General features: G+C 42.1%; 2 protein-coding genes and 1 long non-coding RNA gene across 10 annotated transcripts; 1 reads left to right on the forward strand and 2 right to left on the reverse strand.

Annotated features, from left to right (window-relative positions):
- Nucleotides 1-1585: 1585 nt before the first annotated feature.
- LOC111078848 (rhophilin-2) lies at nucleotides 1586-46676 on the reverse strand. 8 transcript variants are annotated; one of them, XM_022373744.2, is made up of 12 exons: nucleotides 46522-46674; nucleotides 45218-45258; nucleotides 42860-43052; nucleotides 18758-18874; nucleotides 18554-18681; nucleotides 3811-3964; nucleotides 3106-3751; nucleotides 2806-3050; nucleotides 2615-2747; nucleotides 2228-2547; nucleotides 1995-2147; nucleotides 1589-1946 (listed from the first exon to the last, which is right to left on the reverse strand). In XM_022373744.2, the coding sequence occupies exons 3-12, from the start codon at nucleotides 42974-42976 to the stop codon at nucleotides 1731-1733; spliced, it is 2229 nt and encodes a 742-aa protein (XP_022229436.1). In that variant the 5' UTR covers nucleotides 42977-43052; nucleotides 45218-45258; nucleotides 46522-46674; the 3' UTR covers nucleotides 1589-1730. The 8 variants fall into 8 exon arrangements, with proteins under 8 accessions (XP_041451831.1, XP_022229439.1, XP_022229438.1 ...); XM_022373742.2 differs by having other exon boundaries at nucleotides 42860-43055; XM_022373741.2 differs by having other exon boundaries at nucleotides 42860-43055; nucleotides 46599-46660.
- Nucleotides 23215-26048, reverse strand: LOC111078850. Its single transcript, XR_002608285.2, has 4 exons — nucleotides 25754-26048; nucleotides 25446-25632; nucleotides 25284-25336; nucleotides 23215-25221 (listed from the first exon to the last, which is right to left on the reverse strand). It is a non-coding gene; the product is annotated as an uncharacterized LOC111078850 (long non-coding RNA).
- LOC111078849 (putative odorant-binding protein A10) lies at nucleotides 37121-41329 on the forward strand. The gene is made up of 3 exons (XM_022373748.2): nucleotides 37121-37168; nucleotides 40693-40969; nucleotides 41041-41329. Exons 1-3 carry the CDS (start codon nucleotides 37121-37123, stop codon nucleotides 41226-41228), a joined length of 513 nt encoding a protein of 170 aa, XP_022229440.2. The 3' UTR covers nucleotides 41229-41329.
- Nucleotides 46677-72089: the final 25413 nt, after the last annotated feature.

The raw sequence follows: 72089 nt of genomic DNA on the forward strand, positions 1-72089 counted from the left end.
AAAAGCTAAAAAATACTAATATACCTAAGCACTTTGTAGCTTCAGCTTACCGTCTGTTAAATATTAAGCTTTCAAATGCACAATTTATGATTTTGTGCATAATTTTTTCAAATTTTTGACTTGGACTAACTAAATTTTGACCTCGCTGCGCAAGGGTCAAACGTTAACCAACGTTAAGGAAACGTGTCCGACCCCATAAAGTATATCTATTCTTGATCAGCATCAATAGCCGAGTCGATATAGCCATGTCTGTCTGTCCGTCTTGTTGAGCGCCTGGAACTCAGAGACTATAAGAGTTAGGGTAACCAAATTTGGTTTCCAGACTCATGTGATATCACACTGCTACAAGTGTATTTCGAAATTCCGCCCCGCCCCCTTCCGCCACAACAAATAACGAAAATCTGTGGCAGGCACATTTTTTAATATACAATAAAACTAAAAACGCCGTATCGTAGAGAATGGCCATATCTACCAGACTGCTGAATCTGAATCAGATCGGATCATAATTATAGCCAGAATGAAGAAATTTATTTTCAGTTGCTTTCCCCGTCTCACCCGGCATGAAACACGCTACTCATTCTCTTTCTCGCTCGCACACTCTGCCTCGTTCAGTGCGCGAGCAACCCCTAGCGGAGGAGATGTAGAATATATATTATAAATGTAGATAGCAGATGTAGCAAAAAAATGTAAAACGTAAAATTTTTTTTTTTAATTCTAAAATTCTAAAAAATCATATGCTCAAAAATGTATATACTGACTGAGTACGGGTATAAGTAGAGTCGCGTCCACAGAAGCGACTCACACGTACCTTCTCGCTCTAATAGATTTCGGGATTTAAAAATTCTTGTAGTACTTTTTATACCCGTGCTCAAAAGAGAATTAAGGGGTATATTAGATTTGTGGTAAAAGTGGATGTATCTAACGCAGAGAAGGAAACGTTTCCGACACCATAAGGTGTATATATTCTTGATTAGCATCAATAGCCGAGTCGATATAACCATGTCCGTCTGTCCGTCCGTCCGTCTTGATGAGCGCCTGGATCTCAGAGACTATAAAAGCTAGAGCAACCAAATTTTGTTTCCAGATTATGTGATATCACACTGCTACAAGTGTATTTCAAAATTTCGCCCGACCCCTTCCGCCCCTACAAAGGATGAAAATCTGCAGGCACATTTTTAAAGATACGATAAAACTACGATACGTACTAAAAAAGTACGGGTATAAGTAGAGTCGCGTCCTTAGAAGCGACTCACACGTTCCTTCTCGTTTAACAATTGTAATCGATGAAGAACAGATCCCAAAGTATTTATTAAGTTTTGCTTGGTTTAAGTAGTGGTTTTTTTCTGTAAAAAATAATGCTTAATCAGCACACTCCTTAAAGCACGAGGAAGCTTGCTATCAAAAGCTGTAAACCACAAACAAACTGGTGTAGCTTCTTCAAACTTTGACAGACATCAGCTAATAGATGCCTCTTGACAGAAAAATGTAATACCATATCAATTAAGAGGCTGGAAATTCAAAACATCACGGACTTATTGAACAATCCTTGTACATGCATACATAAACCTTTTTTCCATTTTAACATTTGAAAACCGATTTGTCAGAGATAAGTCTCCTTCTTAGTCAAATTATATCTCATCGTTCGTTCTATTTTATAATGGCAGCTGCTTCGGAAGTGAGTATACACCTAATTAAATTAATTAAATTTTTAAATTAATCGCTTCTAAATCTCAAAAGATTTTGGCTATGCTCGGCGATCGTCGGAAGGGATTCCATAAGCTGGATGAAACGCTGCCCACGAAACCTGCCTTAGTCGAGGTCTTCATGCGAGCCTCGGGCTGTGTTGTAGTGTGTGTGGGACTTGAGGATCCTGATGAAAATCCCGATGAGCTAGCCGCTGACAACGTTGATATAGAACCCTTCGACGACAAGGGCTGTGGATTAGTCTTTTATTATTAGATTGGAATGAAAATATGTAGCGTCCTTAAACGCACCTTCAAATAATTGCGATCCATTGGAGTTATTACTTTGAGCTCAAGGACGGAACCACATGATTGTATAAGATGAACAACCTGTTGATGTGAAAACCACTTGACATCCATGCCCTCGATTTCGACAATGAAATCTCCCTCCTTTATGCCGCCAAGCTGCGAATACATTTATAACTTAATACATCCATCTCGAGTGGTTATTAAGTAACCGCTATCATAAATATCAAACTACTTACATCAGCCAGCGAATTGATCTCCACGTGAGCTATAATGACCGGCGCATCGCCGCGCACATGAAACCCAAAGTTCTCTATTTCTTCTTTATATTGGCGACGACATTCCTTGTCATGAACCACAGGGGTCGTGACAGTGTCACAGTGGCAGACGCTAGAGTCATGATATTTTGGGGATCCTTTTTGTAGACGAACACAGCGTGGCGCAGTCCAGTGACGCCGTGCAGAGAATATTGCAATCGGCCCAAGGCGTTTGAAAGGATCTTCCACTTTGTGCGACGTGAAATCGGGTCCCGTTAAGGTCAATGTAAACTTCGACGAGGCTTTATAAGTAGATACAGATTTTATGGCAATAAAACAACACTCCCTTATTTGAATTTTTCACATTACCTTCCACAACGCGCTCTACAAGATCGTAGCTCTCGTCAACCTTATTGGCCAACGCTTGAATTCTGAAGTTTTCATACTCCTCCTGGGCTTGGTAATTTGCTTCCTTGATGAAGTGCGTGAGTGATGTTTTATTCTTTAACAAAAAAATCGTACGTCATAGAGAATTTAGCATTTTACGGGATGATGATTACCTTCAGAAAGCGGCACATGCGCTGCAGACGCTGAACCTCTTCGTAACTAGCCAGAGCTTCTCGTAAGTGAGTATGCTTTATCGCAATGAAACTGACACTTTCTTCCTCGGACTCATCGCTGCATTGCGTCACACGCAATTCCTCTCGGGGGTTTCCAACAAACGAATCCTTTGATGATGCAAGCGGAGCTTTTTTGATGGGCACCCTCACATCTATGCTGCGAGCCTCGTAATGGTGGGCCAAAGCTAGTTAGTAAAGTTTAGGAGTTAATTTAATTTTATTATTGAAACAATTGCTCACCTCTGTAAAGCTCCGCCTTAAGCGGTACCAGCCCAGCCCAGCATTCTGGAAGGTAGGTATGTGTGTCATTCACTTGGATGTTCTTGTGCATCTCATTGTACTCGAGCGAAAGCTGTGCAGCTTCACCGCCCAAATCACGGAAAAGCTGAGGCAATTCATTAGATTGTGGCGCAGCACTGTTAATTACATGACTGGAAACAGTCAGCCCCGACGGCTCAATCTGTAGCTTCAGCTTTTCAAATAGACACTCACGAGCCTGAGACAGCATTAGAGATACCAAAACATCTAGTACGTGGGGTTTTAGATCCATAGATGGCGCATTTGTAAACGTATCGTAGATATGACGGAATATGCCCGCAGCACGCAAGAAACTATCAACAGCGGAGTCCAAGCCCCGTTCCGTACTACGATCGTGTCGAGCACCGATCTGTGTGTATATGGCGCCCAAGTTAAATAAAATGCACGCCTTCTCAAATGCAATGGTTCGCTGGCACGAGGGAACACCCGTTAATGAATCATACCACTCAAAGTAGACGCCTAGGTTGCGGTCAGGCGGAAAAAAGCGACGTTCCACGTAATAAAGCAAGTTGTAGTATCGAAAAAGCAATGCTACGCCAAGAGAATCGCGTGATGGAGTCTTGGACGCCTGAAAACAAATAACACTATTACAATAAATTTAAATAAAGTACTATCAAGTTGATTTGCCTGTCTGGTGTCTGTCATATCTGCAATTGCATCCATATAAATTGAGGATTCTTCACTATAGTGCTCCAAAATGAAGTCCGAGAAAGGTTCCATGAAATTAATTTCTTTTGTTTCCTTAAGACCCAATGGTATCATTGGAACAACGCCATCATGACTAGAATTTAGTAAAAATAATTCATCATAATTTATTCAAACATTTCAGTTATTGATAATTATTATATTGAGTGTGCACTCTATTCGGTTAAGCGCCGACCCATGGCAGCACATAGTCCGTTGTCTGAATCTCTATAAAAAAAACTATTAAACGTAGCTCTTAAATACTGTTTTCATTGACATGTCTTACATTTTCATGTCACCTTCCTCGGCTTTTGTCATCTGACTAGACGCCCTAGGGAGGCTCATCTGCATTGCATATTAAATTTAAACTCGATCATCGTTACATTCGCACGTTTATCGTTGTCGTCATCTGAGTGCCACGCATAGATCTACCAGTTACTACAACAAATCGCATAACCACGTGCGACTAGGTCCTCCTGTTTATTTGTCGCAAAATTGATTTGCTCGCCCTGCGCGGCAAATAAACATACATTACATTTTTCATGATTTTATTTGACATTTTTATACCCGTACTCAAAAAAGAGTTAAGGAGTATATTAGATTTGTGGTAAAAGTGGATGTGTGAAACTTAAAGAAGGAAACGTTTCCGACCCCATAAAGTACATATATATATTCTTGATCAGCATCAATAGCCGAGTCGATATAGCCATGTCCGTCTGTCCGTCCGTCCGTCTTGATGAGCGCGCCTAGATCTCAGAGACTATAAGAGCTAGGGCAACCAAATTTGGTTTCCAGACTCATGTGGTATCACACTGCTACGAGTGTATTTCAAAATTTCGCCCCGCCCCTTTCAGCCCACACAAAAGTACGAAAATCTGTGGCATGCACCATTTTAAAGATACGATAAAACTAAAAACGCAGTATCGTAGAGAATGCACATATCTACCAGATTGCCGAATCTGAATCATATCAGATTAATTTTCTGTTGGTTCACCCTCCTTCTCCAGCGCTGTTGACGCTACTGATTCTCTTTCTCGCTCGCACACTATGCCTCGTTCAGTGCGCGAGCAACCCCTAGCGGAGGAAATGTAGAATATAAATGGTACATCTTTAATCTACATGTTATATGTAAAATGTACATTGTAGATGTAGATAAAAGATGTAGAAAAAAATATAAAATTAAATTTTTTTTTAAATTCTAAAATTCTAATAAATTCTGCTAAAAAATGTATATACTGACTGAGTACGGGTATAAGTAGAGTCGCGTCCCCAGAAGCGACTCAAACGTTCCTTCTCGTCTTGTTTTCCGTGTTTTTGTCCCTGTGACTTCACAAAAAAGAGCTTGACCAATAAAGGTTAAGAATATGATTTAAATATTGAATCATTATGCATTCAACGGGACAATTATATTGACAAAGATTTTTTGTTTTTCTCTCTCGTGCGGATTTCCGTCTATTCAGGATTAAGATTGCTTTAAAATTTCACGGATCCATCTATTCAGGATTAGGATTGATTTAAAATTTTACTTTGCAATTAACGCAGCATAATCCAGGCGTTTCTCCAGCCGATTTGAATGCCCCACAATGCTCGCAAAGTTTCGTGCCACACCAACGCGGCAATTTGTCGTTCTTCATTAGTTAATTGATTCGCAATGCTCCGTAGCCTATTTACTCCGTTGCGAAAGATTAAATTTTCTTTTTTGCACTCGAAAATGAAAAGCAGAACATACACGTCTGGTTGATAACTTAGCTGATATTGAACTTTATTACACTACTCGACCAAATCGAACTTTTTCCTCATGGAACCAAACCGACTTTTTCTAATAGATTTTGAGCTTTACAATTTTTTAAAGAATTATGGTTTTTTTCTATGGCAGAACTATTTTTTAAAGAATGTTTGAAAACTGGTTAATTTTGTTTATGCTTTTTCCAAGGTAGTGCTTATTTTTTCACATAACTTAAATGCAGCTAAATGCAGTTTCCTGAGTTTTTAAAGTAAAAATTTCGCATAATTTCAAAATACCGCACACAAATCATAACTATAACCGTACTCAAAGAGTTAAGTATTTGTGGTAAAAGTGGATGCGTGTAACGCAGAGAAGGAAACGTTTCCGTCCCTATAAATATACATAGAGCTTTGCTAATCCCAAAATTTTTCAGAAAAAGTTGGTTTGGTTCCTTCAGCAAAAATCATGTCAGGTAGTGTTATTTTCTAACTTAGTATACTCGTACATTTGACAGTCCTGGAAAGGCCAACTTCATATAAAATAAATACGAAAGGGAGCGTTGAGTTCGCTTCTGCTGCCGCGACTCTACTTGTATGTAATTTATTTACACTTTTTTTTGCTACAGCTTTCATCTACATCTACAATGGGTTTTTCGTTTTGTTTTGAGGGCTGATGTAGCGGAAATATATATTATATTTATATTGTATATATTGTATTATATTTTATTTATTTCCCACCCCCACCCACTCTGCCCATTCCTTAGTTATATTGCGGCAGGTCCGCACAGGTCGCTACATCAGCCCTCAAAACAAAACGAAAAACCAATTCAAGCGGCCAAAAATTGTAGAGCCCACACACAAGCACAGTATGTGTGAATACATGGCACACACACATTTACGTAGCCTGGAAACGAAACTCAAAACAAACTCAGAACGGTTTCGGAAAAAAAGAATTGATAAATATTTTGTCGTGCCTGTGTACACACATACATTTGCAATTCTAGGCTTGCTAGTCGAGAACCTTGGGGAAGGGGCGGGGCGAAATTTTGAAATACACTTGTAGCAGTGTGATATAACATGAGTCTGGAAACCAAATTTGGTTCCTCTAGCTCTTATAGTCTCTGAGATCTAGGCGCTCAACATGACAGACAGACGGACAGATAGATATCCACTTTTACCACAAATACAATATACCCCTTAACTCTTTTTGAGTACGGGTATAAAAATTTACAAAATCAATTTGACATGCAATAATTGCAAATAACTTGCATTTATTTCCACGCATTTCAAATGGATTGCGCGATCGCAGACGTTTCAGTGGCTAATTTTAAAACATTTTGCATAAACAATCATAAAGAAACAACAAACAATAAAAGCTACCTTGTTAAATCTCAACGAGAAGGAACGTGTGAGTCGCTTCTTTGGACACGACTTTACTTTTATACCCATACTCAGTCAGTACATAAATTTGTAAGCTTATGATCTATGTAGAATTTAAAAAATTTTACATCTGTTATCTACATCTACAATGTCGATTCCACATCTTAAATGTAGATTATACATACACAATGTAGATTATACATACACAATGTAGATTATACATCTTTTCCGCAAAGGTCGCGCATTGCACAGGGCAGAGTGTGTGCGAGCGAGAAAGAGAATGAGCAGCGTGGTCTCTTGCTGGAGGAGGAGGGGGAAGCAACTGAAAATTAATTTCTGTATTCTGGATATAATTATGATTCAATCTGATTCAGATTCGGCAATCTGGTAGATATGGTCATTCTCTACGATAGTGCGTTTTCAGTTTAATCGTATCTTTAAAAATGGGCCAGCCACAGATTTTCCTCCTTTGTGGGACGTTTGCTTCAGTTTTCAGTTGCTTCCCGCCCCCTCCTGGCAGAGACACGCTACTCATTCTCTTTCTCGCTCGCACACTCTGCCTCGATATGTAGGCGAGCGCCCTCTAGCGAAGATGATGTAGAATATACATATTAGATGTACATAACAGATGTAGCAAAAAAAATTTAAATGTAAATTTATTTTTTATTCTTATATACCGACTGAGTACGGGTATCAGTCGAGTCGCGTCCCGAGAAGCGACTCACACGTTCCTTCTCGTTTTAATTAGTACATATGTTGAAATCAATAAAAACCAAAAAACCAAATATGAAAAACAATAAATTTTAAGTAATTTGCTGCCCCGCCCCCTTCCGCCTTCACAAAGGACGAAAATCTGTGCCATCCACAATTTTGAAGATACGAGATAGCGAAAACGCAGTATCGTAGAGAATGAGCATAACTACTAGATTGACGAATTTGGTTCAGATCGGATCAATATAATCTAGCCAGGATGAAGATATTAATTTGCAGTTGCTAACCCACCCCATTCAGACGCTGCAGCACTACTTATTCTCTCTCTCGTTCACACACACTCGGCCTCGTGCAGTGAATGTGCGCCCTCTGGCAGAGGGCAGAAAAAATATTTGGAAATTCCACAAAAATCATGAGGTCACATTTATTCAGAAACTATTATTTGATAGATTAAGGCTTTAAAAATGCTTAATAAAATGTTTCTTTTTTCTACGAGGGCTGTTAAAAAATTCCGAGAATTTTTAAAATTTCCGCCTCTTAATTGTTATGGCGTTACTCTTTCTATCAAAAAGCATCTATTAGCTGATTCTTGTCAAAATTTGAAGAAGCTGTGCCAGTTTGTTTGAGGTCTACAACCATTGATAGCAAGCTTCCTCGTGCTTTGAAGAAAAAATGGAAAAATTTCATGTGCTGATTAAGATTTATTTTTTGCGGAAAAAATCCATGAATTATACTTCGAATTACTTCCTTTCTCACCCTATTCTCAGTACTTAGTTCTTAGTGACTATTTCTTGTTTCCAAACCAGAAGTAATGACTCGGCGGAAAGATATTTGAGTCCAATGATGAGTCATCTCACAAAAAATGTATATTTTGATGACCTCAACAAATCCTATTTTATGGAACAAAAATTGGAGAAATACTGGAAAATTTATATAGAGCTAAAATAAGACTATGTTGAAAAATAAAATGATTGTTTATCAAAAAACATATTTTTTACTCAAAAGGTCACAGCTTAGAACAGCCCTCGTATAAGAGTTTTTTTAAAGAATTTTTTCAAAATTGTTTTTAAATAAAAAATTGATGATTTTTGTGAGCAATTTTTCAAGACTTTGTCTTTAAAAAGTCGAATAAAAAGTCTTACCTGTGTCTTTATATTTTTTGTGTATATGTGCATTAATTAGACGTCGCACAGTGGGGCCTCAGCCGCAAAGAGGTTGCAAAAGTCATTGAATTTGTTGAACGCTTTGGATAAAATGAATACACGAATATGATAGAGAAGTTTCCAGAGCTTTCAAAAATCCAAGTTTGAAGTTTTGGTTTAGGAGATATAATCACACTTCCGTGTCCATAAATGTATTTAACTTTAATTGACATACTGCATCTTGCACGTAGAATAAAAAATAAAGTATGGAGGTATGATTCTGTTTTTGATATCTTTGACTAGGTGTATTCATTTTTATCAATATTCAATGAAAAACTGGTCTGTTGCATAGACAGTTCTAGAGAAAAACTTATTTTTCAAACAAACTAATTTTGTTGCTGTTTTTTAACTTTGACTTGAATTAAAAAAAAAAATAGTTTTTGTTTTCCTGAAATTTTAGTTAATCCTAAGTTTAAGGCCCATATTTGCGCAGCTATATATAAAATATATAGCTATATATAAAACGAGTTGCAAATTTGGTGTTCAACAAATCTCCTCTTTCTGAACCTTTCTAAATGCAAACTTATGACTTTTTACCGTCGCACTCCACACTTTGTCTCGTACGCTCTAGGAATTCATGCCCTCGAACGAATTTTTGCCTTACGTAATTTTAACTGGGACTCGGATAGAATCTTGCCACCTTATCAATCGAGGCTACATCTTTTAGACCTCCCTTCTTTGCGCCATCGCAGAATTTGTAACGGCGTTATATTTGTACACAAGCTCCTAGTTGGGCTTGTTGACTCAGAAGCACTTCTTGGCCTGCTTGACTTTTCTGTTCCCCTTAGACCTACCCGTACCTTTCGTCCGTTTCGTTTACCCTTCTGTATGTCTAATTACGCTCAACACGACCCTTTTCGAATCTTATGCTCTAATTATAATAATCTTTATCACACCCTATCCCCTGAAGTATCCCTTAAAATTATAGCCAGTAAGATATACCTGTTCTTACAATCCACTAATTTTTAATTATTTCCTATATCCACTTTTTTTTTCCTTTAATTTTAATCATAATGTATGTTAGCAGATAGTTGCTAGTCTTGAATAAATAAATAAATCCCATCCAAAATCCAAATCTTTTCGTTCGGAAAAACAAAAATATATTTCTTTTAAAGTCAATATTCTAATGATGTCATATATTTCATCTATTAGACATGTGAAATCGCAAAAAAAAGTGCAATCGCAGTGCAGAGTGTGTGTGAGCGAGAAAGAGAATAAGTAGCGTCTGCTGTGGCGGGTTAAGCAACTGAATATTAATTTCTTCATTCTGACTATAATTGTGATCCGATCTGATTCAGATTCGGCAATCTGGTAGATATGATCATTCTCTACGATACTCGTATCTTTAAAATTGTGGCTGTGGATGTGTGCAACGCAGAGAAGGACCGACCCCATAAAGTATATGTATTCTTGATCTGCATCAATAGCCGAGTCGATATAGTCATGCCCGTCTGTCTATCCGTCTCGTATATACTGAGTGAGTACGGGTATAAGTAGAGCGGCGTCCCCAGAAGCGACTCACACGTTCCTTCTCGTTGATTCTTGTGTCCCACTTTCTTGTCCGATTAGCCTCCTTGGTTTACTAAAGAGTTATCCAGTCTAAAAAAAATTAAAATCAAGACTTAATACAACATTTTAAGATGTTGGTTCTCCTTCTTCTCTCTCTGGATATATAATAGATGGGTAAAATTTATCAGTTCTTATCGCTCAATGCTATAAATACTACCTATCTTGATGCAGGATATGCTTTTCACAGGACCCTAAAGAGTTCAACAGATTCGTAAACAGTAAGCGTAGAACGTCCGCACATCGATCCCCGCTATAATTTCTTAATTCTTCGGCAAACAATGGTCAGGCAATTGCCTGCGCAATTTTTCTAAACAGCCTGTTCTCATCAAAGCTACTCTGGTCGGTCGTATCCATACAGTTTACCAAGGTCGAAGGGCATTTTTAGCCCCGTGTTAACTGAAAGCTCACTGCTTCATGACCATCGACTAGTTAAGCCGGTGTTTTCACCAGGTCTTGACGGAGTTCCTGGCTGTTTACTCAGGTACTGTGCCGACGCCCTGTTTAGACTATTCACCCTATCCATTAATTCTTTCAATAAGAAAGGTAGCAAGTCTGAGTGTTTCCTAAAATGTTTGAGAATATGTTAACTCCGCATTTGCAACATCTCTGCAAATCACTTTACTTTCCAGCTTAGCACTTAATTATAGGGCGACAATCAACAACCACAAATTTATTAGAGTTCACCTCCTTTATCATTAAAGGCTTCCAGTAACTTGCAGACGGATGTTATTTACACTGATTTACGTAAAGCATTCGACTGTGTAAACCATTCTGTAAACCACTTGACCTTTTGGATTTTTCGCCCAATCTTTTTATATGGATTTCTAGCTACCGTTGTTAAAGGTCTCAAAGAGAGCTCTTCATAAACTAATTCTCTTCACCTGTTGAGGTTACTTCTGGATTATCACAGGGCAGCCATTTAGGCACCCTATTTTTCACACTCTTTATTAATGACCTGCCTTCAATATTAACAAACTCTCCAGTACTCATGTATGCGGATGATGTTAAACTATGTGTCCAGTATAAGGACATTTCACTTCAGTCTCGCTTGCAATCCGATGCATCGAAATGCAAAATAATGACATTTCATCGCTCCAGCGCCTTGTTGGCTTCATACACGCTCTCCGGAGGTTCTCTTGCGAGAATTACCTTGGTTAATGATCTTGGTGTCAAACTAGACCTCAAGTTGAAGTTTTCTGAACACATTTTTACTATGGTAAAGAAGGCCTTGGGTTTATAAAGAGGTGGTCAAAGGAATTTGACGACCCCTATATAACAAAGACTCTCGCCTATATCTCGCTTGTTCGTCAGATTTTAGAGTACAACTCTTGTGTATGGTGCCCCCAGTACAAAGTACACCAGGACCGTATAGAATCAGTCCAGAAAAACTTTTTACTTTTTGCTCTGCGTGGCCTTAACTGGGATGCAGGTGTGAGACTGCCATCTTACCCTCGTAGATTGCTTTTGATAAACCTTCCAACCTTAGTTGGTCGTAGAAAAAGCTTGGTGTGATTTTTGTGCACAACCTGATCAAGAGTGACGTATATAGACCTGACTTGTTGAGCCGCATAAACTTCACGATTCCTATTAGATCAACTAGAAACATTATTCCTTTGTTTCTTCCACTTTGTTGATAGTATTATTTCTTGCATAAACCGTTTAGGGTCTTGTGCTCGGATTAGATTTCCCTCTCATATAATATATGATATATATAATATATATGAAAATGACCGTCAACTAGTCATGACGTGATCGTGCTGCCCATGAATACCATCCAATCGTGTAATAAAGATTAATAGAAATAATAGAAAAGAACAAATGTCAACGTTTAAGAGCACCAGCTCGGTAAAGAGCACAAGCACTGTAACCAAAGCCAAAATGAGCCAAGCCCGGCAACAACAACAAGACGAACGTCTGCTCTCGCAAGCAAAAAACAACGCGTACTTCTCTATACGCTTGCCAAAGGCAGCAGTACCAACAAAAACTGCATCACTGCAAGTGAACGAGGAGAGAACACGCTCTCTCTCCCCTGCATTGCAAAGTGGGTCATGGAGTGCTCAGTGCCCATCCCCCGACTCGTACTGCCTAACCAGCGATTTGCTAATATCGACAACAACTAGTACAATGCCCTCGCTCAAAACTGTGTCTTCGACCACAACAACGACAACAACCACTGCATTTGCTCAGCGCCCGATAATGTCGACCCACTGCGACAAGCCCCAACTCTCCCAACCAATAAGTTCAAAAAATGCTAACGAAGCGTTAATTCAGACTGGGCTCGATCGCTATGTGCAAATCAAAAGAAAATTGAGCCCACAAAATGTGAAGAACAACAATGCAGCTAAAATAACTTAAATAACCGAGAACACTGTGCCACATAAGGCACTAGCAAACAATAGATTTGCGATACTAAGTGTCCCAAATGAAGATGAGATCACCAAAACACCCAAGGCCAAAAAATTAAGACCACCTATTTATGTTCGACAGGCAAATTGTGCTGAACTGGTCAAAAAAATAACTGACACAATTGGCGCAAAAACATTCTATGTCACGTACATAAAAAGGGGTAATATAAATGATACAAAAATACAAGTCAATGACGAACAAAACTATCGATCAGTTGCGAAATACCTCGAAAATGAAAAAATGAATTACTACACCTACCAACTTAAAAGTAGCAAAGGATTACAAGTGGTTATCAAAGCAATCGAACCAACAGTCCCACCCAATCAATGAGATAATAGATGGACTTAACGATGAGGGCTTCGAAGTAAATAGAAATAAAATTCCCCAGCCAATGTTCAAAGTAGAACTGACACCTAAAAGTATGCATTTAAGTAAAAATGAAGTTCATCCAATATACAAGCTTCAATACCTACTGCACCGTAGGATCACCGTTGAGGAACCACACAAACGAAATGGACCGGTCCAATGCACAAATTGCCAGGAATATGGACACACGAAAACCTATTGCACTCTACGGGCAGTCTGCGTTGCCTGTGGTGATGTTCATCTCACTGAGGCCTGCCCCGTAAATGAGGATAAAAAAAATGTAGCAACTGTGGGGGAAACCATACTGCCAACTATAGAGGTTGTCCTGTCTATAAAGTGTGAGGTCCTATTTTTAAGGCTGAGGTATGCATCAGTCTGTCCAGGGTCCGCTACAAGAAAATTTGTAGATTGTAGGTGACTTCAGGTGTCGGGCTGGCTTGAAATATGCAGTAGGCAAGCGAGAAATGATGATGCGAGAGTTTTTGTTTGCTGGTTTCTTGGTTTTATTCAGTATTCTTTTTCATTCACTTTAACTCTTTTACGTTGCTACTTTGACTCGTAGTTGAATGGTGCGCTGGTGGACTGCGTAGTGTGGTGTTTTGCTTTTGTGACTGCCTAGTGCAGTGTCTTGGGTGTGTGACTGAGGGACTGCCTAGTGCAGTGTCTTGTGTTCGGGCTGATAGACTGCCTAGTGCCTTGTATTCGGGCTGATGGACTGCCTGCTCTTTCGGCCGATCTTGGCCCTTTTATGCAGCTGGCGATCGCACCTGAGACCCGAAAATAATTAATTCTTGCTGACTTAAGGTTATTGGATAACAATAATTGTGGGGTGTGGTAACTAGGTCGAAGCTTGGTGCTTCATTGACGATTTTTAGTGGGTCAGTAGTGTTTTGCTGAGACTGCATCCCGGAAGATGCAGTTGGGAATTGGGTTTAGGATTGATTTTGCTAACTCGGCATCGCGGAAGGTGATAGCTGAATTTGGGCCGGTAGGTCGATAATTTTATGCTGGCTTGACTTATTGTGAAATAACGCAAATGATATTTCTTATGTAGGCCGTCGATTGCGAAATGTCCCAAGAGGTGGGGTGTTTTAAATTGTTGTGTGGACAAGAGAGTTCTTAATTAATTGTGTGCGTTGCTTAAGACAATTTTATTTCCCGGAGTTGCTGACACACCGCTATTTGTGGAGAACCGTGGCTAGAGCCATGGTTCGTTATCTCTGTGTATATCAGTGTATATGTGTATATCTCCCGCCAGCGTGGATGCGCTGACCCTCCGCCGTTTGTTACGAGCCATGGCTAGAACCATGGTTCGTTACAAAAGAATTGAAAAATCGCCTAAACCAACAAATAACTGCAGCTTGAAACCCAGGCGTCCGACAAAACTTAACATATATACCATCAACTACGACTCCAGGAGTTTCTTTTGCTCAGGCGTTAATTTACAACAACGGGTCGTACGCCTCAGTCTCTAAGCCGACACTTCAACCAACCACAGCTGGAATAATGCAGAATCAGGCATTAAATCAGATCCCAGAATTCTCTGCCCAACATACCCCTGCTAATCCATCCCAATTGCCTAGTGGAATTGAATCAATGCTGGTAACTTTAACAAACACAATGGTAGCAATACAACAAACGATGCAGGAGCTTATGCGCAACCAAAATCTCCTCCTGGCGCTCCTAATCAAACAGAAATCTGTTTAAATGTCCTGTCTAAATATATGTTTCTGGAATGCAAATGGCATTTCGCAGCATAAATGCGAGCTCTTACAGTTCCTCGCTCAACCTCGATGGCTATAACTTCTATGCGACAAATCATCCCGATGGTAGGGCACATGGAGGTACTGGCGTTCTGATCAAGAATCGCATTAGGCATTATCCATTGCCTTCATTTTCTACACCTTATCTACATACAGGCAACAGCATTTCATATTGAAATTCAGAGCGGCTACCTAAACCTAGCCGCAGTATACTGCCCACCACGCGCATTTCCGAAACAGCATTTGTAACATTCTTCGAACTACTAGGTGACCGATTTATAGCAGCTGGTGACTACAATGCCAAGCACACCCATTGGGGATCTAGACTTACCAACCCGAAAGGAAGACAACTATATAACGCTATAATAACCCCACGAAACAAGCTAGACTTTATCTCTCCGGGCAAGCCCACATATTGGCCCACAGATCCAAACAAGCAACCCGACTTGATTGATTTTGCAGTTACACGAAGGGTGCTGCAAGCTCAGATTAATGTAGATCACTTCACAGATCTATCATCGGATCACTCGCCCATTCTACTTCACCTTTACGACCATCCACAGCTTTCGGAACGCCCACACTTTCTAACTTCTAGCAAAACAGATTGGCTAAAATACAGGAAGTACATAAGCTCTCATATTGATAGCTGCCCATGCATTAATTGTAAAGATGACATTGATAGGTCAGTCGAAGCATTGGTTTCCTCAATGTCACTGGCGGCAAAACACTCAACACCAATATTAGCATCTAATAAACTTTCCAACAGCAGTCGTATTTCTAGGCACATTGAAGTGCTGCTACGCGATAAAAGAAGGCTTCGCCGAGAGTGGCAAGCACGCAGATCACCTGCCTCGAAAGAGCGGCTAAAAATAGCCAACCACCTACTACGCAGAGCCCTAGAAGATGAAAAAAACCGAGCTCAACTCTCCCCAACTAGCAAACGATTCCCACTGTGGAAAGCAAAATCAGGCGTATGCCCACCAATCGAGAGTGAATCACCTTTGCATACACAAGCAGGAGAGTGGGCTCGCAGCAACAAAGAGAAGGCAAATACATTTGCCGTCCATCTAGAAAACGTCTTCAAACCACACCCAGCAACGAAAAGCTTTGTGCTTCCACCAACCAACAATCCCGAAGCTACTCCGCCTATCATATTCCAATCAGGAGAAGTCACAAGGGTCATAAAGACCAAATCTCAAAGCAAAAGAAAGCTCCGGGCCACGATTTAATCTCTCCTAAAATGATCATAGAATTGCTGAGCTGTGCAGTGTATTTCCTTACTGTGATATTCAACAGCATGATGACTTGGGGCTATTATCCTCAAGAATGGAGGAAATCAGTCATCACAATGATCTATAAAGCCGGAAACGATAAGTCCAAGCCATCATCATATAGACCTATCAGCCTACTGCCTTGCCTATCAAAGATATTTGAAAAGCTGCTCCTGAATCGTATCAAACAACACCTACACATCAACGGTGCCATCCCGACTCACCAATTTGGATTTCGCGAAAAACACGGAACCATTGAACAAGAAAACCGTATAACCTCTGAGATACGAAATGCATTTGAAAGACGGGAGTATTGCTCCGCTGATTTTCTGGAAGTCGCCCAGGCTTTCGACCGCGTTTGGTTAGATGGCTTAGTCCACAAAATCAAAATATTACTTCCACAGAACATTCATGGAATATTGGGGTCATACCTACAGCAAAGAAGTTTCGCAGTACGATCAAAGATTTCCTCTCTGAATATCATCCAATTGAAGCTGGTGTACCGCAAGGCAGCGTGCTTGGACCGACACTGTATATCATATTCACAGCAGATCTACCGACAAACAGCCTAACCACAACTTCGACATTTGCTGATGATACTGCCATATAAAGTCGCTCCAAGTGCCCAAGAAGGGCCACGGATCACTTATCATCTCATCTCGTGGCCTTAGAAAAATGGCTAGCAGACTGGCGGATACATGTAAACGAGCAAAAGTGCAAGCATGTCACCTTCACGTTAAACAAACAAACTTGCCCTCCATTATGTCTGAACAATATCAACATTCCACAAGCCACCGAAGTAACATACCTTGGTGTTCATCTGGATAGAAGAGAAATCTACTTAAATTTAAAGCTAGTTATCTACATTGGCTAATAAACACCCGTTCACCACTAAAACTGGAGTAAAAAGTACTTTTGTACAGTGCAGTTCTCAAACCCATCTGGACATACGGCTCCGAGCTATGGGGAAATGCTTGCGTTAGTAATTATTTCTAATCCAGAGAGCTCAATCGAAGATACTAAGAACTATCACTGGGGCACCATGGTACATACGGAATGAAAATATCCATAAAGACTTAAATGTAGGATCAGTTAAAGATGAAAATGCCAAAGTGAAAGCAAAGTACCAGGCCAAGCTTCAAGCCCATCCTAATAGACTTGCGCAGTCTTTAAATTGTCACACTAGCCATACACGACTCCGGCGAAGTGACCTTCCCACCCAGCAATAATACTTAGCTAGGGACGTACTCTAAGTAATTAAGTGTAATTAATTAAATATTTATTTTAGGCTAAGATTTGTATACTTGTCGTAAGTCTCTAATGGGGAAGATTCGATAAATAAAATCCCGTAATAATGAAAAAAATAAAAAATAAATAATATCCACCACTAAATCCCTTCCTCTTCTTAAATCACTAATACTAAAATACCTTTTCCGTAACACTACCCAACAAAATTGAACTTTTTTTTTAGGCTGTGGACCAAAATGACTTTTTATGATAGATTTCGGGTTATAAAAATTTTTGTAGTGCTTTATTTTTTTTATGGTTTTTTTCAGAGGTAGTGCTTCTATTTTTCACATAACTTAAGTATCTTATATCTGGTTGCATAGAACTTTGCAGTTCTAAAAAACTGACAAATGCAGCTTAATCCGACCCAGACATTTTGTATCTGCAGCTTAACGCCTGGAAGATATACAGCTTTCAAATTCAAATTTCATAATTTTTTGCGGTATTTTTTTTTTTCGAAATTTAAAGTTTAAAAACTCGGAAAAAGTCGAAAGAAAAATAATTCTTGGCATGCATTTTTAGTTTTAGATAGAATTCAGACCATAATTGTGATCCGATCTGATTCAGATATAAGATACTCAAGTTATGTGAAAAATAAAAGCACTACCTCTGAAAAAAACATTAAAAAATACGATTTTAAAATTCTTAAAAAAAACCATAATTCGTTAAAAATTTGTAGACCCCGATATCTATAAGAAAAAGTCATTTTGGGCCACAGCCTAATTGTCGTGTTGACTAGTGTAATTAGTACTATTTCTTAGGTATATTTTCATGTTTAGCTCTAATAACACTACCCGACACAATTTCGCCGCTTCGAACCAGACCAACTTTTTTGAAAGATTTAAACATGCTTAGTAATAATTTATTTTTTTTTAGCAGAACTTTTTTAAATTATTTTTTAAATCTGGTTTTTTTAAAGCTTATTACAGTGGTAGCTTTTTCATTTTTTGTGCGTTTAAAAATTTGCCAAAGTTTTGAATGAAACTGCTCGAAAAAAGTTACTCACTTCTCGTTTTGATAAATTTCCACTGATGAATTCAACTCTGCTAGTTGCTCCTTTAGAAGTTGCAAATTTGAATTGACGAAGCTCAGTTCCAAGGCTACTGTATCGCGTAGTTTGCGGTTAGTTGTCACCTTAACGCAGCAACAGTAGGAATTGGGAAAGCCGTTAAAAATTATAGTCCTTTTTTTTTCAATTATTAGTTCCTACCTTGAATAAATTCTCGGCTCCAGCGCGTAAGCGAAGTTCCTTGTTGATCTCTTGGTTTAGTTTGCAGCGACGACTTTGCAGCTTGCCTCGACATGTTGCAGCTCTCGGATCAGACCCCTGAAATATAAACAATATCATTTTTGCTATTCGACATTGCTTAAGCACCGTACTATATATTGAAAATTAAAAAAAAAATTTAAAGTAAAACGAGAAGGAACGCGTGAGTCGCTTCTGGGGACGCGACTCTACTTATATCCGTACTCAGTCAGTATATACATTTTTGAGCATGATTTTTTAGAATTTTAAAATAAAAATATATACATTTTTTTGCTACATCTGTTATCTACATCTACAATGTATATTCTACATCTAACATGTAGATTCTACATGTACCATTTATATTCTACATCTCCTCCGCTAGCGAGAAAGAGAATGAGTAGCGGTTCTCTGGCTGAAGTAGGCGGGGGAACCAACAGAAAATATACATTTTGGTTCACAGCCTAAATAAAAAAGTTAAATTTTGTCGAGTAGTGTTATTGGTGTTAAATATTGTGAGCTTAACAGCTCACAATCACGAAAACCTACAGCGGATCGGGCTAAGAATGCCCTCAGGTTCAATTCATTCGAGGCGTTAAGACGGAACAGACTGCCTCATCTAACTATATATACTTTATGGGGTCGGAAATGTTTCCTTCTCTGCGTCACACACATCCACTTTTACCACAATTCTAATATACTAATAACTCTTTGAGTACGGGTATAAAATCCATATCAAGGCTCGAATTATGCGCCGCCACCCTCTTGGCTCAATTTTGGTCATACGTCAAACAAGTTCTTGACAACTGTGGAATCGAGAGCGTTTATTTGGAAAGATTCCGAAATAACACTGCCGTCGCAGTGTAATACTTCAGACATTGCACCTCGTGGTTGCGATGTAAGTGAACTTATCGAATCAATTTGATTCGAGGGCCCGCAATTCTTATACGGAGATGAGTCAGGGTGCCCAGAAAATTCGCATTTTCCGATACCCTCCGAATTGGAAAAGTCCGAGCTTAAAAGAGCTTGCTCTTGCTCACACATGTTAAACCGTTGAGCAATCGCCCTCGTTTGAGTTTATGACTCGCATCTCATCGTTTTCCAAGATCATCAGGATTCTTGATTTTTAAACCCAGGAAAGAGAACGATCACGCTTCGAACAGAACCGAATTTTTCCGATAGATTACATTTTTACAGCCGTACTCAAAAAGAGTTAAGGAGTATATTAGAATTTTGGTAAAAGTGGATGTGTGTAACGCAGAGAAGGAAACGTATCCGACCCCATAAAGTATATATATTCTTGATCAGCATCAATAGCCGAGTCGATATAGCCATGTCTGTCTGTCCATCTGTCTGCCTTGTTGAGCGCCTAGATCTCAGAGACTATATGAGCTAGGGCAACCAAATTTGGTTTCCAGGCTCATGTGATATCACACAGCTACAAGTGTGTTTCAAAGTTTCGCCCCGCCCCCTTCCTTCCCCAAAAAACACGAAAATCTGTGGCAGGCACATTTTTTAAGATACGATAAAACTAAAAACTCAGTATCGTAGAGAATGCACATATCTATCAGATTCCCGAATCTGAATCAGATCGGATCATAATTATAGCCAGAATAAAGAAATTTTCAGTTGCTTCCCCCCGCCCCCTCCAGACAACGACAACACAACTCTTTTTCCATCTCGCTCGCACACTCTGCCGCGCTCAGTGCGCGAGCAACCCCTAGCGGAGGAGATGTAGAATCTAAATGGTAAATGTATAATCTACATGTTAGATGTAGAATATACATAATATATGTAGATGTAGATAACAGATGTAGCAAAAAAATGTAAAATGTAACATTTTTTTTTTAAATTCTAAAATTCTAAATAATCAAATGCTCAAAAATGTATGACTGAGCACTGACTGAGTACGGGTATAAGTAGAGTCGCGTCCCCAGAAGCGACTCGCACGTTCCTTCTCGTTTTGATTTAAGATGAGTAGGCAGTCATTATCTAGAAGTCTACTGAAAAATTGTGGTGTTTTAAAGATTAAAGAAGCTGTGAAATAAAAATTGATTAAAAATAGCTTGTCGATACACCAAAAATTTCTGTTGGTTTATAAGAAATACCCAGACGACGACGACCAGAAATAAACATAAACCTGTGTATACGTGTTGCAAGGTTTGGTTGACGGAAATTATGGAATTAGTAATGGATTAGTAACCCTCTGCCTCTTTGCTGGGTAAATACACATATGATCATAATAATAGGTACACGTTGCAAATTTTCAATTCACATCAGTTTTATCGTACTTTATGAGTTGAAAACCAAATTTTTTTTTGTATTTTTTGTTTGTCAATATGAGGCAACTCTTTGACAAAAAAATTAAATAGGTGAACCCCCTAATAACAGAGCTTTTACCGAAAATGTGAGTTGACCACACACTTTGGCTGATCAATATAATAGGTACAGTGTCAGTAATTCTTCAATATTAAGTAAATAATTTGAGATTTTTTGCTTTTTTGGCCGTTTAATGTAAATTTCATTTAACTAAAGTCAAAACATAAACAAATAATTATTTTTTCCTTACAAGAATGGGTCGAAATTCTCATTGTACAGAGGAGGAAGCCCGATTGGCTCTTAGTCTGAGAAAAGAAGGCAAATCTCTTCGTGCCATTGCCAAATTAATGCAAAGATCTCATAACTTTGTTAAAAATGCATTAAAAAGGAAATGTAGTCAGGAAACGCGGGGAAGACCACAGAAAACAAGCATAACACTTGACCACTACATTATATCTCTGAGCAAAAAGGACCCATTTAAGTCGTCAAAGGCTATTGCAGCAGAAATCGGACAAGAAGTTAGTGCTCCAACAATCCGTAGACGGCTACAACAAGCCAACCTTCCGGGGAGAATAGCAAGAAAGGTTCCACTTATGCGCAAAAAAAATATAGCCATGAGGCTAACTTTTTCTAAACTTCATAAAGACTGGGTAGGATGCGACGGCGAGAAAAAGTGGAGAAACATTTTGTGGAGCGACGAAACAAAAATAAATTTATTTGGGAATGATTGTTAAAGGAATGTACGACGCCCTAAAGGAAAGGAATTTGATCCACGCTTCACCAAAAAAACTGTCAAACATGGAGGTGGCAATATAATGATATGGGGCTGCTTCTCCTGGTACGGCGTAGGTCCACTTTTCCAGACAACGAACAAAATGAACGCTGAGGAATACAAGTCTATATTGGAGAGTGCTATGTTACCTTATGCTGAAGAAAATATGCCCTTGCGTTGGGTATTTCAACAAGATAACGACCCAAAGCACACATCAAGGCTTTTGACCAACTTTTTTGAGGAACATAAAATTGACGTTTTAAAGTGGCCTAGTCAATCTCCCGACTTAAATCCAATTGAAAACTTGTGGGGAGATTTAAAAAAGAAATTAGCCAAGTTTTCATTTTCAAACAAGCATAAATTATGGGAGGGCGTCCAAAAATTGTGGTATGAGACACCTATAGAAACCTGCCAGGCGCTTATTAAAAGTATGCCAAAGAGAATTATAAAGGTGTCCAAAAATAGAGGTGGATACACTGGATATTAACTAGTATTAACTAATAAAGCCAAAAAAAAAATTAAATATTCAGTTACAACATTTTTATCCTGAGAACACTTGAAGTGTACCTATTATTTTGATCAGCCTGACATCGACTTTAAAATACAAATGGATCTCTTTTCATTTATAACATTATCATATACTATAAAAAGCTTTTTATTAATGAAAAAAAATACTTAAAGAATAAGTGGGAACAAATTTTACTTTTCAAATATCGAATAAAACTGTTTTCTATTATGATAAAGTTCACGTAGATGTGTGTACCTATTATTATGATCATGTGTGTATAAGCACTAACATGGCCATTCGAGCCGGACTAGTAACCCTCTGCCTCTTTGTTAGGTAAATATAAGCACTAACATGGTCCTTAGAAGCCCACGGAACTGCATATGGATTGCGCAAGACAGAAGCGCAATTTCATCACATGGTGAAATAGATCTGTATGTATACCCTGCAGTACGGGTAAGCGATGTGTAAGCAACCACACAACGATGGCAACGTCATGCAGCTCGATGACATAAGCGATGACCTGCCATACAATGGGCTGTTTACTTTAACACAGGGATGTCCTAGGAGCATAATCGATGATATAGTAAACGAGAATTAGCCTTAATAAGCGATGAATTTACCTTAAAAAGTAAGGCCTTAATAACCGATGGATTTTCCTTGAAAAGTAAGGCCTTAATAAGCGATGAATTTCCCTTAAAGTAAGGCCCTAATAAGTGATGTGTTTAAGTAAAAAGGCATGGGTAAATTCCTTTATAAAATATTAAATTTCTTTTATTTATTGTTTTCTTATAAAAATGTATACATATTCACATTTTTGTGCTGTGTGTTCTTTTTTCCACAGAACCTTTTTAGTTTTTTTGATTTGCTCATGTTCGTAAGGCCGTCGTGGTCGTTCCGGGCACATCAACTGAATCGCCTTTAAAATAAGATGTGTTAATTAAAATATTTTTCAATTTGTTAACAATGCTCTCAGTAGATCAGCAGTGCATTTGCGCCAAAAACAAAACACCCGCCAAGATATGTACCTGCTCGACTCAAGACTCGCAAGAACCACTCGGGTGTTTTTTTCTGTTTTCGTTGTTGGAAATGAAAAATGTCGTCGAAAACGCATTTAATTTCGCAATATCACATTTTCTTCATTTTTTACAACGCACAATAGACTATTTTTAATTAAATGAAACTGCACTTACCTGATAATAATTTTGCCCAAAATATACAAAACCTGCGTCTCATTTTTCACAGCACAATTCTAACAACGTTGTCGACGCCGACGGCAAAACCGAATTATGTTACGGCACGCGTCGTAACAGAAAGAAACAAAGAAAAAAAAAGAGTTTGGTCTGACCGACGCGTCGACTTCATATTCTACTCGTCTGTCGCAGCGGCAGTGAAAAAATCCTGAATGACGCGTAGTTGACATTTGTCATCGCTTACTTCTGGTACTGCAGGGTATTCCAAGCCTGATCCAAGATATACACATACGAACATCTGCATGCATGCGCTAACACTTTGACGACGACTAGTGTATGTGTACTGACAGACGTGCAACAGAAAGAGAAAGAAAGACTGTTGCGTGTTTTTGGTGATGCTCCAGACAGGATACATAAATGGGAATACATACATGAAAACATACACCGAAATACGTGCCGAAAAGACTGGCGGAAAAAAATTAAAGTTGTGACGACATCTAAAATCGACAAATCTGTTCAAATCGCTGAACAAAAGATCGTAGACAGCTATAATGGGACAAAAAAAATAAGATAATCCACACTCCTCATACCGACAAGAAATGGACGCTACCATCAAAGCAAGGACAACGTAATCAAAAAGGCTGCAGGGCAAGCAGTCCGAAGGCCGATCTCCACAAACAGCCAAAAGTAGCCAAAACTCACGCGCATCGTCTAAGGTGCAAAATCTGATGAAACAACTGGAGTTAAATACAAAACAGCAGCAGCTTGCCCAGTAAATTGCAACACAGGGAGAGCAGCGCCAACAGCTGACACTTCAACAAAAACATCTGGACTTGGAACAAGAGCTGCTTGAGGTGCAGCTACAAGAAGAAGAAAAAGAAGATGACAGCGACGACAATGATGGCAAATACGCTGAGATGCGTACAAGTGAGTGGGTTAACAACACGTAAGCTTAAATTTGAAAATGAAAGTCTTAATAAGTCAGGAAATAATCAGGATGTGGAAACATTCATGGCAAGGCAGACAATAAAACAAGAACTACCGACATTTGCAGGGGATCCATTAGAATGGCCCATATTTTATTCCGAATTTGAAAATAGTACAAACGCTTGTAAATTTAGGAACTATGAAAACTTAAGTCGTCTAAGAAAAGCATTGACAGGTCGCGCCAAATAATGTGTACAATCTCTTTTGTTGTTACCAGATAATGTGTTAACGATAATAAAAATCCTAAAAGAGAGATTTGGTGACTCGAGTCATATTATAAGACAACTGATTGATAAAATTAAGAATTTCCCATTTGTAAAAGACGATATATATGAACGACTAATCTCATTTTATGATAAATTACAAATCTAATTCATACATTGTTGCTCATCGAAGATTTAGATCATATTCTTAATCCGTTGTTACATGACGAAATATTGGAAAAATTACCTATGTCACAGCGAATTGCATTTATGAAACACTTTTAAAAATCTAGATCAGCTGAGCCAAAAATAATAGTTTTTAAGGCTTGGCTAAGTGAAACCATTAAGGCTGCAACCATGATAGGCCTGGGGCAGCATAAGTCCAAAGATAGTACTTTAACAGCTACAAATTATCCAAATAATGCAACCAAAGAATATAGAAAAGGATTCTGTAATTATTGTAAATCGATTGATCATTATGTTACGACATGTGGAAAATTTAAAGACTTACATATTGACAAACAATGGGAGCATGTGTCTCAGAATAGCTTGTGTATATCTTGTCTTGGTAAAAACCATTTGATGAAAGATGGTAGACGCAAATGCAATGTTAAATAGATAATTGCAGTTATAATTATAAAAATTTGTTACACAGTCTCTAATCTCAACTTACCTTTACAAACTCTGAAAATAGACGACATAACCGACAATTTTAAATTTTTGAAAAACTTCATTGACTGTTCATACGAAAAGGCCCATCCAAAAATGTTGGTAGGACAAGACAACTGGTCTCTTATAGTTTCACGAAAACTACATTACGAAGCCTTTAATGGACCAGTGGCGAGCAAAACCTTGTTGGGCTGGGTTATTCATGGAGTAGTAGCACCAGACAGACAGAAAATTGAAACCAATTATTCTTTTCATATCAACAACAAAGTTTTAAAAGAAGAGGAATGTGATGACTTGGATGTTTTACATTACCTCGTCAAATCTTACTGGTCAATCGAGAGCGAACTAACTGTTAAGAACGACTATCCTTTGTCACTTGACGACAAAAGGTGCTTAGAAATTGTAGACAAATATCCAAAGCGTGTAGAAGACAGGTTTGAATTCGGTTTGTTTTGGAAACAAGAAGATATACGACTTCCAGAGAGTTACAACAATGCGTATTCTAGATTAATGGCCTGTGGAAGGAAAATTGACAAAAACCCTAAATATGGAAAGAAATATGAAGAAACAATTAAATCACATATTTCAAGAGGGTATATAACAAAATTGGACTCGTATGAACTAGATATTCAGTCACCCGTGACTTATTATCTTCCCCATTTTTGCGTACAAAATATAAATAAGCCAGATAAATTGAGAATTGTGTTCGACGCTGCTTCTAGTCATGGGTATTGACATAATGATTTTATGATAGCAGGACCTGACCTTTACAATCAACTGTCATCTGTCGTCATGAATTTCCGTGAAAACAAAATTGTTTTTTTCGGTGACATAAAAGAAATGTTTCTACAAATAAAAGTTCAACAGACAGATCGACCAGCCCAGAGAATTTTGTGGCGTGAAAAAGACGGCAAGGTATACCAGACGTTTATGAAATACAAGTTTTATTTTTGGGAGATATATGCAGTCCAAGTATTGCACAACAAGTAAGGAATCGTAATACAAGTGACTTTAAGAAAAAATACCCTAAAGCCTGCCAAGACATAATAGGAAAATATTACATGGACGACTACTTGGGAGGAGCAGATGACATTATCAGTGCCATACAACTGATAAAAGATGTTATATATGTACATCAGCAAGGTGGGTTTGAAATGTGCAATTGGATTTCAAACTCTTCAGAGGTTTTAGACCATATAAGCCCTACAAAATGCCACAAAAAATCGATATCTTCCAAAAAGATTATAAACTTAACAGAAGAGCGTGTTTAAGGCCTAATGTGGGATTATAAAAAAGACAGTCTGGCTTATAACTTAAATTTTACAAAATCTCTTAGTGAACTTCTGAAATTGGCTCCTTCCAATTTGCTCATATCGAATAAAATACTGTTACAAGCAATCTGGGATAGTGGAATCAACTGGGACGACCCTATCATAGATGACCATTTTGGTTTGTGGAAAGAGCTATGTAATTCGTTTTATAAAATTAGTAACTTCAGTGTGCCAAGACGTATGACAAAACTTACAATAAATGACTGTGAAGTACAATTGCATGTATTTTGCGATGCTTCTGAATATGCTTATGCATCTTGCGCATACGTACGATTCCAAAGTGACGACAAAATTGAATGCAGTTTAATAACTACAAAATTACGTGTAGCACCACTCAAACCAATGTCAATTCCGCGGTTGGAATTACAAGGAGCTTTACTGGGAGCAAGAATGAGTAAAATGATTAAAGAAACTTTGAATTTTAAAACAGGCTGAACGCATTTATGGACACACTCGGAAATTGTTTTGTATTGGCTCAAGTCGAGCAGCAAACGCTTCAAAACCTTTGTATCCCAACGCTTAGGAGAAATATAGGAGATATCAAATGTAGGGGATTGGAAGTATGTTCCAACGAAATTGAACCCAGCAGATGAGGCAACCAAAATCACTAAAATAGATTTTACAAACAACAAATTGTGGTTGACAGGTCCACAGTTTTTGCATAATAATAGTGATCACTGGCCAGTAGGAAGGATTTCAGTTGGGTGACAGGATATCGATCTAATTGACAAAGAGTATGTTAATGTCACTTAGCTACTGAGAACCGATATTGACTTACCAGACGTTCTTCGATTCTCGAACTGGTTGCGGTTCTTAAGAACCACAGCTTGGATACTACGATATGTAGACCATTTAAAGCTCAGGAGACAAAATCCAAATTGTAAGCAACTGACAGCTAAGGAAATAGCTAGGGCAGAAATTTTAATATTTAGAAAAATGCAACTTGATTGTTACCCACGTGAAGTAAAAATTGACAAAAGAATATGTTGATAATTCAAGAAGTTTAAAATCACTACCCTTGAAAATTTCCGATGACGGCTTAATGAGACTCAAAGGTAGACTGGACAATGTTAATGACAGCGACTATGACTTTAACTAGAAAATTCCCATTGTTCTAAGCAAAGATCACCCGATCACAATTTTTATACCCGTACTCAAAAAAGAGTTAAGGGGTATATTAGATTTGTGGCAAAAGTGGATGTGTGCAACGCAGAGAAGGAAACGTTTCCGACCCCATAAAGTATATATATTCTTGATCAGCATCAATAGCCGAGTCCATATAGCCATGTCCGTCTGTCCGTCCGTCCGTCTGTCCGTCTTGATGAGCGCCTAGATCTCAGAGACTATAAGAGCTAGAGAAACCAAATTTGGTTTCCAGACTCATGTGATATCACACTGCTACAAGTGTATTTCAAAATTTCGCCCCGCCCCATTCAGCCACCACAAAGAACGAAAATCTGTGGCAGGCACATTTTCAAAGATACGATAAAACTAAAAACGCAGTATCGTAGAGAATGCCCATATCTACCAGACTGCTGAATCTGAATCAGATCGGATGACCATAGCCAGAATGACGAAATTAATTTTCAGTTACTTCCCCTGCCCCCTCCAGCCAACGACAACACAACTTATTTTCCATCTCGCTCGCACACTCTGCCGCGTTCAGTGCGCGAGCAACCCCTAGCGGAGGAGATGTAGAATCTAAATGGTACATGTATAATCTACATGTAAGATGTAGAATATACATAATATATGTAGATGTAGATAACAGATGTAGCAAAAAAATGTAAAATTAAAAATTTTTTTTTTTTTTAATTCTAAAATTCTAAAAAGTCACATGCTCAAAAATGTATATGCTGACTGAGTACGGGTATAAGTAGTGTCGCGTCCCCAGAAGCGACTCGCACGTTCCTTCTCGTTCTTTTTTTTCTTTTATGATATAAAATAATTGATTTTTTAAAGCTGTACTTTTATAATTTAAAAGCAAAAAAACATCCCATATCGTTCGAGTCAAACATAACAATGTACTCGGCAACTCTAGCAGTTGCCTGGCAACTCTGCATGCATGGCAGCAATCAGCTGTTCAAAAAAAACACACATCTGAATTTTACGGAAAACTTAATTAAAATGCTTTTACCGAGATTGTTGGCCATCGAAGAACTACGGAGGCAACATATTAGAATACAAACCTTGCAGTGCAGGCTTTTCAGATGCGCATCGGACTCGTTTTCACGTTCAAACGATACGTATGTGGTTTTTGTGATTCATTACAATTACCAGTTTTTGGTAGAATGATCGCTATGATTCTATTTGTGCTGCCATGGGTCTGCGCTTAGCCGAACAGGGGTTTTTGACATAAATGCAATGGCAATAATGTGTAGAAATGGTTTGTTAGTTTTGTTTTGGCATTTTGAAGCGATGCCACCTGGTAGAACTACAAATGAATACAAATGTTTGGTAATGAACATAATAAATAGAAACAAATCCTAGCAATGTCAAAGTAGAACTGCACCTAAAGATGCATATAAGGAAAAATAGTCACCCAATATAAAGCTTCATACCACTGCACCGAGGATCACGTGGGCCACACAAACAAATGGACCGGCCAATGCACAATTGCCAGGATATGGACACAAACCATTGCACGGGCAGTCTGCGTTGCCTGTGGTGTGTTCATCTCACTGAGGCCTGCCCCGAATAAGGAGGACCCATCCCAAAAAAGCATGTGGGGAAACCATACTCCAACTATAGGGTTGTCCTGTCTATAAAGAATTGAAAAATCGCCTAAACCAACAAATAACTGCAGCTCTAACCCGGCGTCCAAACTAATCCACCCCGGGTTCTGTCAGGCGTTAAGTACAACACGGGTCGTACGCCCAGTCCAGCCGACACTTCAACCAACCACAGCGGAAATAGATGGCATCAAATAGTCCAGATTCCCCAATACCCCTCCATCCCAATTGCCTAGTGGAATTGAGTCATTGGAACTATAAAAGGAGCAAAAACATGCAGGGCTATGCCAACCAAAATCCCCCTGCAATGTAATGCCTTTAATATAGTTTGAAGGCCCCAGCTCCCACCGACTTGCCCGCTCAATAAGCCACCAACAAATAAAAAATCACCCAGGCTATAACTCTAGACAAATCTCCCCTGGAGGTGCAGCCTCCCCCCCCATTCATTGAATTCAGGCGTACCTAAACCTAGCCGCAGATCTCCCACCACGTTTCCTCCAACATTACACCACAGGTTACCTTAAGCAGCTGGTGACTAGCCAAGCACCCCATTGGGGATCAGACACCAACCCAAAGAAAACTATATAACGCTATAATAACCCACGAACAGCTACTATCCTCCGGGCAGCCCACATATTGGCCCACAGTCCAAACACAACCCCTATTGTTAGTTACACGGGTCTCAAGCCAGTTATGTAGTCACTAACAGTCATCATCGGTCACCGCCCATTCTACCACCTTTACGCCACCCAGCTGGACCCCACCTCTAACTCAGCAAAACGTTGGCCAATATAGAGCTAACCTCATTGTGCTGCCAAACTAATTGTAAGTCTTGTGTCAGCAGCTTGGTTTCCCAATGTCACTGGCGGCAAAACCCAACCCAATATTAGCATCAATAAACTCCAACAGCAGTCGTCAGCACTTGAGTGCTGTACCGTAAGAGGCTCGCAGGTGGAGCACATCACCTCTCGAAGGCGGCTAAAATACCAACCACCTACTACGCAGGCCCAAGTGAAAAAAACCGAGCAAAACATAGACACCCCCACACAAACGTTCCCACTGTGGAAGCAAATCAGGTGATGCCCACCAAGAGAGTGAATCACCTTTGTCACAACGGTGGCAACAGGGCTCCGCCATCTAGAAACGCTCAAACCCCCCGCAACTGCTGGCCACCAACCAACAACCCGCTCCACTCCAAACAGAGAAGTCACAAGGGTCATTAAAGCCAACAAAAGCCCGGCCCTCCCCCCCCGGCTGTTCAACAACCTTATGGGTGATCCAACAACCAAACCCCCCCCACCCCACACCCTCCACCCCCCCCTTACGAACCAAGTCCATGTCGGCCCCGTGGTTGTGCCAAATCCCATGGGCTACCACCGCACCCCCCGCCTCCCCCCCCCCACCCTTTCCTCGCCCGGGCCCCCCCCGGGCCGCCCCCCACCCCCCCTCCACCCCCCCCCTCGCCCCCGCTATCCTCCCCTGTACCCCCGCCCGGTACGCCCAAGACTTCTGGGCCCATGGTACATCGGAATGACATCCATAAAGCTATGTAGGATCAGTAAAGTGATGCAAGTGAAAGCAAAGTACGGCCGCTTCAAGCCCATCCTAATGCTTGGCGTCTTTCTTGGCCCTGCCATACCGACTCCGAAGGCCTCCCACCCAGCAATAATACTTAGTGACCCTAAGTAATTAAGTGTAAATAATAAAAATATTAGTAAGTTTGTATACTGTCGTAATCTTAATAGGGAAGATTGTAAATAAAATCCCGTAAAAAAAAAATGTTTTCACAATTTTCATAAAAAGTATGCACACGTTTGACGTAAAGGAAGTTTTACTACAATGAGCTATTTTTTGTGATGCTTAATTAAAGAAAAACAGATTGCTTTCAATATAATTAATATTAAATATATTGCTCCGAATTCGACTTAAAAAAAGTGGCATTACTAATACAGTACTAATACAGTTCGACTTAAAAAAGGTGGCATTACTGTATTAACTTCGAAAGTCCGAATCGCCCTAGGTGGCCACCTCGCTCTGCAGCGGATTGAGAGCGTAATCGTTAAGTGAAAATTCAGTCAGCGGATTGAATAGTGATTTACTAAAATGCTTATTTTATTAACTCAACATGTATAATGTTAAATTATTTGAATGAGGGTTAACCACCAATTGAACAACCTTTATGGGAAAGTAAGATTCGAATCGTTTTAGGTGTGTTTTATGGGTGTATTTAATCAAATGGCTGGATAAATTGTGAGCGATTTTGATTCCGCTGAAAAATCGGTGTGTGGCACGGCGGAACGGAATTCAGGTGATTTTCCAGCAGAAATGATTTCTGTGGCACCCCTGAATATCTTTTATATAGTCGTAAATGGACAAATGATCAAAAAATATGTTAAAAGAAGGCGACGGGTGTTGTGGTATTTTAAAGATAAGAAGCTGTAATATAAAAATTGAATAAAAATAACTTTGTCGTTACACCAAAAATTCCTGTTGGTTTATAAGAAATAACCAGACGACGACGACCAGAAATAAACATAAAACCTGTGAATACGTGGTGCAAGGTTTGGTTGACGGAAATTATGGAATTCGGTCATTAGTAACCCTCTGCCTGTTTGATAGGTAAATATAAGCACTAACAATAGGAGTAAAAGACTCGGTAAAACAAAAATTGCAGGTATTTTTTGTTTCTTGCAATCCCGTTAGGGCAGTTGGACCAGCAACATACCGGACGGTATTTTTTCAGGGATAATGAGTTTTGAGTCGATTTGGTCCAACGGCTGCATTTTGGTCGTTTATCCATCGATTCATGCCAAGAATTATTTTTTCGACATTTCCGGAGTTTTTAAAATCAAAATTTCGCGAAAAAATACCGCAAAAAATGATGAAATTTGAATTTGAAAGCTTAATATCTTCCAGACGTTAAGCTGTAGCTACAAAGTGTCTCGGTCGGATTTATAGCTGCATTTGTCAGCTTTTCAGAAAACTGCAAAGTTCTATGCAACCAGATATTATGTGAAAAATAGAAGCACTACCTTTAACTTGAAAAAATACCAGATTAAAAAAATTCTTAAAAAAAAACAATACTATAAACTTTTTAAATCCTGAAATCTATCAGAAAAAGTCATTTTGGTCCACAGCGGGAAGAAAAAGTTCAATTTTGTCGAGTAGTGTAAATATTAAAATATTAAACAAAATTCATATATGTAAGAAGGCTGGGATTGGTCATTCAGACGCCAGCCGCTGTGTTTATCAGTCGTCGTCGCATCAGTTGACAGCCGTAAAAGTCGTATTTAATTTATCGTTACTATCTTATTTCAAAACAAATCTGATCTATTTTAAAACCTTCGATACACCACTTTCAATAAACATTAATATGATGAAGTTGACTTGACTAAGATACACGCGTGCGTGTATAGCACACTATATTTCCGATTAGTACCGAACAAACTATTTTTGATAGCCTTGGCTTTAAAAATGCTTAATGCATTGTTTTAATGACACAAAAATATGGTATTTATTTAATGATTGTTTTCAGGGGTAGCGCTTTTCTTTTCCACATAACTTAAGTATCTTACATCGTATTGTTCGTATTTTTTGTGTATAGGTTCATTAAGGCGTCGCTTAAGGTATTGCTCATAAACATCTATAAATAAACGGATGAGCTAAAATTGTTAGAACAACCCTCCGAAAATCACATTTTACCGTTTGTAACGTATGTTTCCCAACGTTTTGTGCACTTTCACAATTTTTACTTAGAATCTAAATCTCATATATTAACAAAAAACGAGAAGGAACGTGTGAGTCGCTTCTGGGGACGCGACTCTACTTATACCCGTACTCAGTCAGTATATACATTTTTGAGCTTATGATTTTTAAGAATTTTAGAAAAAAAAAAAAATTTACATTTTACATTTTTTTGCTACATATGATATCTACATCTACAAATACAATGTATATTCTACATCTAACATGTAGATTGTACATGTTCCAATTAGATTCTACATCTCCTCCGCTAGGGGTTGCTCGCGCACTGAACGCGGCAGAATGCGCGAGCGAGAAGGAAAATGAGATGCGTTGTCGAGGGCGGGAGGGGGAGGGGAAGCAACTGAAAATTAATTTCTTCATTCTGGCTATAATTATGATCCGATCTAGTTCATATTTGGCAATCTGGTAGATATGGGCATTCTCTACGATACTGCGTTTTTAGTTTTATCGTATCTTTAAAATTGTGCCTGCCATAGATTTTCGTCCTTTGTGGGGGCGGAAGGGGGCGGGGCGAAATTCTGAAATACACTTGTAGCAGTGTGATATCACATAAGTCTGGAAACCAAATTTGGTTTCGCTAGCTCTTATAGTCTCTGAGATCCAGGCGCTCATCGAGACGGACAGACGGACAGACGGACGGACGGACGGACGGACGGACAGACAGACATGGCTATAACGACTCGGCTATAGATGCTGATCAAGAATATATATACTTTATGGGGTCGGAAAATTTTCCTTCTCTGCGTTACACACATCCACTTTTACCACAAATCTAATATACCCCTTAACTCTTTTTTGAGTACGGGTATAAAAACCTTTCACAGGATTTTTGATTCGTGGTGATAGAATAGATATACATAGATATAGCATTTGTTTGGCTATTAAGCGTTTTTAATAGCCGTTGAAACTCGTTTAATTGTTAAGAAAAGTCTAGCGTTTCAACGGGTAATGTACAATTTATTATATATTGGTAATGTAAGGTAGACGATAAAGTGACCGATATAATAAAGCGATGGATACGTTATGAAGATCAATACCAGACTGAGAAAGGGCAGGCGGGCCGAATTGCCCGTGCCCTAATGCAAGCGAGAGAGCAGCATAGATGATGAGAACGATGGCGAAAGAAACTTGGAAGCGAGATGCATATATAGACCACAATTCGTGTGTCACCAATTGACCGAATATATGCGTATGTATATATGCGACGACAGAAAAGATCGAGAGATTGCAAAGGCATGCAAGTGCTGAACCATATCATGGCCTTTGCGAAGGCATGTTAGGGCAGACGGACCAAATTACCCGTGCCCTACGCGATGCTAAGAATAGAGATCGATAGAACGAAAGAGCGATATAGCGAGATAGTAAAGTAAAGGAGAAAGGCAAGAGTCGAAGAGACGAAAGAATGATTGCATAGGCGAATAGATTGAGTAATTATAAGCGGCTACAATGTTTATATGCAGTGGGCAATTCAAATAGCAAACAAAGGTGAAATTACGTTAGTTGCGCCACTGGCTATTATTTGAGGTATTTGTTGGGGATTTTCCGGCTGGGAAACCAGACATACTCTCCCCGTTGAAAGCCTGACTTTCAACAGATGCTGAAGGGTTTCACAGTCGTCGCTTGTGGCTGATTTGATGTAGCAATCCTAATTCCATCTTTGGCACAACATCTCGAGACACGCCAATGAATCCAGGAATGAATTTGACCAATGTCGTTATTGGTCAGTTGTTGTGGGTCTGATAGCACAGGGTTCTGCATACGCTTTGAACGCAGCTGCAGCGACGAGATGTAGTCTTCCTTCCATCGCGTACAGAAGATATGGAGTATGTAGGCAACGCATTGCCTGACATCCAATTGTCGCAAGATCAGGCATGTTACGGTAGGCTCAAGAAACGAAAAGGGAGGGTCACGAACTGGCACATCCAGATCGGCAGGGCTCTCTGTAATTGAAGCTAAAGTTGTAGGATTAAAAATGGCCAAGATGTGGCCAAAAAACTTCCTCAGATGATCCAATCTACAATCTGAGTGGTCAGTGGCACGATGATTGTTGTAGTTGTACGTCTTCAGTGCAGCTCCACTCCCCCCAATATACAAATATTGGGATGGAATAAGCTCGAAGTCCAGTGCGAAGATTCTGCTGAGGAGCGATGATCATTGTTGAATTAGTGGTGCGCTGAACTGGATGCTTCCTGCCAAAGGTGATTTGATGATGGCCAGCAAAATACACGGATGAACGATATTGAAACCCACATGCCAAAAGAGGGGGATCTCTCAAATCATTCAAAAGAATCCCACGCGAAGAGATCCCAATCAGAGCTTTATGCCAAGACAACGTATCTTTGCCCAGCCGTTGGAGAAAGAGTCTGGACCACGTAGCTGCAGGTGCAGCTAGTCCGAAACCGTCAAAGAGCTGGGCTTCTGTTGGCACAACTGAACTTCTGCAGGGGCACGATAATGATGAATAGCCCGAAATTGAGAGAGAAGACCGATCAGTAGCTATTTCCAACGCTAAATCTATTGATGGAAGTGCACTTGGGTTCTCCGAAATCATATTGGAATCCAGCTGCGAATGAGATACCAACTCAGCTATGTGGACGTCTTGGAGATTGATTTCAGTATCAGCAGACAGCGCTGCCTGCTCATCTATCTTCAAATGCTGCATTGGCCCCTCAGAGACGCATAAGGCAGACTTCTTCTTATCCGAAGATGACAATTGCATAGCGCGTAGACACGGGGGCGGATTGCTCCGTGGTGGAAGCTGCCTGCCAACAATATTAGCAATTATTGTTCCTCCAGAAACCGTTGAAGGAGAAGACAGGTGGGGGAATCGATTAGCGATTTCGCGCCGAATCAAAGTATCCAGCTCATTGAACAGATAATTAAAGTTGTTCAAGGATCCAATGCGAGTCTTGTTGTAGTCCAACTTCTGAAGCTCGTTGTGCAGGGTTTTAAAAGTGTCCTGCAGCTCCTCGATCTCATCCAACCTTACCACGAGCATATAGTAGTCGCAAGCCGACAATTCATTCTCCCAAGTGGCACTCAATCTTTTGAGGCCTTCGCACAATTCCGATGCCTTCCGCTTCAGAAAAATCACCCTGTTTTCCGCAGCGGTAGTTACACTGCCGTTTGACCCATCCAACTCCATAGCAGCTACGGCGTTAGAAAAACGTTTCTAGCGGGAAGATGAAAAACAAAGAGTACCGCGCGCAAGTGACGGGAAAGAGCACCGCAAACAAAACGTATATGCTTATATGCAAGAGCGGCTGGTGTATATATATGTGGTCGATGACACTTGAAGCCGCGGGCAAACGACAACAACGAACAACCGGCAATATATGGCAATGCTTGAATGATCAACTGTAGTTTGTGATTGCACGAATATATTAACTAATGCACAATCACGTCGGGGTCACCAAATGTTTGGCTATTAAGCGTTTTTAATAGCCGTTGAAACTCGTTTAATTGTTAAGAAAAGTCTAGCGTTTCAATGGGTAATGTACAATTTATTATATATTGGTAATGTAAGGTAGACGATAAAGTGACCGATATAATAAAGCGATGGATACGTTATGAAGATCAATACCAGACTGAGAAAGGGCAGGCGGGCCGAATTGCCCGTGCCCTAATGCAAGCGAGAGAGCAGCATAGATGATGAGAACGATGGCGAAAGAAACTTGGAAGCGAGATGCATATATAGACCACAATTCGTGTGTCACCAATTGACCGAATATATGCGTATGTATATATGCGACGACAGAAAAGATCGAGAGATTGCAAAGGCATGCAAGTGCTGGACCAGATCATGGCCTTTGCGAAGGCATGTTAGGGCAGACGGACCCGTGCCCTACGCGATGCTAAGAATAGAGTTCGATAGAACGAAAGAGCGATATAGCGAGATAGTAAAGTAAAGGAGAAAGGCAAGAGTCGAAGAGACGAAAGAACGGTTGCATAGGCGAATAGATTGAGTAATTATAAGCGGTTACAATGTTTATATGCAGTGGGCAATTCAAATAGCAAACAAAGGTGAAATTACGTTAGTTGCGCCACTGGCTATTATTTGAGGTATTTGTTGGGGATTTTCCGGCTGGGAAACCAGACAGCATTTCTTCAGTTTCTGCAAATTTTGACTCTTAAAAAATGTCCGCAGGGTATGGTTTTGTTTTCAGACCTGAACTTTTTAGCGGCATCTATTCTTAACAAAATAAGCCAGTTATAAATAAAACTGTTCAAATAATGCCAACAGTACGATGTTTTTAGTAAATTTACTCCATCTATACATATATCACAAAGCAATGTTTGTTTACTTGGTATGTAATTCCAATTTGTCTACATGTAAAATTCAAAAATGTCAAAACAAGCATTGCTTGTTGGGCCAGCAACGGTAAAACGATAAAATATGATTTTCGGAGGGTTGGTCAACCAATAGATTCGCCGTCTCTCCATAGATCAATACCTTAAACGACTCCGAATTAATGCACCTATACACAAAAAATAAAGGACCAAGGATATATTTTTATACCCGTACTCAAAAAGAGTTGGGGGGTATATTGTATTTGTGGTAAGGAAAGGTTTCCGACCCCATAAAGTATATATATTCATGATCAGCAATAGCCAAGTCGATATAGCCATGTCTGTCTGTCTGACCGTCCGATTTTAAGAGCTAGAGCAACCAAATTTAATTTCCAGACTCATCTGAATCAGATCATAATTATGGTCAGAATGAAGAAATTAATTTTCAGTTGCTTCCCCCACCTCCTCCAGCAAGAGACCCGCTAGTGCGCGAGTACCCGCTAGCGGAGAAGATGTAGAATCTAAATGGTACATGTATAATATACATATTAGATGTATAATATACATTGTAGATGTAGATAACAGATGTAGAAAAGAAATGTAGATTGTACAATTTTTTTTTTATTCTAAAATTCTAAAAAATAAGCCTAAAAATGTATATACTGACTGAGTAAGGGTATAAGGAGAGTCGCGTCCCCACAAGCGACTCACACGTTCCTTCTCGTTTGATTTTTAGATAGATAGATTGTTTAAAATAGACGTAATAATTATGAGTCGTTTAAGGTATCGTTTGTAAGAATCGATGGATAAACGGCCAAGTTTCAACGTTTGACCAAAACGACTCAAAAATCATTTTACCCGAAAAAATACCGTCCGGTACGTTGCTGGTCCAACTGCCCAAAATGGGATTGCAGGAAACAAAACGGACCTGTAATTTTGGTCTTACCGAGTCATAGGTATGGATATATCTCGGATATATACCCTACCTGTCATATCCATTTAGGCTGTAATTGTTGTAGAGAGTTACTTTTATTCTTTATACCTAAGCCTTGGTATAGATCGATGTTATGGTCAAATGTTAACCTTTTTTCCTTCACAAGTGCTGGTCCCGCACAAATTATACCTTTTTCCCTTCTAGCTATTCATAGAAAAGGACATATAAATCTATACCTATAGTATCCCTGACTCACTGTAGTTCTGACTTTCATCATAATTGCGATATTGTGATATGCAATGACTGCACCATCAAGTGGCACATGCGACACCATGCCAAGTCCTATTACGCGCGGAACCCAGGCAGAACCCAAACGCCCGAGGGGCACTGCCGCATGACGCGCGATGCGTGTTACCGAGCCGATCGCGAGCATGCAGGAAATATAGGTGTTAGACTAATATCACTGGTCAACACGATTTTTCCTCAAGGAACAAAACCAACTTTTTATTAAAGATTTGGGGCTTAGAAATGGTTTGATGATATTTTTTTTTTCTATGGCAGAACTTTTTTTTGAAAAATTTTTGAAAACTGGTATTTTTTTTTTAAGCTTTTTTCAGAGGTAGCGATAGTTTTTTTCACATAACTTTAGTATCTTACGTCTGGTTGTAAAGAACTTTGCTATTTTGAAAAGTTAATTAAAACAGCTAGAAGTTAAGCCCAAATACTTTGTGATTTCAGCTTACCGGAAATATAAAGCATTGAAATGCAAAAATGATGATTTTTGTGCGGTATTTTTTACGAAATCTTGACTTTAAAAACTCAGGAAAAGTCGAAAAAAATTATAACGTGTGTTCTCTATTTTTTTGTGTAGAGGTGCATTAATTTGGCGTCGTTTAAGGTATCGCTCATTAAAATCTATGGAGAGACTTTGGAGCTAAAATTCGTTAAACAAACCTAAAAAATGGAAAAAATGAACAAAAAATACCTTTTGGAAGGTTGCGAGCTCAACTGCCAATTGGGAACAAAGCAAACGAACAAGGGTTGTACATTTGGTACCTGATCGCGCAAAAAAATAGAGGACACAGGATATATTTTTTTTTCGACTTTTCCTGAGTTTTTAAAGTCAAAATTTCGTAAAAAATACCGCACAAAAATCATCACTTTTGCATTTTAATGCTTTATATTTTCCAGACGCTAAGCTGAAATCACAAAGTGTTTGGGCTTAACTTCTAGCTGTTTTAATTATCTTTTCAAAATAGCAAAGTTCTTTACAACCAGAGGTAAGATACTACAGTTATGTGAAAAAAAGCGCTACCTCTGAAAAAAGCTTAAAAAAAAATACCACACTTCAAAAATTCTTCAAAAAAAAGTTCTGCCATAGAAAAAAAACCATAATTCTTTAAAAAATTTTAAATGCCCATATCTATCAGAAAAAGTCGGTTTGGATCCTTGAGGAAAAAAAAAAAGTTCGATTTTGTCGAGTAGTGTTATCATAATATTATATTAACCATTTGAAGTCTCATATATATGGGCAGTTTCGTTCTGGCCTTAAATTCGATCGACAAAATTTTGAAAAAATAATGAAAATGACAAAATTGGGAAGAAAGATATTGTTGGATATTGGATAATTGGGTAGCCCTTTAATAACCAAGAGAATGGTTATAGTCGAGCGTACGGCTTAAAAGATATAGTTCAATATGTCAGAGAGACTTTAAATCAAGAATTATCTTTTTTCTAGAAGATAATATTAAAAGAAAATGACTATAAAAATACAAAATAATACCGAAAACGTGAGCTTTTGCTTATTTTAATAGGTTTTCGCATAAAAGTTATTGAAACTTTAAATGTCAATTTGGTAAATTAGTAACCTTTCAATATATTTACAAAAGCACATATGTCTTAAAAAACATTGGATATTATCATAATATCATAAAAACTAACAAATTAAATATGTTTTCTGACATTAAAAACTAGGGAATCAAAGATTCTGGTTGATGTTCTTAGGAACTTTTCACACAGCATGCATGCACTTATAAAATGTCGTGCGACTGCTACATTAAAATAATAGTTCAAAATTCAATTAATTTCATTTGCGATCAATTGGAATGTTATAAAATTAGACATAGACACGCTAACTATACGGGACTGGTAGGCAAACTATAAAAGCTGCGACTATTGCGACTGATAGTATAATCTGAGACATTTCTTTATTTTAAAATTTCGCGTACCGGTATTTCCTTGACAATGTTTCGCACTGCTGTGGTGTTGACTCTAATGTGCGCTAGTTGCACCCAAATAAATGGATTTCCGCATCCACCGCTGACAACTTCAGCCCCGCTGTTAGATGGCGTCTACGATGAAAAGTTCGATAATGTAGATTTGGACGAGATACTGATCCAAGAGCGATTACTTAACAACTACATAAAGTGCTTAGAGAGTGCCGGCCCCTGTACACCCGATGCGAAAATGCTGAAGGGTAAATATTATTTATTTATTCCCCAAATATTTTTCAGTTATTTTTTATACCACTTTCTATCACACTTCAAGATATTTTACCCGATGCAATCTTGACTGATTGCACCAGATGTACAGAAAAGCAAAAAATTGGCGCCGAGAAGGTTACCCGCCATCTTATTGATAATCGACCTAGCGACTGGGAGCGTCTTGAGAAAATTTACGATCCGGAAGGTACCTATCGTATTAAGTACCAAAATTCGAAGACAAATGGCAATTAGGAAGTTATTGTAAATGTTATGGATCAGTTGCATAGCGATTCCTAAATTTGTTACGATTTTTTTTCCACAGATTAAATAAATGAGTACATTGTATGTATTTACGTACATCCCTTTTATTAAGTGAACTCTTTATCAGCAAAATTAGCTTCTTCTGTTCGAACTGACTCTGTGCTTCGACTGACCCATTGCTCATTCGTTACATTGAATGTACCTATGTTAGTAATTTGATTTGAACAAACATGAGTCAGATGGTACGTGTTGCGCATCAGGAATAGTTAAAAAGTTCAACAATTCAATCAGAAGGACAAGTGTACCACAAAGTGGGCTCCAAACTGCCAATTCCAAACGAAGCACATACATTTTTACAAATATACTTCATAGGCGGTGAAGTCATCAATTTGCGACAAAACTAACAAACGGAATATATCTAATCGACAATTTACTGTGATCAATAATACTTTATGGATTCGAAAACGATTCCTTCTGCCTGTTACACCAATATAATTTAACCCTGTATTTTTGATTACCCATTTAAGTTTTCCATTTTCTTAATTTTATTATATAAAACGAGAAGGAACGTGTGAGTCGTTTCTGGGGACACGACTCTACTTATACCCGTACTCAGTCAGTATATACAGCTTATGATTTTGTAGAATTTTGGAAAAAAAAAAAATTTTACATTTTACATTTTTTTGCTACATCTGCTATCTACATCTACATATACAATGTCTATTCTACATCTAACATGTAGATTGTACGTGTTCCATTTAGATTCTACATCTCCTCCGCTAGGGGTTGCTCGCGCACTGAACGCGGCAGAGTGTGCGAGCGAGAAAGAGAATCAGTAGCGTCAGCAGCGCTGGAGAAGGAGAGGGAACCAACAGAGAATTCATTTCTTCATTCTGGCTATAATTATGATCCGATCTGATTCAGATTCGGCAATCTGGTAGATATGGTTATTTTCTACGATACTGCGCTTTCAGTTTTATCGTATCTTTAAAATTGTGGCTGCCACAGATTTTCGTCCTTTGTGGGGGCGGAAGGGGGCGGGGCGAAATTTTGAAATACACTTGTAGCAGTGTGATATCACATGAGTCTGGTAAACAAATTTGGTTGCCCTAGCTTTTATAGTCTCTGAGATCCAGGCGTCAAACAAGACGGACAGACGGACAGACGGTCAGACGGACAGACGGACAGACAGACATGGCTCTATCGACTCGGCTATTGATGCTGATCAAGAATATATATACTTTATGGGGTCGGAAACGTTTCCTTCTCTGCGTTACACACATCCACTTTTACCACAAATCTAATATACCCCTTAACTCTTTTTTGAGTACGGGTATAAAAAAGCAAAATAAACAATAATAAATACGATATTAATATGTTATTTCTCCTTCGATTAGGAGGGTAAAAAGTTAATATCGAAAGTGCGTCCAGGGTTTTTGGGCTATCTGCAGCCCGGGTACTGGATGCAGAAATTAACTTTCCTGCACTGTAAACGTAGTGTTAAGATGTGCTCTGCTCTTCCACCACCGAAAAAAGTTTTTGGATAGTAATTTTCCAATAGTGAGAAAGACGGTAACAAAAGGTACTACTTTTAAAAAGTATGAGGGATATTTTTTACTTACCCGAACAAAGGAAAACGATAAGCCCCGCAACTGCCTATTACCGCCATTCCCTTGGTAAGCTGCTGCCGTGTCATTTTCTTCAAAGGATTTGCGGGTTCCATTGCTGGTTGTATCCATTTTGAGAACTCAGAGATTGCGCGTTTTAAGACCCAGGTTCTTTTATCCCGTATTTGCGACGGTTATGTTACCTTAACTGCTGTTCAAACACGAACACAAGATATACATTAGCAACCAAGATTATAAATAAGCATTTGATGACACAACTCGATAAAATTGAACTTTTTTCTGTTTCGAGCCAAACCAACTTTTTCTGATAGATTGAGAGCTTTTAATTTTTTTGAAGAATTTTCGAAAATTTGTATTTTTTGTAAGTTTTTTTCAAAGTAGCGCTTATTTTTCACATAACTTAAGTAACATACATTTAGTTTCGATGAATTTTGACATTCTAAAAAACTAAGAAATGCATCTATAAACATGATCCGAGCACTATGTGATTTCAACTTATCATTTGGAAAATATTAAAGCCTAGTGTACTCAGATCCAAAAACTGTTTGCCAGCAAACAAAATCAAAAACCCAGCATATATACTTCAAGCGGCCAGTGGTGTGACCAGAGGTGTGCACTGCATTCTGAACGGTTACACTGCTCAGACCGCTGCTTGGTTTTGTTTAAAGTTAATAAAATGCACTTCTTCGACTGGGGCCGCTCTTCCCCAGGCATATCCTGGGCTCCCCAACATTTTATTGGCAAGGTTATGTGTCTGCCTATCAGCAGCAGCAGATGGCGACGCCTCCTGTGCCGAACACCGTGAAGACAAAATGTTTTGAAAAATATATATATGTTTTATATTTGTGAAAATAATAAATTATAATGTCCATATAATTGTCATTCATATAATACTGCATTAATTAGATTCTATTTGTCTTCATTATTATAATATTTCATTTGGTTTTTTGTTCTCTTATTGCAATGTCTGCTTGGTGTTTGCTGGCAAAATATATCAAATTGATATAATTTTCGAGGAGGGTCTAAACATACCAAAAAAAACAAGCAAATACTTCGGATACTTTTCCAGTATATACCGTCCTTTTTTTTTTGTTGATCTGAGTACTGCCTTCCGTAGAAAAGAGTTTTTGCTTACAAAAACAGTAAGAAAACAGTTTTTGCTTACAAAATTTCTTATCGGTTTCATAAGAATATCAACCCTGATTCTGTTCGCGAGGTGTTTTTTTCGATCTGAGTGCTAGGCTTAAGCTTTGAAATGCAAATATTATGGTTTTTGTGCGGTATTTTTTTTTTAAAGTCGAAAAAAAAAATATCCGGGGTCCTTTAATTTTTGTGTATAGGTGCATTAATTTTGAGTCGTTTAAGGTATTGCTCTATGGAGAGACGGTTGGTAAAATTGGTTGACCAATCCTCCGAAAATCACATTTTACCGTTTTACCGTTGCTGGCCCAAAAAGCAATGATTGTTATGACATTTTTGAATTTTACATGTAGACAAATTGGAATTACATACCAAGTAAACAAACATTGCTTTATGATATATAAGATGGAGTATATTAAAAAGTAAAAACAACTAAAAACTAAACTAAAAACATCGTACTGTTGGCATTTTTTGAACAGTTTTATTTATAACTGGCTTATTTTGTTAAGAATAGATGCCGCTAAAAAGTGCATGTCTGAAAATATAACCATACCCTATCACCACGAATAAAAAATCATGTGAAAGGTGGTACAATTTTCTTGTCAACGTTGTGTTTTCTGTCGATATATGAGCTTCAGATTCTGGGTGAAAAATATAGAAGGATCCAAAACGTTGGACCAGCAACGTTCCAAATGGTAAAATGTGACTTTTCCTAACTTTTCAAAGTCCAAATTTTGATAAAAATACCGCAAAAAAATCATAATCATAATTTTTGCATTTGAAACCTTTTTATTTCCAGGCCGTAAGCTAAAGCTTTATATCTATATATTTATTTATACTCATGCCTCCTTAATGCTTTCGATCATTATCAGTCCCTCCCTCTGCCATATTCGGATCACCCGAATCACAAACGAGAAGAAACGACTCAGCTATTGATGCTGATCAAGAATATATATACTTTATGGGGTCGGAACCGTTTCATGCTCGGCGTTGCACACATCCACTTTTACCACAAATCTAATATACCCCTTAACTCTTTTTTGAGTACGGGTATAAAAACCAAGTGAAAGTACTGCGAATTAAAATCAGCCAGTTTCATTCACATGTTTCTAAAATGACTCAAAAAATATCTGACGGATTATACAGCTATGTGTTCACATATGCATATTGGGTTTTTTTTACTAAAAAAAATGTTCATTACTATAAACTTACTAGTTTTCTTCTATTTGGCGAAAGACATTCTCCTGCTATATCTGCAATTAAATTAATTAAATACATTTTTTTCAGTTTAAAGCAAGAAAACATACGACCATTCGTTGCTTTCTCGTTCTCTCTACCAAAAAATCAAATGGAGAGTGATATAAAAAAAAACAACGTTTCGGATCCAGCACAGATGACACCTGCTTCGTTCAGTCCGGGGGCTATCTCCTCGCGATATCTCTCAATTTTGATCGCACATGTCATGAGAGAGGGGAAAAACGGGATTGAACCCAAGACCGCTAGTTATGTTCCAATTTTAATTTTTTCACTTCGTTTATACCCTCTCAAGCTAATGACCTTTTTGAAAAATAAAATTGCCGAATATTTTATGTGTTCATATTTTCACTACTGTTTTGTATTCCGCTATATCTGTCGTCTCTCTAACTTCTCACACCAATACCAGCCGTTATATGTAGTTCTCCTCACTCCGCCAGAGGGCACACACTGTACGAGGAAGAGTGTGTGAGAGAGAGAGAAAAAGAATGTGATAGGGCATGGGAGGTGGTAGCGTAGTCACTGCAAATCGATTTCTTCTTTCTAACTATAATAATCATCTGATATAATCCAGATTCGTCTATCTGGAAGATATGGTAACTTTCTGATTGGGTGGACGGACAGATAGATAGAAAAATACAGAAATTAACACACATTAACACAAAACTAATACATATATCCTTAAACTCCTCGAGTATCGGTATAATAATTTCGGATAGAATTAATTAAATATGTACATATTTCAGTGGACGCAGATAGCCGTCGTGTCTGAAGCAGTTTTAAGTTATAATTTGTATGCTTGCTAGTACTTCACTGTGTTTTTTCTATTCTTTAATTTGAGTTTTCACTTCGTGTTTCACAAACAGTTTCCCATCAACAACAGCAATAAAAAAAACGCAACCAATTCGAGAAAATACATATATTTATCATCAGGATCATGCAGTTGCTAGTTTTCACTCACTTTCTATGAACTACATGTACGTACATATGTAATATTTTTTTAATTAACACATTTTCGTCGTCGATAGAGGAGCTCGTACATATCACAGCGTAGAAAACCACTTGTTGCCTTCTACCTGTTCCACGTATGCTGTATGTATGTGTAAGTGCATGGTAGGCCCTCTACCTGTTCCACTTATGCTTTATGTACGTGCAAGTGCATATTTGCTCAAGTGTGTAAAAGCATTTCAATACATTAATACATGTAGCATTACTCTACTAGCTCAGATTAATGTGTTTGTTGATTTTTTCTTTTATTTTACCTTTTACCAATATATCTAACGGTGTTGAGGTACTTTCCATCAAATGTTAAATTAAAAAAAACAACAGATTTCTTTACCTGTCAGTAAGCCAAAGCGCTTACATACTTATCAAACAAGTTTTTAATTTTTTTTTTTTTTGGTATTTAATCGCTAAAGCGAATTGAGTGGTCGCACGACGATGAATCTGCTATGACCAGATACTTCATTTGGTATGTTGATATCGATGTTTTGTTGTGAAGGGCATGCAAGGTGTTGCTTTTCGATGATTTCAATGCTTTGTTGATGAGGGCATGCACGGTGTTGCATTAAGATGATGATCTCGATAATGTTAATTAAACAAAATAATGTTAGGTGTAATGATTTTAACAAAGTACATTGGGTTGGTGTTAGCGGTGTAGTTAGTTATACAATTTAATATGTAGTTTAAAAGTTTATTCGTGTACGTGAAATTTACAAGGAAATTAATAATAATATGTCATTTATACAATGTGAGGGTAGAAGTGTAATGTGTGTGTGTTGATGTTTAAGTTTCTTTTTGTTTTTTGAAATTGAAGGAATTCTAAGATGCTCCTCAAGATGACTTCCGATAGCACCGAGATGCCTGACCTTAATTAATCCCATGTGCTTTAATTCAAAACTCCAAATTGGCCTCATCAATTCTCTAAAGAAAAGAGTCTCTTTCGTGAGTAATAACTCCTTGAGGTTATTAAATCGTTTGAAAATCTTGTACTCTTTCCTAATACTGCCATGTCTTTGGCAGGAGAAGATTTCATGTTCCGCATCATCGAGAACGTTGCAAACTTCTCAGATGTTGGTAATTCTGGCTTTGATCCTGTTAAAAAGACGTGGTCATGACCTTTATATTTTTGGCACTCCAGTCAAGAGCCCCGGTTTGACTGGAATCTCGCTATAAATGGATTCAAAATAAGCCCCTGTAATTTTTTAGATTTCCTTATACTCATTATGCCAGTCCATTCGGACTCTAATCTTAACTGATCTAATTACTTCATCGAAGGTGAGAGGTATTTGAACTAATCTACTGACACTAGTGGCTGATTTGGCTAGTAAGTCAGTACTTTCATTAATAGCAATGTTCTTATGACCGGGTATCCAGTGCAAAATAAAGTTGCTAGTGATGGAATTATCTATACTGATGTGGATTTCGTCTGTTAAGTATGAATTTGATTCATTGCTTTTCAGAGCCTTTAGGGCCCCTTGACTATCACAGAGAATAACAGTTTTATTATATCTTTTTTTACTTGATATCTTTACTGCAGTTAGCATTCCTACAAATTCTGCTAAAACAGAAGAGGAATTATTTTCAATTCTAAATTTATAGCTGTTGTTACTAGGGTAATTTAAGATACCTATACCTGTCCTATCCCCATTGATGGAGGCATCAGTGAAAAGAATGTTCCACCCATCTAACATCCACTCTTTAAGCTTGGCTTGATATATGGCACTATATTCTTCGTTTGAGATGTCTTTTTTATACCCGTACTCAAAAAGAAATAAGGGGTATATTGTATTTGTGGTAAAAGTCTGTCTGTCCGTCTTGATGAGCGCCTAGATCTCAGAGACTATAAGAGCTAGAGCAACCAAATTTCGTTTCCAGACTCATGTGATATCACACTTGCTGTTGCCCTGCCGACAGCCGCTGGCAGCTGACCTTTACACTTATATGCAAAACGGCCTTTTGCACGCGATCCTACTAAATTGAATAAACACATTGAGGAACTTGGACTTGCCCTGTCTTTTCTTGGGAACTGATCGGTGGAACCCCCCTGAGAAGCCTCTTCGCTTAAACATTGGTCCTTCGAGCCGGATTTTCCCCGTCGCCCTTTCATTCGCGATTTGTGTTTCCAATTTCCGCAAAGTCCGAGTTCCTCGATATAGGTACATATATATATTCTTATATTTGTACTTATTTCTTCCTTCTGTGCCATCCGTTTTTCGTGTCGCTTCTTTCTTTTCGACACCGCCATATTATCAGCGATTCCGGCCGTTCTCCGTTCCTTCAACTCCAAATACCAGTGATAGTTCTTTAATTCCGTTTTTTGTCTGTGCATTAATTGTGAAAATAATTAAAAGTAAAAATATTCAGCAAGTGCATTCCAGCTCACAAGAGAAACTCCGCAGCTGATCTACAGAATTCATACCACATATATACACCCATACCCATACCTACGACACAAGTGCATGTCATACACAACCCACCCCAATAAACCTACACTTGGCACACTCCGAGTGCAAAGAGAATCCAAATAAATTGCTTTGATTCCATCCATATACATATACAGGGGTGCCACAGAAATCACTTCCGCTGGAAAATCACCTCAATTCCATTCCGCCGTGCCACACCGTGCCATTCATCATGTAATGAACCCTATTCGAATTGAATCTTGAGAGGTGTCAACCCTAGCCTTAGTTCGAATTTGGTTTGTGACCATGCTAAGAAAAATGAAATCGCTCGGAATTCTGTGGCACGGCGGAAATTTTGAAGCGGAAATCCTCTGCGCGATTTCTTATTTCACTAGTGATTTCTGTGGCACCCCTGATAAATTTATTTACATAGTTGTCGGCAATATATCTATATTGTCAACTATATACATACATTTTAATGCCCTATCTCAGGCTGAGGTATGCTTCAGTCTGTCCAGGGTCCTAAGCTACATGTTATTTATAATTCGCAGGACTTTATTTGGAAAACCAGGAACTTTGCCAGCAACTGAAAATGGGTTAGCGAAATCACAACACTCTTAGTTAATTGACTTTTTTTAAAAGATATCTTTATTCTTTCGTATTATTATGCTACCGGGCTATGTTATGTTTTATGTTATTTTTATTTGTTCTACGACGCGTATGGTGGTTTGACTTGCGTGTTTGTTATTTGCCTGACTGCTATGGCTGATGGACTGCCTTTTTCTTCATGCAAGGCAGTGCCTTTTATAGATCGGCTGGCCTTCCATTTTCCCATGAATGTCTTACAGATATCTTATTTCTACTTCAGAATGTGGGAAGGGTTCTTACATAAATATATATTGCCAAAAACTATCGGTAACGTAACCGAACCTTGCGTTCATCAAAATATAATAAATAAATAAAAAAACTTACCCTCGTCTTACAATTTCCAAACAAACACAAAAAAACTATAAGAAATAAATTAAACAATCCACGATTTATAATTTAAACCTTTTCGTCATCTTTTTTGGATTTTTTTTGTTTCCCTTCGGTATTTCTCCCGATAGTTTTCCAGCGGCCACTCCGCAGTCATATTCTTGACTGCAACTTCCGGTAACGCTTACGGCGACTATGTTTATCTGTATTTTGTCGATCCAAACCGACATATAGAGCAATATAAATGCCATTCCGTCCGCCTTCCATCCGCAAATAACCCAGTTCTGCTCACGACTGCGTCAAAGAGGTAAACGGAGGAGCCAATACTAACAATATTTGCAAAATATTGGCAAAATCAGTGTGACCGTTCCTCTCCTCAGCTCGGCACAATATAAGTCACTCACTGTTTGAGAAAATTTCACTGAAGGTGATCTCTAATAGCCTTTTTACACTGGGCGCGTCTGCTATCGATATCGGCATAGACGCAATGAAGCAGAAAAGGCGTTTACATTGGAAGACGTGCGTCTTGAATTTGGATTTGGGTGTTTGATGACAAGGAAAGATACACAAATTTTTGAAAATCAACAGAATTAAGCAAGACGTCAGGAAAATGGACGATGTTTAGAGTGAGGACGGCGCTGGCGGGGCAACAGCTCTGTGGGCATTCCAGCCACACCAATGTTAGCAATCCAGCTACGCAAGCTGTTGCCCTCGCTCTCGCTCTCACGCTTATGAGCTTTTTTCCCCCCGGTGACGCGCTCTCGCGCGCATATTCACCACGCTTGCGCTCCCGCCCACGCTCACGCTCCCGCTCTCGCCTCCGACAGCCCTCGGCAGCTGGAGTGCCACCGATCTAGGCAATGCGCTTCTTCACCCACAAGCAAACGGCCGGTTTTGCACGCGATACAAATACATATATATATAAGCCCAGAACAACCCCGAAATATATACGAGAAGATATTGGAACTGCCTAACTTCTTTAACTTGGGATTCTGAACGGTGGAACTTCGAAAGCCTCTTCGCTCAATCAGACGAAAAAGAATTGATTCTCATATTTAAATATTATTTTCAGACATTTCATTGTAGAGTTTGTGGGAGTTCCTCTTCAAATTATGAAAACCACCGAAGTTCGTCTCCAGCAGTGTCATAATGGCATCAGGGTATCACAAAAATGTCGTATGATAATAATACAATCAGTTTCAAGTATTTTATTTCATGATTTTATGTATATTTTTACCTTTTTGCACAACCATTCATTTTAGCGCCAAAATTTGATTTTTTAACTACAAGTTTTTGTTGTTCTTAGAGGTGATAGTTGCGCTGATAGGCAGAAAAGTGCAAAAATGTGCAGTTAAGCGCAAAAGCAATCGAATATATCGAATAGACGCACATGAATCAGAGACCGACGAAACTTTTTGCCACCACTAGGGCCCTATGCTTAACCTATGTAAAAAAAACTGCGTCTCCGGCAAGACGCAAAGAAGCATGACGCAGCCCCAATGTAAACAGCCTATAACAATCCGAGTCGATCCGACTATTGTATTCCAGCAAGCTCGAGGCCTTTTTTCTGCCAGCCTTCCATAAGCGGGTTATATTATCGAATAAATATTTGTTTCCTCTCGTTTTTCCGTTCGAATTCTACTCAGAGCAGTCTTCTGTCCCTCCACGCCGACACAAAAAATCAAGTCACCCCTCACTCCTAGAGCGGCAAGTAGTAGCCCTGCTGCAAGGATCAAATCGGTTCTATTTCCTTCTCCCGTGACCCTCAAGGTTCCAGCTCTGACGCAAACAGATTCGAAAGGCGCCTTCGTCAGTAGACCCGTCAGCTCCCGCCACTGCACCTCAATGGCTCAATCCGCCACCTCTGTCGCTCGGACCAAATTGGTCGCCGCCATTGGCCGACTTTCCCACCTGGCAGAGCGCATCACCGCCGCACCACCCGTCTCTCTTTCCGAAGTCCGCAGAGGAAAAATCGTCAATACGTGGACGGACGTCGAGACCGTGTACAAGGCCTGCTCCGCGGTGATGGCTGACGAGGATCCAGCAATCCAGGCTGACATCCGGGAAGAATACGGAGAATGCTATGGAGCATTTGAGCAGTGCCTCAGTGACCTCAATGCTCAGCTGGCCACAACCACAGTCCATCATCCTGCACAGCCAGTCCAACAGGGCGGCTGTCGACTGCCTCCCGTCAATATTGAGGTTTTCTCAGGGGACTACGTCCACTGGCCCACATTCCGGGATCTGCTCACTGCGGTCGTGATCAACAATCCTAGATTGTCTCCGGTAGAGAGGCTGTATTACCTCACCGAGAAGACCCGGGGCGATCCGAAGGCCATGGTAGAGAAATCCCCCCTCACTAATGACGGTTTCGAGTCCGCATGGTCGGCTCTCCGCAGCCGATATGAAAATAATCGGCTTCTGGTTACCAACCAGATAAACATCCTCCTCTTCTTGCCCCGCGTAACTTCCGAGTGCATTCGGGCTTTGAAGGATCTACAAAGTACTATGCAGGGGTCTTAAATGCACTAGCTGTCTCCAACGTCTGTACCGACAATTGGGATAGTCTCCTAGTGACCATCTGCGCTTCCAAATTGCCAAAGTTAAGCCGGGCGTTATGGGAAGCGTCCGTAACGGACAAAAAGGAGGTGCCGCCCTGGAAGGAAATCGACTCTTTCCTGACTCAGCGATACCTAACGCTAGAGGCTATCGAGAGCGACCCCTCCACTTCCCAAAGCGCTCCGAATCCGGCACCCGGCAAAGGAAATCAGAATCCGCCATCCTCCCAAAGCCAGTCCAATCCGTGCCGTTCCCAAGGCAGTCCTGTTCCAAGGACAGCGCACTCGTTCCAAAGCCACGTGAATCCGAGCAAGAGCACGTGTGATCTCTGTTCCAAGGAGAATCACCCAATCCGACTATGTCCTCATTTCCTACAAATGACCGTGGATGTTCGCTCCAACTGCATAAAGCAAAAGCAGCTGTGCTTAAATTGCTTCGCAAGAGGCCATCAGCTTCGCGACTGCTCAAGCTCCCACAATTGCAACACTTGTGGAGGACGACACCACACGCTTCTGCATCGTGGCAATCCACCATCCAGCGAGTTGCATTCCACAACCGTACCCAATTCCACATCCGTACCCAATTCCACAGCTTGGCCAGACGTCGATCGACCGGTACCGTCCGCAGAAGATTCAAGCTCTCCCGAACCTCATCCTAACGTTCAGACGTATTTCGCCTCCGGCACAAGCTCTGTCCTTCTAGGCACGGCAATTATTAATATTTGCCACCTTGGGAAAAATTTCCGCGCCCGCGCTCTGATCGACTCGGGCTCCGAGGCAACGTTCATTACGGAACGCCTTTTCAACACGATTCAATTGCCATTCCAACGTATTCAGACACAGATCTCCAGCCTCAATCAGACAGTATCCGCTCATTCCGATAAGCTCTGTCAAGTTTCCATTCGCTCCCCAACAAGGCCGGGTTTACGATTAAACGCTTCGGCCTATGTTATCCCGGAATTGGCAAAGAATCTTCCGTTGCATCCTATCTCGCCAAGTTTATTGAAAGATTTGCCCAGTCTTCCATTGTCGGATCCTACATTCTTCGAGAGCTCACCAATCGATGTCCTGATTGGAGCCGATATCCTACCATCGGTCATGTTGAGCGGCTTACAGCCTAACATATGTGGCTCTCTTCTCGGCCAAGAAACCATTTTCGGATGGGTGCTCACTGGTCCCGTGTCCGATACGGCGTGCCATCAAGTTGCATCCTTTTCTTGTCAAGTTTCCAGAGAAGCTTCCAATGTCCCAAATGTGCCCATAATCCGTTCCAAGCTCACTTCTAATGCTTTTTCGACTTTTTCATTTCGCCCTAGCCTTCCACATACAGACATGGCTGCTCGATCCCGTTTCGACCGCACCGTGGAGAGCAGACGTTCCCCGAGGTACTAAGTCTTACCAATGCCGAGTCTGCTCTGAAATCCATCCTCTACGGAAATGCCGCCGCTTTCTCCGCCTGGATTCCGAAAGGAGGCTCCAAGCTGTCCTCCACTTCAGCTACTGCACCAATTGCCTGGCTCACCGACACTCCGGCCACGATTGCCGAAGCGGTGATCGGTGTAAGGTGTGTAACCGGAGCCACCACACATTACTCCACCTTCCCGAGTCTCGGCGCCCATCTGGCTCCTCTGCGGCACCGCCGCCTTCATCTTCAGCGTACAGCGTCGATGTGCGCCCTCGTCTTCCTGTGAGCCGCCCCGGCATAGGAATTCCGAATCCAGCAGCAACCTCCTTGCTTCCAAATCGGAGCATATAGAGTCTTTGCAATCCTGCAAGGGGGGGGAGAATGTTTAGAGTGAGGACGGCGCTGGCGGGGCAACAGCTCTGTGGGCATTCCAGCCACACCAATGTTAGCAATCCAGCTACGCAAGCTGTTGCCCTCGCTCTCGCTCTCACGCTTATGAGCTTTTTTCCCCCCGGTGACGCGCTCTCGCGCGCATATTCACCACGCTTGCGCTCCCGCTCACGCTCACGCTCCCGCTCTCGCCTCCGACAGCCCTCGGCAGCTGGAGTGCCACCGATCTAGGCAATGCGCTTCTTCACCCACAAGCAAACGGCCGGTTTTGCACGCGATACAAATACATATATATATAAGCCCAGAACAACCCCGAAATATATACGAGAAGAAATTGGAACTGCCTAACGTCTTTAATTTGGGATTCTGAACGGTGGAACTTCGAAAGCCTCTTCGCTCAATCATTGGTCCTTCGAGCCGGATATACCTCGCCTTCCCCAACCATATCCAGCCTTCGAGCACGGCATCGCCTTCACCACCAGGATCCCAAGATAAGTACAATTTTCGTGTGCTACAAATCCCTTCCATTCGCGATTTGTGTTCCAAAATTCCGAAAAGTCCGAGTTCCGCGATATAAGTACATATATATATTCTTATATATGTACTTATTTCTCATTCTGTGCCATCCGTTATCCGTTTCTTCTTTTTTCGACACCGCAATATTATCGGCAATTCCGGTCGTTCTCCCTTCGTTCATCTCCAACTACCAGTGATACGGTAGTTCTTCAATTCCTTGTGTCTGTCCATTACTTGCGGACAAATTAAATAACTAAAAATTAATTAAAAAAGTGCATTCCGAGCATATGTATGTACGTACATTCCAGCCCATAAGAGCGGCGTACATACACACATACACACATACGTGTCTCTACAGGTGCATTCCAGCACGACCCACCCCAATAAAATATACTTTGGCACACTCCGAGTGCAACTACAATCACATCAAGTGATACCATACCTATAAACACATATATATTTATTTCCAAACATTCATACATTTATTCCCATAGTTGGCCGCAATATATTGCCAGCTATATACATAACATATATAATTCCATACCATAAAAATACCACTCCCCGTAGAAAAATACCGCGCTCCATGCACTACATACATACTCCGCGCAAGTGCCAATTTTAATATAAAATTCGCGATTCCGTACAATTCGTGCACTCCAGCCACTTTTCACGATCGCTACCCCAACTCCAACATCCTCCACGGCGCACTTATAGTAATTATTTGGCAATTTCCACTGCCAATTGGCAAATTGGTGTTTCGGTCCTTTGTTGTTGTTTTTTTTTGTTTCGTGCATCAGAGGTGGCGCAATCCAAAAGTATCGGTATCGTAACAGAGTCTTGCGTTCGACCAAAAATAAATTAATAAAAAATAAAACGACAATTTCCAAACAAACACACCGACACTACAAGAAATAAATTGAACGATCCACGATTTCTTATTTAAACCGTTTCGTCATCCTTTTTCAGATATTTTCTGTTTTCCTTCGGTATTTCTCCCGATAGTTCTCCAGCGCCCACTCCTCAGTCATATTCTTGACTGTAGCTTCCGGTAACGCTTACGGCGACTAGGTTTATCTGCACTTTGTCGATCCAAACCGACATCAAGAGCAAACTATCGCCCATTCCAATCAACTATCGAGGATATAAATGCCATTCCGTCCGCCGTCCATCCGCAAATAACCCAGTTCTGATCACGACTGCGTCAAAGAGGTAAACGGAGGAGCCCGCACTAACAATATTTGCAAAATATTGCCAAAATCAGTGTAACCGGTCCTCTCCTCGGCTCAGCGCAATATAAGTCACTCATTGTTTGAGAAATTTCACTTCACCGTGATCTCAAACAATCCGAGTCGACCCGACTATTGTTTTCCAACAAGCTCGAGGCCTTTTTCCTGACAGCCTTCCATAAGTGGGTTATATTTGCTTCCTGGCGTCTTTCTGTTGGAATTTCACTCAGATCAGTCTTCTGTCCCTCCAGGACTTCCAAATCCGATTTTCTGTGCGTGTGTGAGTTCAGAATATGCCAACAGGTCACAAGGACGGCAACCAGCTTCTGCCTGTGACCTCTTCCAACCGGCTACGCACCTCGTCCGCCTCCGGAACTACGCCTACTCAGAGAATCAAGGCACCCCTCACTCCGAGAGCAGCCAGTAGCAGCCCTTCGGCAAGGACCAAATCGGTTCTGTTCCCGTCTCCTGTCACTCTTAAGGTTCCAGCTGTCACCAAACAAGATCCGAAGGGCTCCTTCGTCAGCTCTCGCCACTGCATCACAATGGCTCAATCCGCCACCTCAGTCGCTCGGACCAAATTGGTCGCCGCTATTGGCCGACTGTCGCACCTGGCAGAGCGCATCACCGCCGCCCCATCCGCCTCTTTGTCCGAGGTCCGTCGAGGCCAAATCCTCAGCATGTGGACGGACGTCGAGGCCGAATATAAGGCCTGCTCCGCGGTGATGACTGACGAGGAGCCAGAAATCCAAGCGGACATCCGTGACACATACGGTGAATGCTATGGGGTAGTTGAGCAGTGCCTCAGTGACCTCAATGCCCAACTGGCCACATCCACAGTTCTTCCTCCTTCACAGCCAGTCCAACAGGGCGGCTGTCGACTGCCTCCCGTCAATATTGAGGCATTCACAGGGGACTACGTCCGCTGGCCCACATTCCGGGATCTGTTCACTGCGGTCGTGATCAACAATCCTAGATTGTCTCCGGTAGAGAGGCTGTATTACCTCACCGAGAAGACCCGGGGCGATCCGAAGGCCATGGTAGAGAAATCCCCCCTCACTAATGACGGTTTCGAGTCCGCATGGTCGGCTCTCCGCAGCCGATATGAAAATAATCGGCTTCTGGTTACCAACCAGATAAACATCCTCCTCTTCTTGCCCCGCGTAACTTCCGAGTGCAGTCGGGCTTTGAAGGATCTACAAAGTACTATGCAGGGGGTCTTAAATGCACTAGCTGTCTCCAACGTCTGTACCGACAATTGGGATAGTCTCCTAGTGACCATCTGCGCTTCCAAATTGCCAAAGTTAAGCCGGGCGTTATGGGAAGCGTCCGTAACGGACAAAAAGGAGGTGCCGCCCTGGAAGGAAATCGACTCTTTCCTGACTCAGCGATACCTAACGCTAGAGGCTATCGAGAGCGACCCCTCCACTTCCCAAAGCGCTCCGAATCCAGCACCCGGCAAAGGAAATCAGAATCCGCCATCCTCCCAAAGCCAGTCCAATCCGTGCCGTTCCCAAGGCAGTCCTGTTCCAAGGACAGCGCACTCGTTCCAAAGCCACGTGAATCCGAGCAGAGCACGTGTGATCTCTGTTCCAAGGAGAATCACCCAATCCGACTATGTCCTCATTTCCTACAAATGACCGTGGATGTTCGCTCCAACTGCATAAAGCAAAAGCAGCTGTGCTTAAATTGCTTCGCAAGAGGCCATCAGCTTCGCGACTGCTCAAGCTCCCACAATTGCAACACTTGTGGAGGACGACACCACACGCTTCTGCCTCGTGGCAATCCACCATCCAGCGAGTTGCATTCCACAACCGTACCCAATTCCACATCCGTACCCAATTCCACAGCTTGGCCAGACGTCGATCGACCGGTACCGTCCGCAGAAGATTCAAGCTCTCCCGAACCTCATCCTAACGTTCAGACGTATTTCGCCTCCGGCACAAGCTCTGTCCTTCTAGGCACGGCAATTATTAATATTTGCCACCTTGGGAAAAATTTCCGCGCCCGCGCTCTGATCGACTCGGGCTCCGAGGCAACGTTCATTACGGAACGCCTTTTCAACACGATTCAATTGCCATTCCAACGTATTCAGACACAGATCTCCAGCCTCAATCAGACAGTATCCGCTCATTCCGATAAGCTCTGTCAAGTTTCCATTCGCTCCCCAACAAGGCCGGGTTTACGATTAAACGCTTCGGCCTATGTTATCCCGGAATTGGCAAAGAATCTTCCGTTGCATTCTATCTCGCCAAGTTTATTGAAAGATCTGCCGAGTCTTCCATTGTCGGATCCTACATTCTTCGAGAGCTCACCAATCGATGTCCTGATTGGAGCCGATATCCTACCATCGGTCATGTTGAGCGGCTTACAGCCTAACATATGTGGCTCTCTTCTCGGCCAAGAAACCATTTTCGGATGGGTGCTCACTGGTCCCGTGTCCGATACGGCGTGCCATCAAGTTGCATCCTTTTCTTGTCAAGTTTCCAGAGAAGCTTCCAATGTCCCAAATGTGCCCATAATCCGTTCCAAGCTCACTTCAAATGCTTTTTCGACTTTTTCATTTCGCCCTAGCCTTCCACATACAGACATGGCTGCTCGATCCCGTTTCGACCGCACCGTGGAGAGCAGACGTTCCCGAGGTACTAAGTCTTACCAATGCCGAGTCTGCTCTGAAATCCATCCTCTACGGAAATGCCGCCGCTTTCTCCGCCTGGATTCCGAAAGGAGGCTCCAAGCTGTCCTCCACTTCAGCTACTGCACCAATTGCCTGGCTCACCGACACTCCGGCCACGATTGCCGAAGCGGTGATCGGTGTAAGGTGTGTAACCGGAGCCACCACACATTACTCCACCTTCCCGAGTCTCGGCGCCCATCTGGCTCCTCTGCGGCACCGCCGCCTTCATCTTCAGCGTACAGCGTCGATGTGCGCCCTCGTCTTCCTGTGAGCCGCCCCGGCATAGGAATTCCGAATCCAGCAGCAACCTCCTTGCTTCCAAATCGGAGCATATAGAGTCTTTGCAATCCTGCAAGGGGGGGGGAGAATGTTTAGAGTGAGGACGGCGCTGGCGGGGCAACAGCTCTGTGGGCATTCCAGCCACACCAATGTTAGCAATCCAGCTACGCAAGCTGTTGCCCTCGCTCTCGCTCTCACGCTTATGAGCTTTTTTCCCCCGGTGACGCGCTCTCGCGCGCATATTCACCACGCTTGCGCTCCCGCCCACGCTCACGCTCCCGCTCTCGCCTCCGACAGCCCTCGGCAGCTGGAGTGCCACCGATCTAGGCAATGCGCTTCTTCACCCACAAGCAAACGGCCGGTTTTGCACGCGATACAAATACATATATATATAAGCCCAGAACAACCCCGAAATATATACGAGAAGAAATTGGAACTGCCTAACGTCTTTAATTTGGGATTCTGAACGGTGGAACTTCGAAAGCCTCTTCGCTCAATCAGACGAAAAAGAATTGATTCTCATATTTAAATATTATTTTCAGACATTTCATTGTAGAGTTTGTGCGAGTTCCTCTTCAAATTATGAAAACCACCGAAGTTCGTCTCCAGCAGTGTCATAATGGCATCAGGGTATCACAAAAATGTCGTATGATAATAATACAATCAGTTTCAAGTATTTTATTTCATGATTTTATGTATATTTTCACCTTTTTGCACAACCATTCATTTTAGCGCCAAAAATTGATTTTTTAACTACAAGTTTTTGTTGTTCTTAGAGGTGATAGTTGCGCTGATAGGCAGAAAAGTGCAAAAATGTGCAGTTAAGCGCAAAAGCAATCGAATATATCGAATAGACGCACATGAATCAGAGACCGACGCAACTATTTGCCACCACTAGGGCCCTATGCTTAACCTATGAAAAAAAACTGCGTCTCCGGCAAGACGCAAAGAAGCATGACGCAGCCCCAATGTAAACAGCCTATAACAATCCGAGTCGATCCGACTATTGTATTCCAGCAAGCTCGAGGCCTTTTTTCTGCCAGCCTTCCATAAGTGGGTTATATTATCGAATAAATATTTGTTTCCTCTCGTTTTTCCGTTCGAATTCTACTCAGAGCAGTCTTCTGTCCCTCCACGCCGACACAAAAAATCAAGTCACCCCTCACTCCTAGAGCGGCAAGTAGTAGCCCTGCTGCAAGGATCAAATCGGTTCTATTTCCTTCTCCCGTGACCCTCAAGGTTCCAGCTCTGACGCAAACAGATTCGAAAGGCGCCTTCGTCAGTAGCCCCGTCAGCTCCCGCCACTGCACCTCAATGGCTCAATCCGCCACCTCTGTCGCTCGGACCAAATTGGTCGCCGCCATTGGCCGACTTTCCCACCTGGCAGAGCGCATCACCGCCGCACCACCCGTCTCTCTTTCCGAAGTCCGCAGAGGAAAAATCGTCAATATGTGGACGGACGTCGAGACCGTGTAGAAGGCCTGCTCCGCGGTGATGGCTGACGAGGATCCAGCAATCCAGGCTGTCATCCGGGAAGAATACGGAGAATGCTATGGGGCATTTGAGCAGTGCCTCAGTGACCTCAATGCTCAGCTGGCCACAACCACAGTCCATCATCCTGCACAGCCAGTCCAACAGGGCGGCTGTCGACTGCCTCCCGTCAATATTGAGGTTTTCTCAGGGGACTACGTCCACTGGCCCACATTCCGGGATCTGTTCATTGCGGTCGTGATAAAATTATTATCTCCGGTCGAGAAATTATACTACCTCACCGAGAAAACCCGGGGCGATCCGAAGGCCATCGTAGAGAAATAACGGCCCCCCGTTCGAATCTGAAGTGTCTTCTGCTTTCTCTGACGAGCCTCCCCCACAGCGGCTGTCGAACGCCGACAGAGAGCAAAGCACCAGATAGAGCATAAGCAAAGCAAACAAAACGGTAATAAAGAGAGACGTTACATTTAAGAGATGTTACATATGGTCTCATTGCTCATTGTGCTGCCATAGGCCGGCGCTTAGCCGAACATACTCCTCCCGTTGAAGAGCACGGGTCTTTAACATCCTTATTTTGCAGCACTGTTGTTGTCTTCAGCACCGTCTTCAGTACCGCTACTCCGGACTTTATTTCTGACCCTATGCTTGGTCGAGCGAGGGGCCACTTCAGATGAGCTACCTGAAAATAGAGAAGCAGAAGGTGGAGCAGCCTTGGGAGACGGAGAAACTTCTCCTGCAACTATCCATCCTAGTCTGGTCTCCTGAAGACGTGGCAGTCCAGTTCCCAACTTGATATTTCCAGCGCATAGAAGCTCGAAGAACAGAGCCGCTCCAATCAGAATATCAACTGGCTGGGGCTGGTGAAACTTCTGATCCGCCAGAGGTATGTTGGAGGGCATGTTCCAGCGATTAATGTCGTGGATACCGTTGGGTTGGTTACCCGTAATGGTTGGAGCAATAAGTGCCGTAATGGTCGCGGCATAGTTGGACGCGTGTGATTCCAGTTGGATATCGACGCAGCATCCTTCGGATATGGCACACGAATCGCCTAGACCAGAAACGGAAACTTCCGACTCTTTCTTCTGTAGCTGCAACTGTTGAGCCAGACGAGAAGTTACGAAATGCACCTGCGATCCAGAATCGAGCAGGGATACGGCAAGGAATCAACATCCCGGAGCGACTCCTTACGCTGATTATGGCAGTGGGCAAAATCACAGCGTCCCGTCGATGACTCTGGGCCAAGAGCGACGTGGCTGACGATGTTACGGCATGTTCAGCGACAGAGGGTATCGCGGGAATTCGTAGAGTCGATGTTTATTTGAAGAGTTGAGGCAGAATGGCTTGAGAAGTGTAGGACGAAGACTCGAAATGAAGTAGTGTGTGATGCTTAGCACCACATACTCGGCAGGATCGTGAACGACATTCACCTTGCTGATGGGCTGATCGGAGGCAGTTGGTGCATAGGGATAGCTTATTAGCTTCCTGGAGCCGAAGTCGAGCAGAAAGGTTGCTGAACTGAGAACATCGATATATCGAATGTCCGGTATAGCCGCAGAGCGCGCAGGCAATCGGCTTGAAGGTAGTTGCAACTAGGCAGTGTTTCCGATTGCTATTAGTGTACATGTCCTAAGCGTGCTCCTGAGTCTCCAACCTCTGGCATCTCTGCTCCTGCGGATAGCGAACGGCCTACCCTAGTGGGTAGGTCAGCTGCGTATAAGCGGGTATCCCAAATAGTAGCAACTAAGTTGGCTCTGAGGAAGAGTACCGAAAAAAGCAGTCCCGGACAGCCAGCGGGTGTTCGCGGCGCAGCAACACTGACGATGCGCTTGTGGTGCCGCCTCTCATTAAGTAGCTCACACACTCCCATCCCTACACATTACCTACCCACATCCCAGCCCCAACACTCACCTCACACCGGGCCGCACTAAGGTGTCACTCGACCCGTGCCTGGCTGGGGGCCCGGTACAAAACTAGCCCAGTCGGGAACGGAGAGCTCAGGGACTTGGCAGCCCCCTGTTCTAATTATGCCTTACCCGGGCAAAGTAGAGCTCTGCCGGGGTGGACCGTTCCCCTTCTCTGCAGCTCGTGGGAATCATATGGATAAATACACAAAATGCAAAAACGAAAACAAAAAAAACGAAAAAGGCACTCCCCAAATGCCGGCTGGGAGAAATCCCAAGCGGGAGAAGGCAGCGGCCCAAAGGCCTGGCCCGATCCGCTCAGACGCAGGAAAGACCTGCACGGTGAAGGACGCGGCTATGAATCCGGGTGGGTCCCATCCCAAACCTGGGATGAGTGGAAAGCCAACACCCAAAACTGATACCATGGTAGGGCAGCTAAGCAATATTGCGGCTGCTCAACCTTCCGGTGAAGCGGCGGGTGATGGCTTACCATCAACCAGTGTCCAAACCAGGAAATATAGCTATGCCGAAAAGAGGAGTGCTGGGCACATACTCCGTCGGCAGAACGCCAGCCGGGAAGTCAGTCCAACAGCAGACTGGCTGAAAAAAGTGGAATGGGCCTCGGTGGTGTTGCCCAACTTCAGTGTGGAGCCACAGAGGATGGCCGCACAACCGAAGAGGCAGCGCTCTCAAGAGACGCCCGGACCTGCCGCGAAGCGCTCCAGGGTGATACCAAACGTATCCTTCGCGCAGATTGCCAAGGAGAGGACGCTGATAGGCGTTATCGACAAAGGCAGCGCGGAGGGGAAAATACCCAGAAGCCAATGGAAGTGGGTGGAAGCGGCACTGGCCGACCGCTGCTTCGAGCTTCTCGAGAAGGATCCCGGGCCACCCCCAGTCTGCAAAGACATGGGATGGTTCCAGGGGAGCATTAAAGTGGTAGCCTGCGAAGACGAGCGCTCCGTGAAGCTATACAAAGCTGCGGTGGCGCAAATCGGAGAGGTCTACGCTGGGGCCAAGCTCGTCGCTGTGGACTGGAGCGAGGTGCCCAGTAGACCAAGGGCCCGTATATGGGTGCCGGCCACTTTTAAGGAGCCCGAGCGGATCCCCAGGATGTTGCAGAGATGCAACCCTACACTGCCAACCTCAGACTGGAAGGTGGTCAAATTGGAGGCATCAAAGGGCCCCACAAATCAGGCAGTGGTAGTCCTAAATAAGGAATCGCTAGCCCCGATCCAGGCAGCCAAGGGAGAGCTCAACTTCGGGTTCAGCTCGGTGACCATGAAGGTCTACAAGTCGGATGCAGCGGCCGAGGCGCGTTCTGTCAACAACCCAGTTGAGCAGGACGTTGCCTCGGAGATCGAGGCACCCGAAGTAGACCCGGAGCCGGCCCTGGAGAGCTACTCCTCGGAGACGGAGCTGATGCTCGATTTTGAGGCGCTGTGTCGGGACGAGATCCTCGACGACTCTGACGCTGATATAACAGTGGTGGAGAATGACTCTAATGAAGTCTCTGAGGCTTCTGCAGATAAATCTCCACCACTGTAAAGCAGCATCCGCTGCCCTAATACTCCGCTTAGTCGCAAGCGGAGGGGACATAGTCCTAATCCAAGAGCCCTGGGTGGTAGGAGGCAGGGTCTGTGGATTAGCGACGAAGGACTACAAGCTGATTGTAGCCCAAACTGAAGGTAAAATTAGAACCTGCATACTAGCAAGAAAGCACCTAAATATCTTTCTGCTCCACAATTTTAGCAATGGCGACAACACGGCGGCTAGCCTAGAGCTACAAGGGACACGCCTGAACCTGGTGTCGTCCTACATGGCTCACGAGGAAAGCGATCCTCCCAGTGAACTCGTTCGCAAGATAGCCAGCGACAGCGAGAGGTCGGATACAAGCCTATTAATAGGCTGCGATGCCAACGTTCACCACACCCAATGGGGGAGCTCGGATACAAATGTAAGGGGTGATTCACTTTTCAGCTTCATCCTAAACTCCAACCTAATTATTAGTAATCGGGGTAATGACCCCACTTTTATCATAAAAAACCGTCAAGAGGTTATTGACCTCACTCTATTGTCTCACAAACTGTCAGACATAATGAAAAGTTGGAGAGTCCTAGAGGACCACTCCTTCTCCGACCACAGGTACATCGAGACAATCCTATCGCTCGAAAGCACCATACCCACAAACTATACTAATCCCAGGAAAGCCAACTGGAATACATATAGTGCAAAAATGGAGGAATTACTCCCCCACCTAGCCACAAAATGCCCGGACATGTCTTGTGGACAATTTCACGGAAGCTTGCAACACGGCCTTCATGGCAGCTTGCCCCCCAACCAAACCAAGAGGGAAAAAGAAACCCCCCTGGTGGTCTAAACATAAAGATACCCTCCGGAAAGACTGCAGGACTCTCTTTAACAGAGCCAAAAGCAGAAGCGAGGAAGCGCACTGGGAAAATTACAATAGTAAACTAACCCTATACAAAAAAGAAACTAGGAGAGCAAAAAGGGCCTCTTGGCTCCGAAATTGAAGACACGTCAGAAGCCGCAAGGCTACGCAAGATTCTGTCAAAAACATTCCCCTCGGTGGGATATCTCAAGAGAATGGATGGTACGTGGAAAAACTCTAGTGAGGACTCCCTACATTTTCTACTCGATACTCATTTTCCTGGGTGCACGACCATCGTGCCGGCAGACACCCCAAGTGAAGGCCCGGAAACCTCGATGGTGCACATCCTCACAAAACGGAATATTAGCTGGGCAGTAAACAGCTTTAAATCCTTCAAATCGCCTGGTCCGGACCAAGTCATTCCGGCTCAGCTACAAAAAGCCGGGGACATGGCCATCCACTGGCTGCGAAGTATCTTTAGGAAGATACTGATAGTGCGAAAAATCCCCCGCGCTTGGCTAGAGGCTAAAATAGTCTTTATCCCCAAAGCAGGGAAACCCTCACACACAACCCCAAAAGACTTCAGACCAATAAGTCTATCGTCCTTTCTTCTCAAAACTATTGAGAGACTAGTCGGGCTGTAGCTGAAGACAACCATAAATCCTCAGTGGCTGTCAGGCGCACAACATGCCTACCGAAAAGGAAAATCCACGGAAACGGCACTCCATGAAGTAATCTCGGCGGTAGAGAAATCTCTTCACGTCAAAGAATACTCCTTAATCGCTTTCCTAGACATTGAGGGAGCTTTTAACAACGTCATACCAGGAGCCATCACAGAGGCCCTGACTGACCTGGGAGTGGATCGTCACTTGATGATGCTCATAGATCAATTGCTCACATGCAGGACAGTGACATCATCAATGGGATCGTCCACTCAGTCAAGGTATGTCAACAGAGGCACCCCGCAAGGTGGTGTCCTGTCTCCCCTTCTATGGAACATAGCAGTCAACAAGATTCTGTGTGACCTGGAAGGGGAGGGCTGCAAGGTGGTAGCATACGCGGACGACGTTGCCATTATCTTCTCGGGAAAATTCCCTCAAACACTTTGCGATGTAATGACCGCAAAGCTCGCGCGACTGTCAGAATGGACAAAGTCGCGTGGACTGGGAGTTAACCCCTCTAAAACGGAACTTGTGTTGTTTACAACCAAATACAAAATCCCGTCTCTCAACCCCCCAATACTAAACGGATGCAGGCTCTCCTTCAGCGACAGTGCCAGTTACTTAGAGTTGGTAATTGACAAAAAGCTTAGCTGGAACCTGAGCATCAAAGACAGAGTGAAGAAGGCTACGATAGCCCTCTACACATGCAAGAAGGCCATTGGGCTAAAATGGGGCATGAACCCAAGAATAGTCCAATGGATTTACCTAGCAATAGTAAGACCAATACTGCTCTACGGAGTCGCAGTGTGGTGGCCTGCCCTATCGAAGGGGACCATCACTAAACAACTGGGCAAGGTGCAGCGTACTGCAGCCCTATGCATCAGTGGAGCTCTGAGCACAACACCAACGGATGCGCTAAATGCTATCCTATGCCTGCAGAGCCTTGACCTTGCAGGTAAGGAGCAGGCAGAAATGGCAGCAATCCGTCTTAGAGACTCTTACCAATGGGTGTCACATCACACCGGTCATGCGTCCATCCTAAATGGAAACAAAATCGTCCCCACAAAAACGGACTACTGCGTTCCGAGGGAGTATACAGATACCCCCTTCGAAACAATCATCCCTCACAGAAACAACTGGCTTGAGGTTCCACCTGGTCCAAAGGGAGCCATTCAAATCTTTACTGATGGCTCAAGGCTGGACAACAAGGTCGGAGGAGGAATCTTCTCCGAACAGCTGAACATAAGACACTCCTTCAGGCTCCCGGATCACTACAGTGTCTTGCAAGCGGAAGTCATAGCGATCAAGGAAGCTTTGAGCTGTCTTCAGGAACTAGCCCCTACGGCAACTCATATAAATATCTATAGTGATAGCCAAGCTGCGATCAAATCGCTGAATGCGATAACAACAAGCTCGGCTACCGTGGCAAACTGTCGCAAATCTCTTCATGAGATGGCTTATCAGTTCGTCATCAGCCTAATATGGGTCCCGGGCCACCAGGACATTGAAGGCAACTGCATAGCAGACGAGCTGGCCAGAGCTGCTACAACAAACCCCCTTCTCCATGATAAGGAGGATATTCGTATGCCAATGGCCACCTGCAAGCTCAAAATAAAAGAACATTATAAGCGATTAATAAATGACAGATGGCAAACTGTGCCACTATGTCGCATAACTCGGCAAACATGGCCTAACATTATTAGGAAGCGCACCGATGAGCTTTGCAAACTCAGTAGGAGTAGGTGCAGCTCAGTCATACGCTCCCTTACGGGACACTGGCTAATAGGCACCCATGCAAACAGGCTGGTCGCCCCATATAACGACTTCTGTCGAAGCTGTAGAGATGAGGACGAGGAGGAGACTGTGGAACACCTGTTCTGCTCCTGTCCGGCTCTCAGTAGAAGGAGACTTCAATACTTGGGCGCTCCTTTTCTAATTGACATTTCGGACATGTCTACAATCAGTCCCAGACGGATCGCAGGCTTCATAAGGGCATCCGGATGGGATAATGGATAACATAGGGTCTCACGAGGGAGAAGGGAACGATATATGCGGTATCACAATGGTCCGAAACCGGCCTAGGTGTGTCGGGTCTCTGACAATCCCGACAGCCGCCTCAACCTAACCTTACCTATTGAATCGTTTATTAAGAAGGCCTAGGGCGATGGGATAGCTGGCGTGGCTGAATTCTAGCGAAGAGATTGTGTCTAGAGCAGGTCCTTTCAGGCAGGATCGTAGGTGCTGCAGCTTCTCCACATTCGTTAGTTCAGAATCCTTGTCAATTATGGAGGCAAACATGCCCCAAAACGCAGCATATTGCGCGTAGCCCCCGCTGAATTCGGGAAGCTTTAATTCCAGCAGGCGAGGCCGACTCTGCACTATGACTGTAGCTGGGGCCTCTTCAATATGATCCGTCCGCATTGTTGAGCATGGGAGCATTGTGGGCTGCCGCTTGTTTAACTCACGCTTCATGCGAATTTCCAGCATGACCACGCATTCGTCAAACTCCTCCCTTAAGGGACTGCCAATCTCATCGAGATCAATCCTCTCCAGGGCATTATGGTGCTCGTTAAACGAAGCGACCAGATCCGCTAGCAACTTTAGTCGCACATTTAACTCCTCCTCACTGAGTTCGCCAATCCTCTCCTTGCCGACGGCAGTTTCCATTCTCCGTGCTGCTCCTACCATGGATTGCACCTTGCGCTTGTTGAATGCAGCTTCCGAATCGACGAAGAAAGGTGAGGGGGGCGAGATTGAAGGGGTGCTATTAGAAGCCATCGTGTATGCTCAGTAGAAAGCTGGGTTTAGAGCCACTGAGCGAGTGTAGAGGTTAACAGCCGGTGAATAACCTCGAGCAGTTTTACATGAACTGTACAATCGATCGCAGCGTTCAAAACACACGGTCTTGCAGTTTTACAGATCAGCAGCGTGAGCTAACAGTTTGAAACGCACTGCACTTGTGCATCCGACAACAACAATGGCATGCACACTGAGAGCACGAAACCGAAACGAAACAGCAGCAAGCTAGCTGTTGCTTGTGCACATACGACAAACCGAAAAACCGTGGTTCAAAGCAAATTTATCCAACGAAAATGTTATGTTTTTTGTGATAAAATTGAACGAGTTTATGTTTCTATCACGTCGGGGTCCCCAAATGTTAAGCTACTGAGCTTCTTCAGTATCGTTGTTTTGCCAGATTATTTAAGAGACGACGATTGTTCAGTTAATATATTCACAGTTTATTGTACTTAAGTTAATATATATGTTTTATCCAAAACTAGCAAAAGGTGTGTGGACGGGGCCGCGGGGGCCGGTTAAAGACAGTTGAAGTTGTTAGGTTTATGTAAGGTTTAGTTTACAACTCTGTGGCAGGCAGGTCACTGTGCCAGACAGCAAAACGTTTAACTACGGTGATGATCGAATCTGAAGTGTCTTCTGCTTTCTCTGACGAGCCTCCCCCACAGCGGCTGTCGAACGCCGACAGAGAGCAAAGCACCATATAGAGCATAAGCAAAGCAAACAAAACGGTAATAAAGAGAGACGTTACATTTAAGAGATGTTACATATGGTCTCATTGCTCATTGTGCTGCCATGGGCCGGCGCTTAGCCGAACAGCCACCTGGAAACAAATTTCCGCACCCGCGCTCTAATCGACTCGGGCTCCGAGGCAACGTTCATTACGAAACGCCTTTTCCAGACACAGCTCTCCAGCCTCAATCAGACAGTATCCGCTCAGTCCGATAAGCTCTGCCAGTTTTCCATTCGCTCCCCAATGAGGCCGGGCTTACAATTAAACGCCACAGCCTATGTTATCCGTTGCATCCTATTTCGTTTATTGTTTATTGTTATTTGTTGAAAGATTTGCAGAGTCTTCCATTGGCTGATCCTACATTCTTTGAGAGCTCACTAATCGATGTCCTGATTGGAGCTGATATCCTACCATCGGTAATGTCAAGCGGCTTACAGCCGCATATGTGGCTCTCTTCTCGGCCAAGAAACCATTTTTGGTTGGGTGCTCACTGGTCCCGTGTCCAATGCGGCGAGCCATCAAGTTGCATACTTTTCATGTCAAATTTCCAGAGTAGCTTCCAATGTCCCAAATGTGCCCGTAATCCGTTCCAAGCTCACTTCTAATGCTTCTTCGACTTTTTCATTCCGCCCTAGCCTTCCACATACAGACATGGCTTCTCGATTCCGTTTCGACCGCACCGTGGAGAGCAGACGTTCCCGAGATACTAAGTCGTACCAATGCCGAGTCTGCTCTGAAATACATCCTCTACGGAAATGCCGCCGCTTTCTCCGCCGGGATTCCGAAAGGAGGCTCCAAGCTGTCCTCCACTTCAGCTACTGCACCAATTGCCTGAATCACCGACACTCCGGCCAGGAGTCCGTGTTCAAAATTGAGCCCCATCTACGCATCCGTACACTAATTCGTCCGTTGAGCAACAAGAGTGGGGACGGCGCTGGCCGGGCAACAGCTCTGTGGGCACTCCAGCCACACCACACTGTTAGCGTTCCAGCTACGCAAGCTGTTGCCCTCGCTCTCGCTCTCCCGCTTATGAGCATTTTTCCCCCCGGTGACGCGCTCTCGCGCGCTCATACTCACGCTCACGTTCTCGCTGCCGACAGCCGCTTACAGCTTACTTTTACATTAGTTCGAATCCGCTATTACAACCCTAAGCAAACGGCCGGCTTCTTTGCACGCTATAGAATCACCTCAATAAACATCTTTATACTGAAGAAATTGGACCCTACCGTTATTATCTTGGGACCTTATCTGTGGGACCCCCCTGAGACGACCTCCTGACAAAAAGCCAGAATGAAGAAATTCATTTTCAGTTGCTTCCCCCACCTCCTCCAGCAAGAGACCACGCTACTCATTCTCTTTCTTTCTCGCACACACCCTGCCCTTTAAAATGCGCGACCTTTGCGGAGACGATGTAGAATCTACATTTTGTTTGTATAATCTACATTTCAGATGTGGAATCGACATGTACATGTAGATTACAGATGTAGCAAAAAAATGTTAAATGTCAAATATTTTAAAATCCAACATAAATCATAAGCTCACAAATTTATATACTGACTGAGACTGAGAACGTCCATAGAAGCGACTCACAACATTCCTTCTCGCTTTTTAGTTATTTTTTGTTTCACTGGACTTGTGACCTTCAGATAAAACTTTACTTTTGGTTTGGTTACAACTCTAGGCATCTACGTATGTTAGTGTCTTACAATAAACTATAAAGCTTGTGAGCTATAGACTGCAGCCATGGCTACTGATTTACTGTTTTTGACCCATTCAATTGAAAGACTAACCTTACCACAAGTTTTTATTGAGCTATTTACTCAGACACTCTTACTCTTTTCAAATCCTCATTAAAAAGATGCAATGAGTTGGCATAATGTTCGCTTTTGTGTGTGTTGAGCCACTGAGCTTCTTCAGTAGCGTAGATTTCGAGATTATTAGGTTAGGTTAGGTTAACCCAGACGGCCCTCACGGGGCCACGCATAGGCCAATATGGCCCTTAGTTGTCCGGATGGGGGTGTAAGAACCTTTCGAGTATATTTATGAAGTCCTTAAGGATCGAAGTGTTTTTGGCAAAGGCTAGCAGTTCCCCTGGTGTCCTCTTGGAGGCATCTTCCAGTGATGCCAGTACCGGGGCGCCCAGGTATATTCTCCTAGCCCTTGAGAGAGCCGGGCAGTTGCAGATGAGATGTTCCAGGGTTTCAGTTGCCCCGGATTCCTCGCATTTCCTGCAGTTGCCACTGTTGGTGATGCCTAGTTTGACAGCATGTGCCGCGGCCAGACAGTGACCTGTGAGTATTCCTACCAACATTCTGCAGTCCTTCCGTGGGAGGTGCAGTATGTAGTGGCTGAGTTTCATATTGCGCTCCTTGCACATGGTTTTTGAGGTTCTGCAGGTGGTGGTTCTGCTCCACCTCCTTCTTGCCCGTGTGTCGGCCCGTTTCTCTAAATCGCTTTGGAGCGTTCTAAGGGAGACAGGCACGTTCTCAGTTCTGTTGTTTGCCAGCCTGACGCCGTCCTTAGCCAGACCGTCCGCCATCTCGTTGCCATCGATGCCTTGGTGGCTGGGAACCCAGTAGATCCGCACTGACTTTGTCGTGCTTAGGATATCTAATGCCTCCCTGCTTGCCAAGACAATTCTGGAACTGACCGCCGACGACTGCATGGATCTTATCGCCGCCTGGCTGTCCACGAACAGGTTGATCACGTCGTGTGGACGATCCGTAGACTAAGCAGCCTCTGCCGCTCTGTATGAGGTTGTTTTTACATCCAGGCCAGTTTGGGGAATCATGTAGTCAGATATACTGGTCATGTCTCGGCCAATTGAACTGTGCCCGAATCCTTGTAGAGACAGCGCCCCCGTAATGCAGAGCAGTGCCTGCCGCTGGATCCTTTCCATAAGCTTATTGTACGTTTTCTTTTCTGTCGCTTCCCACCACACTAAGACTCCGTACAGCAGAGTCGGTCGCACCACCGAGATGTAGATCCAGTGCATTAGAGCAGGTGACAGTCCCCATGTGCTGCTAAGCATCTTCTTGGATGCGTATAGCGCAATGGTGGCCTTCTTCACCCTTTCCACTACATTGGGCCTCCATGCCAGCTTCCTATCCAGTACTATGCCGAGGTATTTGACTAGTGCTTTCGGGGTCAGCCTGGTTTTATCAATTTTCGGGGGGATCCATGCCAGTACCTTGTATCTCTTGATAAAGTCTTGTCCGCGTTGATACTGAGTCCTACTTTTCCTGCCCACTCACATATCTCCCTGAGTGTTGATTCCATTATGGAGCTGAGGGTCGATGGACATACTCCCGTAATAATTATGCTTATGTCATCTGCATAGGCTGTTATTTTTGGGGCTCTCCTCTCGAATCTCTTTATTAAGTCGTCGACCACCAGGTTCCACAGGAGGGGCGACAGGACCGCAC

The sequence above is a fragment of the Drosophila obscura genome, unplaced genomic scaffold, assembly GCF_018151105.1.
Source record: "Drosophila obscura isolate BZ-5 IFL unplaced genomic scaffold, ASM1815110v1 contig_87, whole genome shotgun sequence".
NCBI lineage: Eukaryota > Metazoa > Arthropoda > Insecta > Diptera > Drosophilidae > Drosophila > Drosophila obscura.

What these genes read in the sequence shown, in the direction of transcription:
- LOC111078849 (XM_022373748.2), top strand. Translation starts at nt 37,121, where the DNA reads ATGCTAAGAATAGAGTTCGATAGAACGAAAGAGCGATATAGCGAGATA. An exon ending in AAGAGCGATATAGCGAGATA is followed by an intron (nt 37,169 to 40,692) that starts GTAAAGTAAAGG and finishes GTATAATCTGAG; the next exon opens with ACATTTCTTTATTTTAAAAT. An exon ending in CGATGCGAAAATGCTGAAGG is followed by an intron (nt 40,970 to 41,040) that starts GTAAATATTATT and finishes TCACACTTCAAG; the next exon opens with ATATTTTACCCGATGCAATC.
- LOC111078848 (XM_022373744.2), bottom strand. Translation starts at nt 42,976, where the DNA reads ATGGATACAACCAGCAATGGAACCCGCAAATCCTTTGAAGAAAATGAC. An exon ending in AGATCAATTCGCTGGCTGAT is followed by an intron (nt 2,148 to 2,227) that starts GTAAGTAGTTTG and finishes ATGTATTCGCAG; the next exon opens with CTTGGCGGCATAAAGGAGGG. An exon ending in TGGATCGCAATTATTTGAAG is followed by an intron (nt 1,947 to 1,994) that starts GTGCGTTTAAGG and finishes TAATAATAAAAG; the next exon opens with ACTAATCCACAGCCCTTGTC.